This window comes from Marmota flaviventris, chromosome 7 (genome assembly GCF_047511675.1).
Source record: "Marmota flaviventris isolate mMarFla1 chromosome 7, mMarFla1.hap1, whole genome shotgun sequence".
In the NCBI taxonomy this organism is placed as follows: domain Eukaryota; kingdom Metazoa; phylum Chordata; class Mammalia; order Rodentia; family Sciuridae; genus Marmota; species Marmota flaviventris.
The window spans coordinates 132,818,498-132,890,586 of NC_092504.1; positions in this window are offsets into that span (position 1 = coordinate 132,818,498).

The window sequence follows — 72,089 nt, forward strand, 5'->3', positions numbered from 1 at the left end:
CTGGAATTCATAATATAGCAATCTTACCAAGTAAATAACCATTTATTTATTTAATCTTTCATTTTTTGCAATTGATGTAATTTACTCTTTTTCTATTTAAAAACATTTATCCACAGAATATACTTCTGTATTTAAGAAAGCGAATGTTTCAAATGTCGATGTATTTATTCTACTATTCCCCTACTTTTGCTTCATTACACAAACATCTCACCCTTTGCCATAGATCTTAATTATTCACATGGCTTCCTGGCTACACACCTTATTTCTCAGCTTCAGTTGCAGCCAGGCATATCATTTGACTAAATTTTTGCTAGAGAAATGTAAGTAGAAGAAATCGCTTGGGTCACTTGCCCTGATCCCTCAGTGTTCTTTCTCCTTCTTGCGATCTGGAATTCTCATGTGGTAATGAGGAAATCTTCAACCATGTCAACAAGGGCAACACTATTATGGAAAGTGGTGTGATAAGCTAAAGGATTCCTAGTTTTAATATTTTCATGATCTAATAAAGCTGTAGGTTCACTTTTTTGAACTGTCACATGAATAAAACAATGTGTAATTTCAGATTCTTTATCAAGACAATGTAAGCTATACTACAAACAATGCATTTGTTTTCAAGAAAAATAGTGAATAACAGATCACCTGAAATAATTTACAAGATTCCAAAGAAAACTTTGGATCCACTTTAGTCTAAGAAATCTAAATAGACTGTGTGCAATGTTGCACAGTGATCATTTCACAGTTTTTTTCAAATCTTAAAGCTTTCTAAGGTCAAATGCATGTCTGAAGAGGATATCTAAGAATTCAGGTATCATATTGATTTTATTTGTATATTTTTCAAAGAGTTGAGTTAGCATAAGTAAAGTTCAATTTTATTTGGATGTGAAGAGAATGCAAATTGTTGTAAGTTTTGCATGATTTAATTTTTTCAAATAAATTTGAAAATTCTACGATACTAAGATATTTTAAATACCTGGAAACTCTTCTTATTAACAATATGTAGACATAGTAAACCAATTGAAAAGACCAAGTGGGATCAAGAAAAGTCTTCAGTTAAAACAAGATGGAAAAGAGAAACAGAAGCTTACACATGAAGTAGGTCATTAGATGATTTGCATAACATCAGAAACACAAGAGAGATGCTTCTACTCACTGTTCCTACTTAACATCATATGGAAATTGTAGCTATAGCAATAGGATAAGACAAGAAAATAAAGGGACTATGGATACATAATAAATAAATAAAACACTTTATTCATAGATGTCAGGTTTTCTACAATCCACCCCCTCCAAAACCTGTACATAAGTGTGTATGTGCTAATAATGATTATAGCAATGTTTGGGGATATAAAGTTAATATATTTGGAAATTAAAAATAATATCATTTATAATAGCCTCAAACTAAATACTTACATATAAATCTAACAAAATATACACAAGGAAATAGGCTCTTGAAAAAGAAATCAATGATATAAATAAATGAAGAGGTATTTCACATTCATGATCAGAGGATATCCAACATGATGGAATAGAGGAGGTCACATTCTTGGATGCTCCATGGTGTGAAACCAAAAAAACACACAGGCAGCTTCTCTTCAAGCAAGGTACTGGAAACCTTTAGGGACACTATATGTCCACAGGGTAGAAACTCCACTGCCTCAAGTCCATAATGTTAGATAGATAGACACACACACCACATGAAAAGGCAAGGGAACAAATTGCACTAAGCAAACCAAGATACTCCAATAACAGAATCCATCTATACCACAGTGGAAAAAATGTCAGAGAAGGAGTTTAGAATATATACCTCTTCTATATATATGAACTGATCTGTGAAGTAAAGGATGATGTTTTAAAAAGATCACTTCAATAAAATTATAGAGATTATGAAATAAAACCAAACACAAATCTTTGACATGAAGGAAACAATAAACCAAATTAAAAATTTAATAGAAAGTATCACCAACAGATTAGACCACTTGGAAGACAGACCTCAGGTAATGATGACAAAATATATAATCAAAATAAAAAATAGAGTTGACTATGGAGAGAAGACATTAAGAAACCAAAAAAAAAAAAAAAAAAAAAAACACTTCCAAGAAGTATGACATAATATGAAAAGACCAAATTTAATATTTATCTGGATACATGAAGGCACAGAGAAAAAAAAACCCAAAGGAATGCACAACCTTTTCAATGACAACTATCAGAAAATTTCCCAAACCTAAAGAATAAAATGAAAAATGAAATACAAGAGGTTCAGAGGACCCCAAATATGCAAAATTACTGCAGACCCACAACAAAACACATTATAATCAAAATTTCTAGCATATAGAATAAGGATAGAATTTTAAAGGCTTTAAGAGAAAAATATTAGATTACATATATAGGGAAACAAATACGGATCTCAGCTGATTTCTCAGCCCTGACCTTCAAAGCTAGAAGCTCCTAGAATAATATACACCACTCTGAATCAAATGCATTCCTATAAATCAGTGATGAATCTAGTGAAAGAGAAATTAGAAAAACTATCATATTCACAATAGCTTCAAAAATATATACATTTGGGAATCAAATTAACAAAAGATGTAAAAGAACTCTACAATGAAATCCACAGAACACTAAAGAAAGAAACTGAAGAGACCTTAGAAGATGGAAAGTTCTTCTGTGCTCTTGGATAGGCAGAATTAACATTGTCAAAATGGCCATTCCACCAAAATCACTATATATATTTAATGCAGCTCCTATTAAAATCCCAATGACATTATTTATAGAACTAGAAAAAAAAAAAAAAAAAAAACAATCATGTAATGCATTTGGAAAAATAAGAGACCCAGAATAGACAAAGGGATCTTTTGTAAGAAAAGTGAAGTAAAAGGCATTACATCACCAAACCTTAAATTATACTTCAGAGTCATAGTAACAAAAATGGCACTATATTGGCACCAAAACAGACACAGAGACCAAGGGTAAAGAACGCAAGACACAGAGACAAACCCACATATATACTGCAAGGCCAGTGTAATTCTACATCATGTACAACTAGAAGAATGAGAAGTTATACTCTATGTATGATGTGTCAAAGTGCATTCTACTGTCATATATAACTAATTAGAACAACAAAATATAAAGAAAAGAAACAAATTAAACAAAAAAAATATGTCAGATACAGTGCCTTGTCCTTCATCTAAAAGAATCCCCCCAAAAGAGCTTTTGGCGACTTTTTAAAAGATGAGAGTCTACTTGTGTGTATGCAAATGTGAAGCCCCTCTCTGGAGTCTGAGCCTCCAGCTATGCCTGTCTTCATGTTCTCCTCTGCTTTTGGGGTCTTGTGTACCTGTTTTGCTGGCACCCTCTCCTTCTTTCCTACCTTCACAGTCGTACTTCCTGTTGGCTTTTTTGCTTAAAGTATTATAACGACTCGGTGTGTGTTTAGGGACACAAAAAGTGTTTTTAGTTTTAGAGCAATACACTGTATTGAAAGTTTTTGGATATTTGTCATGTGGATGGTGTTATGAAGAAGAACAAAATGGATTCTCTGATGATTAGATCAAACAATATGTTTGAGTGAAGACCTAGGAAATCTGGGTGAAATGATGCAAGAGGCATCAAAAATCATTGCCCTTGGGTGCAGGTGTGAGGAATGGAAATTTCAGACAGGAGGGTTTGCCCCTGGAGGGCACTTTGTTCTTGGACCTGAAATCCCTGCATAGGAACTGTTTGTCACATTTTTGATCTTTCCCAGCACTGAAAGTTTCATGGGAGGATGGTTTTGCTTATCAACTTCCACCTTTTCTGTATAGAGAAAACACTGGCACTTAAAAATTGAATCTATCCAATGCTCCATGAATACCCACATCCTCGTTTCTTGTCTCTCAGATTGCAATGTAAAGTCTCTATCACCTTTGCCACAGGGCCATCATCATTGATGATTTTTTTTGCCTTTCCCACTGTTATGTCTAAATTATATAATAGATCAATGAATCTACTAGACTCCACTTAAAAAGTGCCTTTCAAATTACTGACAAGGGGACTAAGGATGGGTTACTTTTATTAAATTTGGCATTTTATTTCCTTACTAGCTGGTTTTATGTCTTATTCTGGTAGAAGCCACGTTTTTGTTTACTATTGAACGCTCAATACGATGCCTAACATGTAGTTAGTTTGTAAAGCATTTTTGAATGATTTATCAAGGTCATTAAGGTCATGCTCAACTCTACATCTTATTATTGATCTAGGTCATAGGTATATAGCCATCTAGGTCAAAAATTTTCATTATGTTAAAAATCATAGTAAAAGAGTCTACAAATAGGCATGTGAGTTTCCCTCTGAGGGTGCAGATCCACAATTGAGGATCTGTTTTTTTAGTAAATAATTTTATAAACATTTAGATATTGAAAGTCATCTCTGAGGTCTAGTTTGGGCAGAGGTGTCTCAAGAAGAACAAAACCACTGAAGTTCAAGGCTGGTCCAGGGGAAGAGGAAATAAATGAAGACTGAGGGGACATCTCTTAGAAGAAGGACAGAACTTCAGGAGGGATATTCTATTTAGAGTTCATCATAAATCATAACCAATCTTAAGACAGGAAGTCTAAGTTACATTCTGTATAGTAATACCATTATATTGCTCCAAATTCTGCTATCATATCATTCTTTTATGATTTGTGTTCTAGGTAAGCAAAGGAACTCTTAAAAAAACCACATCTCTGTTGCATCATCAAATCCCTATATCTTATATAATTTAAATTTAAAATATATCTTCTTCATTGATTTTTAATATAAGTACTTTATCTAAATCAGAAAAAAGACAAATTACTATTTGGAAAATAGATTACACATGTATTAAATATAACATTTTTTGGGGAAAAAACCCCCTAACTTTGTTTAAAGTTGCCTTTTAGCATTTGTTCATATTAAATGCAGAATATTCTATGTCAGTTAATAGGAAAAAAACTATATTATCAATTGATTTTCAGAGAAACATTTTGTCTTTTATAAAATGGTTTGGATAAATTGCAAACTTTCTTTTACTAGTAATTTATTATGGATTCTGCTTATTATAAATATGTATAGATTTTAATAAATGTTGTGGATTTAATGAAGGTTTATTTTGAATTTGTGTGATGACTGGTTAATAATATAGTAATTTAACAGAACTCTCCCATCATATTCTTACTTTAGATATTACTCTTTAAGCTTAAATACTCTTTTAGAAACCAATCGCACATATAAGCCTTACTTAATAAATCATCTGTATGTTATGATAAAGACAATGTCTCCTTTTATTAACCACATAAAATTGAATCAAGTAATCCCCCAAGATGTTTTAAAATCAATTATGGCAATATCCATGTACCTCATTACCTACACACAGGACTGCTGCATAAACATGTCCTCCTAGAAACAGAGAATCAGAGAAAAGGAATAGCAAGTAATGTAATGGGAGAAGAGGAAGAAAATCGACAGACCCTATCCCTGAACTAATTAAAAGTTATGGGAGAGAAAAAAAAAAAAAACTAAGCAGAGAAAAAGAGAGTGAGGCTATATATAGCTTCACAATTGGCCACTTACCCGCCTCTGCTGCATATGTAATGATTAATTCTGATTGAAGAACAAAGACTACTGGTTTGATGTGCTTAACTTGCTGAATTCCTAAGAGGAAAATGAACTGACAACTAATAAGAGACTGATGATTTTAATTTTGAATAATTTGCAGTGTAACTAACTTAACAGTGGCAAAACAATTAAAAATGTATTTCTTTTTTGTTTTCATATTAAGTTGGAAAAATAAAGTATTTTATTGTCATCAGTGTTTTGTAACTATAGAATATGTTAATTTCTCAAATTAATCTTAACACAGTCATCCTTAATCTACTAATTGGCTTTGACTCTAATAAGCATGTTTCCTGGCCCTTTTAAAAGTCTAATACATTTCCACAGTGTAAATATATTTATTTCCTTCATATTTTAAGATTCTGCAATAATCATGTGATTTGAAATGAAAATCAAAAGAAACTCTGCAGCGTCTCGGCAGGAGAGCACATTTGATTTCAGATCTCCCATTTGTGTACATGACCAAACTTAGAGGTTTTTAAAGAGCCCGGCTTCCTTCATTGTCAATTTTGCTGAGTTATTTTATAGATGGCACAACAAGCAGTTTGATCAAAGCCAGGAGCCACCTTTTAACTTCAAACGTCTTCAAATGTTCTGTAATTCCTTCCTAATTTGGTCTTGAGGTCTCTCTCTGGATTGTGGCTACAACATCAGCCCTGCCCTAATTGGGCTCCAGGAATCTTGTCCTTAGAGTTGTCCTTGACACAACTTGAGACAAGTGTCCAACCATGGACCTACCCACTTAGATAAAGGGAAGACACAGTGAGTCTGACTGGTGTCAGACACCATCTGAAGACTGAGCCACTTGTGGCCATAGTTTGGGCTTAGGAATATGCCTGTCCTTAGGTAGAGCTTACTGGTGGAGAGGAGTGGTGTGACATAAGCTAAGATGAATGGGTAGGCAGCCCCACAGTTTAAAACTATGTAATGCATCCTGTATTTACCACATGACTCAAAAATCACATGGCCAACCTGAAGAAACTAGTAGTCATGATAAAGATTTTGTGATCATTGTGTCTATGAGTATTGTGGTTGAGAGAAACCAATATGTCACCAAAACAACCCGAGTAGTCCCTGAGAGTTTAAAATGACCTAGAAAAGTTTTCAGACTCTGAATATGATAAATATTAGAATCAAAGTTGTAATGAGATACTAAGAGACCATGGCATAAAGTTTTATGGATAAATTAATGTTATTTATTGACTTCTAGAAGAAGATGGCATGGGGAGCCTATAATGAGACTTAACTTCATAAATGTGGCACCGACCATAAAACCAAATTTATGAAATGAAGTTGTGTTACAAAGAGTATAGGTTCTATATTATAATAACAAGGAATTCAGAATTATACAAAAAAAAAAAAAAAAAAAGAACACTCCATCATGAAAACATTGTGGTCACTTGGTGGGTCACCCTGTTCCTCCAGGACAAGGGCATGACAATTCTTTCCAGATGCCAGGTCACAAGCAGCCTTGCCTTGAGGAAAGAAACTATTCCACCATATTTGCTTGACACATAAAATTTGATAATGCTGGTGAACTTCACCAAAAGAGAAATGGGAGGTCTATTCAGAAAACTACATTCAGGGCTGGAGATATAGCTTTGTGATAGTACTAGGCCCTGTGGACTAGTACTACCAAAAACAAACAAACTAACAAACAATAAAAGTAAAATATAAATCAATAATAAAGTAACAACACTACAATACATTTATGGAAATAAAAATCAGAAGTATAGTTTGTTATAAGTATACCTTTTATTCAGAATGTGACTTTTTCATATACTAGAGAAAGCTCTAAAATTACATAAAACAAAAAAAATGGAAATACAAACAAAACTAACTTTTCTAAAAAATTATAAGTATAATAAAATTAGACCAAGACAATTTGAACTTTTTACTAGAGAATTTATAAATAAAAACCATTGAAATATATGTCAAATGCCCAACAGCCTAAGTAGCACTAGACAGGGACTGATTTGGGAATAAACTCAGACAAACCTTGCTTCAAACCTTGGTCACCTTTGTTTTTCTATCGGCAAAAGAGCCTGTTATTTTTTAAGAAAGATTATTTCAAATATCTTCTGACTTCTCATTTCATTCAGAACAGGACTCCAAAGTTTTAAAACTTCCTGTAAGTTCTTAAACAATTTGCTCAATAGTTTCGGCTCTGACCTACATCTCCTATGTCTCTTCCCTTTCTGTTATCTCTTTCAGGCAATTCTTCCAAAAAGTCAAGCTTTTTCCTCCCTCTGAGATATTGCATTGCTTCTTCTTATTTCTAGAAACACTATGCCTCAGATACCTATGTAGTTTGTTTTATCACTCCAGGTCCCTGTTCAAATATTAATGATTTCCCTTACCACCTACATGAAGTTGCAATCACAAACTCCCACTGTACATTCCCTATGTTTTTTTTTTTTTTTCCCCCATAGCACTTAAATCCATATGACACTTTATGAATGTACTTGATTGTTCCTTTGGTGCCTGTGACTTCCTATTAGAATAAGATCTTTAAGTTGAGGGACATTTTTTGCTTGTCTATGTCTTTGTTTCTTTTTGTTCTGTTTTCTAGGGCCAAATTTCTAATAATTTAAAGCGTTCCTGATACACATCAGAACTATATGGAGTTGATTTTAAAAAGAGCTGCAATTTTGGAGTGGTACATCATATTCATTATGTTGTAAATACTTTAAATTTCTCTAAATTAATGTATAAATGCAGTGCAGGCCCAATCAAAATTTCAAAGTAGATTATTCATGGAAAACAACATACTAATTATAAAATTTATGTAAAATTTTAATGTGAAATTCTAGAAAGAAAAAAAAAAAGAAACAGGGATGGGAAATTATCATACCAAATATCAAGACATATTGAAATATACAGTAATTTAAACAGTGTGATTTGGCAGAGCAAAAAAAGCAGATCAAAATGTAGAAGGAGGCGCATGGACATGTGGATATTTCGCTTTTTACAGATGTGGCAATTTAAAAAGGGACAGCAAAGGAAGACTTTTTTAAAAAGATGGTGTGAAAATAAAATCCAATCATAAAACATACATGCAAAATATTTCCAGATGGTTCCAACATACACAATTAAAGCAAGCTTTAAAATTATTATGAAAAACATTAAGGAATATTAAAAAAAAACTTCTAGTGAAAAAATCTAAGTAAAAGAAAAAAGACTATAACAAGAAAAGAAGTGTTGATGAAGTTCATTACATCATGATTAAACTTTTCTTCAAATGTTCTTTACTTCGAAGTACACTATAAAAAAGTTAGAAACCACATGACAGATTGAAAGAAAATGTCTGCAGCATTTGTTAGAGACTATGTTGTCCTGTTTAAAATCACAATATATTTTCCTAGAAGCATGACCATAAACCAATTATATATATATATATATATATATATATATATATATATATATATATATATATATATATATTATTTTTTTTTTTAAAGAGAGAATTTCAATAATTATTTATTTATTTATTTTAGTTTTCGGCAGACACAACATCTTTGTTTGTATGTGGTGCTGAGGATCCAACCCCAGCCGCATGCATGCCAGGCAAGCGCGCTACTGCTTGAGCCACATCATAAAAATAAATGAAATATGAATTTTTCCCTTCATAATTGCTAAAATGCAAGATGGGGCAGAATACATCGAGACATTTAAGGAAAGATGGAGTAATCATTTACAGATTAATATGTCTAAATATCCTGTCATTAGTGCGTATGTATAATACTGGCTTATGGGAGGTTTGATTTTTAAAGTCAACATGCAGAACTAATGCATTATTTACATTGACTTCTGAAAAATTACTTCCTATGAGTAATATATTACAAAAACAGACATATTTTCTCACCATAAGCTCAATGCTCCATTTTTCTCTTCCAGAACAAATTTATTTCTTGTTTTTTCTTCCTATTCTCCTTCCTTCCTTCTTTCATCTCTCTCTCTCTCTCTCTCTCTCTCTCTCTCTCTCGACTGAGAGTTTGTTAAAAGAGAAAAAAGAAAACAAAACCACTTTTTCTTCCTTTAAGTTTACAATCATCCTCACTCTTCATTCTCAGAGAGACAGGAAATGAAGCTGACTAAACAAAACTTAAGTCAACTCTTTATCGCATGCTCCCTCTGGAGCATAAATTCACTGAGTAAAATAAACTAATTAAATTGCTATTTTTCATTTTGTTAGATTTTTCTTTGGCATAGTGTTGACTTGTTCTCAGATCAAGTGCAGAAACATTCGCTAAAGCCAGATGCACTTGTGGTAAGCAAGTGTCGGAGCTCTAGATATTAAAAAGCACAGGATGAGGCCCTGGTCACTGTCACCAAAAATCTTATCTTGTTGTTGAGCAGGCAGAATAACCAAAATGCCATGAGAAAAAAATATGCTCAGTTCAAAAATGCTGGCTGTGGATTCCTTTTCTCTTTTTGAAAGAGCTCAAACTTCTTGCATTCCATTAGGAGGCTAAAGTAGGAGTGAAAAAAAAGTGTTTTCACAATTACAAAATTAAAAATTCCCCCAGGAACAGGCAGGGGCTCTTATGTTTCCAGTCCTAGGTTCCTTTCAGCAGCAATTCTGCCTGAACATGGGGACACAACATGAAAACAATGAGGTTCTCTACAGTAGCTTAGGAGGTGCCAGTAGGACAGAATATATTGGGTATTGTTAATACCCTAGAAATGAGCAACGAACAGACACTTGCAATTTCTCATATTGGATGCTAGGATTGTCTCCTCACAGTCTTACTGGAGTTATACCAAGCTCTTTCACATCCCACCCCAGACCTTCCCTAGGGCAGAACTGTATATTCCACTTGCTACATTTCTAAGCACAGTTGGGATCATTGTGTGGAACTTCTATAGTTAACATGAAGAACTCCTATCCGGTTCACTTAGGCCAGTGCTGGTCAATGACATTGTACGTCTCCTGTTTCAAGGATACTTGGCTCAGCTGGGTCCTGTGGTCACAAGAATGTCAACTTTCTGCACCCTCCTCTCCATCTCACAAGTGCCTTCTCATAACCTACAACCCACTTACCCTTCTTGAATCCAGGGCTTTCATAAACTTTCTTTTTATTCCTTTCATAAAAATTATTTTCAAATATCTATAATAATGTAGTTAGAATTTCATAAACATTTTTAGTAAGCACAGTTTAAACACTTATTCAAAACCTTATATATCTGCCTCAATGAGTCCATCCCTTGATCAAAGGTAATCCAGTACTTATCATTTGATACATGTGTTTGATTAATTTCCATTTACATATATGTACCCAAAGTGAGTTCAAGTCTTGTTTTGCTGAATTTGATGTAAATTCTCAACATGACAATATCTCCATATGCAATTTCCCATACACACAGGCCAAGAAATTATTATAATTCTGAGAGTGAAAGCATAAGGATAATTGAGATTTCTGGAGCACACAAGCTAGACAGGTGTGCTTATTCTCTACAGCAGTCTTGTTTTCTTTATGCAATTTATCACTATCTGAAATTATCCTTTCAGTTACACCATTTTCATGTTTATTGTCTCTCTTCCACCTTAGGAAGAATAAATGATTCCAGAGAACAGGTCAGTTTTGATCATTATTATATTCCCTGTGTCTAGAGCTGTGACCATCACTTAGAAGATACTAAGATATATCCTTGTTTCTTTTATTCAGTTGTTTTATTGTTCCTTGGGGAAAATTTGAATTGATACTTGATATCAACATTAATGGAGAGGTCTGACATAAATTAGGACAACATCTAAGAAATCAGTAAACTTGATTTCTTTGACTTTTAAGATACGGTAAGCTTTACATGGCCGATACAAATGCATTCTCCATTCTTTCTACAAAACTGAGGTTGAAGCTTCTTCTTGAAAAATGTGACATGCATGGCCTACCTAGAATAAAACATGCATTTTGATTTTATAAATGTCATGAAATATGTAAGGAATTTAAAATTTTTAATGTTTTTAAGGGTACTTCATTGATTCTAAATATGATGATTTCAAATGTCAAAATTAGGTAGCAGTAATGAAAAGACTGGAATAAAAACAGGTTATAAACTAATGGTTGTTAATATTATGCTAATTTATACAGTATTTTCTAATGAAATTTAATTTATTCACACTTCCTTGATACATACTGGTGAAAGGATTAGTAGTAATGATGTGCTGCCAGTTACTACTTTCCATGGTTAAAAAAAAAATGCAACCACAATTCACACCAATGTGTTAATTATTTAAGAAAAAAAGACTCTACATACTTAACTGAATTTTTGTGAATCATCAGAAGTTGGATCTAGTAGAAAAAAACCTGAACACATTGGATGGCAAGAAGCTCATAAATTTTTGTGTTTTTGAATTATGCTTACTTAGCTTGGTATTTACCCTTGCATGCTCAGAAAGAGGACCAGATGTGAGAAAGATATTTATTCAATTCTGCAATCTATTTTTTATTAAAGTTTTTTGGCACTTTAAGAGTCATAACCCTAGAGAAAATGCATTGAGTATTTTCAACCATGTAATGACTAAGGAAGTAAATTCTATATTGTTCTTTGTTGCTTGAAATTGGATGAAATATCATGGAATGCAAAGAACTAGATATTAAGAGACTTAATTTAAATTCTAGTCTGGTTCTGAGAACATCTGATAGTTAAACTTGGTCCCAATATTCTTAATAAATATTTGTTATACAATTGAATGAGAATTTTGAACTCTAAACTCTCAAAAATTCACTTAAATACAAAACTTTAATGACTGTCTGGATGCTTGACTTAGTGAAAAGAGAATAAGAGTCCAGGGAAAATAGAATCCCAAGTGTTTTCATTACAGAGGCATGACTTCAAAAATTATTGTTAACATTGGTAATTCATGTATTTAAAATTACTCTTTTAAGAGAAAAAAGATGCACTTTTATTCTACAAATACTTTTCTACATTGAAAAGTCTGCTGCCTTATATCACACTAGAAACCACATATTCTTCTAGTTTGAAAACCAAGACAAAAAACATCACATGGTGAAAAAGATATAAATAGATAGAGATATATTTGATATGTAAAATATTTAACAGATCCTTAATCTTTTCTTTGAAAATACTCCAATGAATCCTGGAATTTATCTTTTGATATCTTTGTTTTCATAAAAGTGGTTTTAAGTAACTGATATATGCTTTACTAACAATACCCTAAAACTGAAGAATTCTTTTTTCCCCTTTATTAAGACTTCATTCCCAAAACGTAATACATAGTTTTCAATTATTCTGTTCTTCCTATTATGCACCTTGATAAATAACAGATCTTCTACACATGATAATAGTGACTACAAAAACAAAGTTTTGCCCAAGAAATAGTCAAATTAAATAAAACAAAAGGCCAGATAGGTAAAGAAGTGAAGAGACGGTAATTTTGAAGGTTATGTGTTTATCAATTTGTGCACTGAGGGACACTTAGGTTGTTTCCATGTCTTGATTATTGTTAATAATTCTGTAATGAACATGGGTGCATGGATAAGTGAATAAAGAAAATGTAGACTACACACACAATGAATGCAATTTGGCCATAAAGAAGAAGGGGATTCTGCCATGTGCCACAACGTGAAAGAATCTAGAGGGATAATGCTGTGTGAAATGACTCAAACCCAAAAAGACATATAGAGCATGATCTTCGTATAAGTGGAATATAGGAAAGTCCAGCTTCTGGAGGTAGAAAGTGAATTGACAGGTTCCAGAGGCTGAAAAAGGGTGGATAGGCAAAGAAGACATGTTAATCAAGGAACACAAAGTTTCAGTTAGGTGGACAGGAGATATAAATTATAGTCATCTATGACACAGCACAGTGACTGCATTAATAACAATGTATTGTGTATTTTGATGTTGCTGTGAGAGTCAATGTTCTCACTAAAAACATGTATTGGTATATGATATGATAGTCTGATTGAATTATTCTATACTATAAGCTTGTATCAGAACATCATATTGCACCCCATACAACATATGGATGTATTATTTGTCAGATTGAAAATTAATTAATTAAATGTGAAAGAAAAAGAGCTATACCAAGAAACTGACTAAAAACTCACAGCAAGGTTGGAGAGAATGCTGACTGATTCACTAGCCCGTGATGGTTTTGTGTTTTAGAAATTTACCATAGACTTCCTTTCATCTTGAATTTAAAGCAAAAGAATTTAAAGCACATTTTTTAAAAGAATTTAAAGCATATTTTATAAATTTTGCATTTGTTAATTTTTAAGGCATTTGAAAATGAATTGGAATGTTTTAAATTGTTTCAAAAATGTATGTGATATTTGTAGGCCACTAGATGCCGAAATGAAAAAAGGGTATTTTGTCACATTTCCATCTATTTAGAAATAATATATTAACAAATTAACATATCACTTCATGTTATGATAGTATCATGTAATCTGATTTTATAATGAATGTCATACAAATATGAAGGCTTGAGTAATATCAGCAATATTAATTCATATCCTGGAGATTATAAAAGTATAAAAGAAAATTCAACATATTTTTATAAGCAAGTACAAATTATTTTGCATTGAAAACATCTTTAGGGGTGGGGCTATAGCTCAGTGGCAGAGTTCTTGCCTAGCATGTGTGAGGCACTGAGTTTGATTCTTAGCACCACATATAATTAAATGAAATAAAGGTTCATTGAAAACTAAAAAAAAAAAAAAAAAAAAAATTAAAAAAATCTTCAAGATGATTTTCATTAAAATCTAGTCAATGAATCTAATTGTTGCTTTGAAGTATAATATGACCTACACTGATCATAAAAATCACCAGAATTTAATAAGAAACAACCATGCTAATATAAGTCCTCAGAAGCTGGTTTCCAATTAGTTCAGAATGAATACATTTACAAGCACGACAATAGAGCAGGAAGATTAATATCAAAAATTATAAATTCTCTTTAAATTAAGAAATGAAATTTTAGAATAGACAAATATGTAGCAAGCAGCAACAGGCCTGATTTTGGTCCAGCTTTAAGTGTAGATCTAGCCCAAAGAAGTTGATGTCCACCCTATGCTAGTATGCTAGGAATGGAAGTAATTACTGTGAACAACCCAAGGTAACGCTGTTGAGGTAAAAGAAATAATTGCAGTCTTTCATTTGTAATGCTCCTAATTGAAGAAAAAAATCCTTTTCTGAGACAAATCAATGATCTTTCTTTGAAATTTTCTGTAGCTATTTATAAAAGATATTTAGAGTGACAGTTGACAATGTGCCCTCTCTCTCTCCTCCCTCCCGCCCTTCCTCCTTCCCTCCCTCTTTCCTTCCTTTCTTCCTTCCCTCCTTCTTCCCTTCCTTCCTTCCTTCCTTCCTTCCTCTCTCTCTCTCTCTCTCTCTTTTAATGCAGCCAATCTATTTTTAGTCAAAATGGTGATGGCTGGAAACCAGAATGGTAGCGACTTCCTCACAGTGTGCCATCTCAGAGGGTAAAACTATTGCCTATACTATAAAATTTTAAAATGTTGATTATATAAAATAAATAGTAGCATTCACAAATGGAAATATGAGTTATGTATATAATTTTCAATTATTTTAGAGGCCATATTAAACATAGTAGAAAGGAAGAGATGAAATTAAATTTAATATTATATTTTATTTAAGTAGCATTATTCAAAAATTTTGTTTTTACTTGTGATATATGTAAAGTTTATTAATCCAATATATTACTTTCTTTTTTAAAGTCTTCAAATTCTGGTGCTCATCTTACATTACAAATAAGTAGCAAAATTTTCAATATAATTTATAGTAGAAGCAAAATGCAATCTTATTAAGATAATAATAATCCTATTCAAATAATAGTTTTTTTTAATTTAAATTAATTAAAATTAAAAAATCACAGTTATACTACTCCCCTTTCAAGTATTCAATAGCAGCTTAGGTGGTTATTGTTTAATGTCTGGTGGTTACTCTATTTGAGTTCCGTATAGTAATGTGGAACTATTGTTTGGAAGGAAAAATGTCTCCTGAAGAGAGAATATATATCTGCTTATGTTGTTATATGCACAAATTAAATATCATTCTACTGCTGCTTTGAAAGCTCATGCACAATCTCAGGAAAGTCACATAAAGATATGGATTACATTGCTTGAAGTAACTTTTAAATTCTGCCTTTGTTTTGTGTATTCAAACCAATTTTTGGTTTGGGGAGATTCTGGGGACTGAACTCAGGGGCACTTGACCACCAACCTTATTTTTTGTATTTTTATTTTTTTAAATTTAGAGACAGATCTCGCTGAGTTACTTAATACCTCACTTTTGCTGAAGCTGGCTTTGAACTTGCAATCCTCTGTCTCAGCCTCCCAAGCTGCTGGGATTGCAGGCATGTGCCACCATGCCCATCTATATTCAAATCAATTTTTTAGGCATGCAGTTAGTGTTTTTATATTTAACTTTATTAAATAAACATATATAATATTATGGTCATAGATTTGTTATCTAATTATGAAGAATAACTTCATAGATATGAAGAACTCAATAATAAATATTTTAAAAATCAATAGTATGTTTTACTTAGATGGACAGAAAAAAAATGTAATCATAACTTAATCATTTAAAACTCTATCAGCTATATAAAAATGATAACAAATATTAGCATTATACGTAATGAAAGAAAGGACATATATACGTACATATGTATGCACATGTGTACACACAGGTACACATTCACAACATACATCTCCCAAGAATAGGGTACAAGTGATACATGTACCTAAGTAACATAATAGCAGTATTAACTAGTCAGAATTGCTTTAAAGGGTATTTTTAATTACCTCATAGATGACACATGCTGCAATTTTAATTGCTATCAGTTGCTGTGTGAAGTGAGATGAAGTCCCCCTGAATTGTCTTGTACCCAACTACCACATTGTAATTCCACCACAAATAACATTCTCTTGACCTCCTGAAACTGCTCCATTTTCTCTTTGAGTTATACTCTTTCAGAGTGTAGTTCAGATACTACATCTGGCTCCTTGCCCTGGATGCTGACCAGTTTGCCTCTGTGACATTAACCTGGTGCCGGAGAGTCTGAGTGTCAAGGAGGTTGACTCATTTACAGTTTTCCATTATGTAGCTCTAACATTTTATGTTGTTTCCTAAATAATAGATGCCGTATAGCTGGCCCAGTCATGGTAAAAATGCTGCTAGTACCTCTCAATGGCTGTGTAACAGTGTTCTTCCCCTTGACTACACTGATATATGTTGTTTTCTTTCTTTTCTTATTTTTTGTTTAACCAGGTGCCTTAGAGAACTATGGGAACATCCAGGATTACAAAACATCACCTGCATTTCTTCCTCATTTTATCATTATTAGAGCATGTGAGCAGGAATTCATTCTACTTTGATATTTAACCATGTGACTATTCTCATGAATTCATTCTAGTAAATAAGCCTATTTCCATATTAAATTAAAAACTATAAAATGCCAATTGTTCTATAAACATAAATAATACCACTTTCTTTCTACAGCACAGCAGTAAAGAAATGATTTTAAGGACAGGAATTTTAATTAAACATTATTAATTCAAAGACTTTGATCCAGAATCAGAAGTGTTTATGTATGTTTGTGTCTGTTTCAAAAAAAAAAAAAACACAAATTAATCCAAAGCAAAGAAAAATTAACAAAGCTACAATAATAAAACACAACAAAATAAAACAAATATATTGCAAACAAACAAACAAAAAGCCCACAAACATGCTCCAGAGCTAAGGACTCCTATCTGCAGGCTTTAACTTGAACCTTTTTACTATTTTAGTTAGCTTTTGCTTCACTGTGACCAAAATATCTGACAAGAACCATGTAGAGACAGAATAGTTTATTTAAGCTGACTGTTTAGAGGTTCAGTCCATGGTTGGCCAACTCCATTGATCTGGGCCTCAAGTGAGGCAAACCATCATGGCAGAAGGACATAGAGAAGGAAAGATGCTCAGGACATAGCACCCAGGAGAGAGAGAGAAGAGAGAGAGAGAGAGAGAGAGAGAGAGAGAGAGAGAGAGAGAGAGAGAGAGAGAGAGACCCCAAGGAAGATGCTCTTCCAGGGCATAGCTCAAGTGACCTAACTCTTCCAGCCATGCCCCACCTGCCTGTAGTTACTATATAGTCCATTCAAACTAGGCTGAATTGATTAGGTTACAGCTCCCAGAATCGAATCCTTTTACTTCTGAATATTTCTGCATCAAAACAAGAGCTCTGGGGAAAGAGGATTTCTTCTAACCAAATTATAACAGCTACCTTGAATTAACTCTGAAAGCAAGAAATATAAGTATAAAGAAAAGTCTGCTTTGACAACCAAATACATATAATTGCTGTTGCCAAGATAGTCAGAAAACAAGAATTATGAACTTAAGGAATAGAGTTTCCTCAATAGCCATGCTTGATTGGTGCTGGGACTTCTTAGGGACACCAATATTCATGAACATACAAGTCCTTTATTTAAAATGGCATTATATTTGCCTATAACTTACCACAACCTTCCAGCTACTTTAAATCATCTCTATGATACTTACAATACCTAGTACAATATGCATGCTATGCAAATAGTTGTTGTATTGAATTATTTAAGTAATAATTACAAGAAAATATCAGTATATATTTAGTTCAGACGAAATATTTAAAAAATAATTTTTACCTAAGGTTGATTGAATTTGTGGGTATGGAACCCAAGGATATGAAGGACAAATTGTTTCTCATTTTAAATCTAACAAAAATTTTGGTATATAATGTGTATATATGAGTATGTGTTATGCATGCATGTTCTACATGTGTTTATACATTTACCTTGAGGAAACATGCTACTATGTTCTGTTAGTAGAAATGTCAAAATGCCCCATGGGTGATGATTTTAATTTTTTTTAAATAATGTGACCTAGGTGGACAGAACACTTAAAGTACTCTTCTTCAGTGTTCTGTGAGGAGTTGACATAGCTCTAAATATGCTCCCCTTTAGTCATTGCTTCTTGTCATCATCTGAAAATGTGACTGAATACAAAAAGCTATTTTTCAGGCAGACATTCCATTATCAACACTTGCTCTATTGTAATTCAAGTTCCTTTGTCTTTTAAGGAAATTACTATTGAATTATAGTCCCAGACCATCGCTCTAATAGCACAGTTACTAAAACTGAGTTTTTCATACATATTCATAACTAAAACCATAAAGACCATTGCAGATTTCAAATGATACATCAATCAATGTCACAGATTTCTGCTTAGCAACTCAAAATAAGAAAGAGGAAGCGGGGCCTAATATTTTCTTTGTAAAACACTTACTGGGCACTTTTATGCAAAACATGAAGGAAGCAACCATTGGTTATACCCGCAAACAGGCATAGACATTTACACATGTGTGTATAGCAAATGTACACAAGCTTGAGAAATAAGCAGAATGGCAAAGAAAGAACTCTTCATGCAGCTCTCTACCCTTCAATGTCAGTATTCTTTAGGAGGAGTAATAGAGTTCCGAAGGGGAAAAGTAATACAGCCCTAAGTTAGGATATTGTGGAACTTGATTTGGCTGAAAATAGTAGGTAGCAATGTAATTTTGAGGTGTTTCATAGCTTCTCATGATCCTTTAGTAACACATTTTTCTTTCCTATCAACACTAAGACTTGAACCTAATGTAGAACATTGTAGATTTTAAAGAGTTTTGTGTCAGAACATCATAGAAGAAATTGCTTTATAGAACTTATTTACTTTTATAGTTAGTAGAAAAAATGAGCTGAAAATCCAACATAATAGCAGCAAAAAAAAAAAAAACAAAAAAAAAACAGTGACAGAGAGAGAGATGGCACATTAAAAGGAAAGGTGTATATATGTTTAACATTTAAACTTGAATTTATAACCAACCATACTAATAGAACTAGTACAATAGCTATTGATATAACCTGATTATCATAGTAAATGATTCTTGAAAAATAGTGATTTTTATTTTTATACAATATTAAATATTTAAATGTGAAAAATTTTGGAAAATCACCTTAAACACTCCAAAAAACTGTGAATATTAAAATAATTTTAATGAGATATCTGCATAATTTCTGTTATAAAGTGTAATAATATAAGTCAAGAAACACTTCAGTTGGAGCAAAATTTTAATAATTGCAAAACTGTTTAGCAATTTCTATTCATTACAACAAAACATATGAGAACATATGCAAGATGCTAAGTATCTAATTACCTTCATTTTTGCTGCATGTAAACTTTTCCAGTTTACCTACTTTACATTTTCTTGATGATTACAGATTTCCTTCCTTCCTAAGTCTCAATTGAAGAGACTTTCTAAGGTTAAACTTCCTAGCTTGCATTTTTTAATCATATTAACTTTTTACCAGCTTCATTAGACTACAAACAACTTCAAGTCTCTTATGGTTTAAAACCACGAATCAATTGCCCCCATCATCACCACCAGCTACCATCAACAATAACACATCTGTCACTGTTCTGCCTTCTCAGGGAAGGACAGCAGTTCACAGGAAGGCTTTTTGCCTACCCAAAGAATGCCTGTATTTCTGGCACCCCTCTAGGCTTTTTTTAAGTATAAACTTCTCTGCTATTTGTTCACATACTTTCTTTGTTTGTTTGATGGACATTATGCCTTTATTTTGTTTATTTTTATGTGGTGATGAGGATCAAACTCAATGCCTCATGCATGCTAGGCAAGCTCTCTGCCACTGAGCTACAGCCCCAGCCCCCTGTTCATATGCATTTTTATAAATGATTTTGAAACTAATGTACTACTTTTAAAGTGCTAGTCTATCTCATCTTTGCATTTTTAATATCTCACACTGTTCTCAATGTCTTCTATATAGATGAACAAGCATTAGAGTTGGTAAGAGTTTTAAAAATTTTTGAGCAAGTGAAAATCCTAAAATGAAGAGAATTTTCTAAAGTCTAACAGCTAAGTAGGTTAAATGGGAATGAAGACTCCCATTTCTGACAAGTGCAGGATCTTTTTCATAATATCATTTTGCTTTCATCTCTATATTGAGTGACATATCCTAGATCATAGCGTGTTACCAAATTGCATCACAATTAAATGTTTGTCATAATATCTTATAGACATGGTTGTTAGCATATTATTAAATAGAGAATGTTCTAGTAAGGCAAACATAGCTCTTTTAAGACTGCCTTTTTATTTTTATTTTTTGATAGTTATAGATGGACACTATACCTTTATTTTATTCATTTATGCTTTTTATGTGGTGTTAAGGTTTGACCCCAGTGCCTCAGGCATGCTAAGCAAGTGTTCTGCCATTGAGCTGCAACCCAAGCCCCAAGATACTGTACATTAAATGCAATTTAGAAACTGTAATGAATAAATACCCAATTCTTCCTTCTTTGTTACTCAAATATCTCTAACTTTTAAACAATATAAGATTCCTACTATCAGATTATATCAAGAACTGAATATGAACACCTTCAAAATATAAACTGATCGCTGTCACATTTTTTCTATAATTAATTTCAGTTCTTTATTTTTTAATTTTTCAGAAGCTATTTTTCATATTAAAATGACACTGAATTATTCTGATGAGAAATTTCCTATGGTATAGTTCCAATAGAACTTGTTTTGCAATGATAGAGTTATTAATCATCCAAAGACATTTGAACACTTAAAATGAAGATTCTAGCAAATAAAAGGTTTGCTAATAATGTCAAGTAATATATACAAAGTAAAAGAGTAAAAAGGTAAAGTCTATTCAGTGGTAAAAGTATAGCATCCCAATGTTAAAATCTGAAATCCAAAATGACCCATAATTGGGAACTTATTGACGTAGACATTTCCACAAGTGGAAAATTCCACATCTGATCTCATGTGACAGTTCATGTGAAAATATAGGTGCACTAAAAACATTGCATCAAGCTACCTCAGGCTATGTGCATAGGCTCTAATGCAACAATAAATTTAGTGTTTACAATTGGGTTCCATCACTAAGACATGTCATTTTTTTGTACGAACATATTCCAAAATCTTAAGAAATCTTAACTATGGAAAATTTCTAATAGCCTTTTAGATAAGGGCTACTTATCTTGTGTAAGTGTTTACAGATCAAATCCATTTAAATATAGCTATCTAACTTGGATGTCTAACTAAATTATGTAAGGCTATGAACACAAATGCACACATACAATTCACGTATAAATAAACACCAAATGCTGAGACGTGCCATTAGATGTTTACTTTCCCCTGGGAAATTTTAACTCAATAGACTCCAAGAAAAATATATGTCAGATACCTTGCACTCTCCTCATATATAACATGCAGTGGGTGACATGCGTGTTGAAAGTGACAACATCCCAGAAGAATTAAACTCAAAACCAAAGCATGCCCTGCAGAGCTGAGTAAAGGCCACAGTGTGAATGGAACAATTCTTTTTAAGCAGGTGGCCACAGTGTCTGAATGCAAAGCAGACTTATAATAGGTTTGCAACTTGTGCCAGGCCATTTAATTGACTATTGTAATTCTAATGTGCAATGACTAACAATTGCAAATATCTTTTCATATTAAATTTATAAATGAATAAAATGTCATTTTGGTTTTCAATTTTATTTTATAAATTATCACACCCACAAGACATTCTAGTTTTGCATTCCATTTACTTATTTCCATATTTGTAACTAATCCAGTTTATTCAATTCAATATTTTCCATAATGAAAGCTATTTCAAACATTTAAAATTACTGTTGATTGATGATTTAAATTCTGTTTTTCTGTCTCTTTCTCTTCCTCCAGTTCTCCCTCCCTCCCTCAAAAGATAATACTATTTTCCTCCTATTGTAAGTAGTAGATATACTTTGAGAACAAGGAGCACTATTGTATACTGTTGCAAGGGGTTAGTATTGTTTCAAGTCTCTTCACCTCTTCAAAATACTTGGTGGAAGCAGAAAAAACACACGTCAGAAATTACTTCATGTCCCTCATGCAGTATTTATCTATCTACTATCCACTGCAGTAGCAAATTTTTAAAAGAGGTAACCTAATTTCAACTTGAGATGAATTCTTCAGTATCTGAGATTTTATTCTACCTATAAGCTAGTAAATTTAATTTGTTATTGCTTGATGAGTCTTGGGAGAAGACTCTTGAGTCAGAGACAAAGGACTGCATAAGGTATAACAAGCAGTAGATGAAACTTCTTATTTGTTTGGACCAGTTACCTGTGTTTCCCAGGTTTCACAGATGTAATGCAAAGGGATCAAAGAGATGCTGGCAGAGCCAATATGTTTGAGCTGCTGGGGAAACCTGAGTCTGTTTTACAGTAAGCAGAAGAAGTTTACTCTTTGTCCAGGGTGGACATGAGAGACTGGGGCTGATTTCATGTCTTTTCTTATTACAATTGCAGAAATGAGAACATATCCCTGATAAAGAGTAACCAAGGTCTTGTGTTCTTGATACAATAGCAAAAATAAGACAGGATGCTCAAGGTGTACAGAAGTTCCTCTCCTAATATTTCCTTACTAATTTCTATTAGATTTCAATGACGTTTAAGTTCTTCAAATTCTTGTGCTGCATAGCTCATAAAACTCAAGATAAATTCAGTTTCCTTAGTGAATTTCCAGAAAGAGGTTAAGAAACTTTAAGGGACATAGAATATGAAGAATTCTATGGGCCTGTTACTGTTATTGAGATCACTAAAAGTTAGGCATAAGTTTTAGACTTTTTAGAAGAGAAAAAAACTAATGAAATCCTGAGAAGTTACCATCAGGAAGAGCTCTGGTGGTACCATTCTGAACTCAAAGACAAGAGATGTCCCTGATATGCCCAGAACATGCCCATCACACAAGTCTGTAGGCAATATCAGATGACTAAAGCTGTAGTTGTTAAATAGCTTCCAAATGGTTATAAAATGTTAGAGATATAAATATTTTATGTACTTTCCATTTATTTTTTGTTTCTGTTTATTTTTCCTTCTTTCGCAGTACTACAGGTTGAACAAAGTGGTGCTCTACCCCTGAGCTACATCAAGACATTCTTATTTTTCATTTTCAAAACAGGGTCTCACTAAATTGCCCAGGCTGGTCTCTATGAACTTGGGTTCCTCCTGCCTCAGTCTTCCAAGATTCTGGGATTACACACATGTGACACTGTACCAGGCTATACTTTCCATTTCAAAAGGGAAAGAAGTAAGGATGCTTATCTTTTATTTTGTTTTGTTTTCAGTGCTGGGAACTGAACAGGGCTTTTCATGTATGAGGCAAGTGTTTCACCACTGGGCCACCCAACCCCACAAGTTGTCTTTTAATAGTCTATATTTCACTCTCATTCATTAGAAGTGAAGGGGGGTGTGAGCATGTTCTCCTGGGCACACATGTGTAAAACACACACATATGTATTTTTCTAAAGTCATACTATTTTTATTCCCCTACTGAAGAATTTAAGTGAGTTAACATAACCTTAAGGCAGCACTATTTTCTTATGCCATTTTCTACCAAGACACTAAAGCAAAGAAAACTAACTTTATTCAACACTTGTGTCTTTTAAAAGGATAATGATTTCATCTAGTTAAAGCTGTCCTGGCCTACTTAGTTTATTTCAGGGAAGAAATTGCCTGCTCACTCATGATAAGATAATTTGTCACCTTGGAAATTAAATTACCCATCCCTGTTTACCTGCAGAAGCAGTGCTATATAACACCTACTTGTTCTATTACCACCTTTATGTCAGAATGCGCTCCATTCTACCAGAACATGTGCTGTATAATCAAAGACTATTGGGAAACTTGAATAGCATACAAGTCCTGCACCCTAATCTAAATTAAACTTGAGAGATATATAGGGAAGTTTAATAAATCTCAAAAGAATTACTCACTCAATTTTAGAATCTCTGATGTGGTAAAACAGTGTCTCTATAGTTTATTCCACAATGTACCAAACTCTATTTTAAAATAGGTCACATTGTAAATATTGATTATTCGTTTTTAGTAACATTAAATAAGAAATATAGATATAGCAATTGTATTGGTGAATGGAAATATTAGAAGCCTAGCTATATAATTAACTTCAATTAAAAGATGCTTCCAATTTTTCTCTCTGAAAGTTTTCTAAAATTAAGGTGTTATGGTTGGAATGGGAGATGACTCCTAAATTTCATGTGTGAGACAATGCAAGGTTTAAAAGAGAAATGATTGGGTTATGAGAGGCTTAACCCAATCAATGAATTAACTCCTGGATGGGGTTAATTGAGTGGTAACTGAAGGCAGATAGGATGTGGCTGGAGGAGGTTGGTCACTGGGGGCATGCATTTGGGGTATCTGGCTAGTAGAGTCTCTCTCTGCTTCTGATCATCATGTAAACTGCTTCCCTCCACTGCATTCTTCTGCCATGATGTTCTGCCTCACCTCAAGCCCTAAGGAATGGCACAGACTGTCTTTGGACTGAGACCTCTGAAACCACAAGCCCCAAATAAGTTTTTCCTCCTCTACTAATTATTCTTGTCACATCTTTTAGTCAGAGCACCAAGAAAGGTGACTAAAACATAAGGATATCAAAATCAGAGAGAAAAGGAAGTACTTATAGCTAGATTTCTACCATGATCATTCAGCTTTTATATTTATGATTTATAGGTCGAGTCTAACTTAATTGCAGATAGCTATCTTGTCTTTGTTTTATTTTAGAAGGTACGGTAAAAATCTTTAACAGATAGTATGAGCTCGGTGTTGTGGCATGCACTTCTATTCCCAGTGAATTGCAAGACTGAGATGGAAGGATCAACAGTTTCAGGCCAGCCTCAGAAACTTAGCAAGACTCTTTCTTCAAATAGATAGATACATAGATAGATAGAGGAGGGGTGTCCGGGTTGTAGTTCAGTGATACATTGTACCTGGGTTTAAAGACTATTTTGTATAGAAGGTATGGCTTTCAAAATTTATTACAAGAATAAATTTACAGAGAAAGTTCTAACTAAAATCATATTTTAATGAAAACATTTGAAGGTGTTTAGTATCCTGAACAAGCAAGAAATTTATCATATAGTTAGGTGTTAGGAGAGTTTTCTTATCCTTTTTCTAGTGGTCATAATGTTTTAGGGAAAATGGATAGATGGGGAGAACAGCCACGTGGTTTCTGGGGGATGAGAGCCAGGTAGTTTGTTACTGCCTAAAGAACAAAGGGCAAACTCTGAGACCGTTTCCTGATAAGGTGATGTTCTGGGTTGAGTTGTGTCTTCCCCACATTTATGTGTTGAAGCCATGCCAAACAGTACATCACAATGTGCCCATATTTGAATACAGGATCTCTGTAGATGTAATTATTTAAGTTAACAAGAAGTTCTAATCCAACATGATTTGTGTCTTCAGAAAAGTGGCAAACAGGAGGATTTGAATGCAGACATATACCAAGAGAATGCTATATGAACATAACAGAGATTGGCATGATGTATCTAACAAGCAAAAAAAGTAAAAAAAAAAAAAAAAAAGCCAGGAAATCACCAGAATCACCAGGAGGAATCAACCCTCCCGTCAACTGCATCTGGAACTTCTAACTTCCAGAACCATGAGACAGTAAGTTTCTGTTATTAAACTTCCCAGATTATGGTACTTTGTTATAGCAACCCTAGCAAATCAATACAGGTAGTAATTGCTTTGTCTTTGGATGAAAATTTGATGTCCTAGTTGCCAGATTTTATGCCATTCCCTATGTATTGTCACACCTGATCCTAAAAAGATCTTTTGAGGTGTTCAGGCTGGGCATTTCCATCTTTATCCCACATGTAATAAAACTATCAATTTGTCAATTTACCAAAGGGCTGATTAAAAAAAAAAAAAGCAGGAAGGATTTGAAACTAGGCTGTCAACTAACACTTCTAAGCTATTTCTTAAGTGAAACAAATAACACACGTTTTATTGGGACCATTATTTACATGAGGTATTTTTTTTTCCCTTGAACAAGTATAAACCCCAGTGTGTACCTAGTGCTTCCAGATGATAACTGAGGTGGTCAGACATAAAAAGTCAATGAGTGGAGGCAGATGTCTAAGCGTCTTGGCAACTCAGTGTGGGTCAAAGCCTGACATCCTAGTTTGAACTCATTTCACTAGTTTTCATCTTCTGTAACAGGAAAAACTCAAGATTAAGAAGTCTGAGTGCATTCCTCCTTAAATGGTATGCTACTCTTTCTAATCAATGTAATAGAAAAGTGTTTAAACAGCAGACAAGAACTTTGTGCTAAGCATGCGCTCAAGGAGACCCGCATTGTTATACAAAAATATGTATAAGAGGATGTGAGGCGAAGCAGAGAAAAAAAAATAAGAGAGAGTGAGAGAAATGAGTTATGGTAGATGGGGTAGAGGGAGAGTAGGAGAGGGGAGGGGAGGGGAGGGGGGATAGGAAGGGGATAGGAAGGGCAGCAGAATACAACAGACACTTGTTTGGCAGTATGTATAAATGTGGCTCTATAATCAATGTGATCCTGCAATCTGTACATGGGGGAATAATAAGAATCCATACCCCATTTGAAACAAATGTATGATATATGATATGTCAAGATCAATGTAATGTTTTGAGCAACCAATAAATTTCTGATGTTTAAAATAAAAAAAAAAAAGAACTTTGTGCGAAGAGAAATCTACTCCCTTTGGGCTGAGAAACCAGGCTTCAGAGATGCAGGGCTGAGACAGGGCCCTTGTTGGTGGCCAAAACACAAGAGGAAAGATGCCAGGTGGAGACCAACCTAGGTAGATTGAGCTTTTCTCATGAGCAAGCCCTCTCAGATGATTGAATATTTTCATGTTTTTCCTAAAAATTGCTACAGTAAACTGCATAAACACTTCTAAATATGAATTATGAATATTCTACAGGCAAGAATTCTAAGGAAATCCATTTTGTGGTTCTTCTTTGGCTACAAAAAGAAGAAAAAATCAGAGGAGTTTTTAAGAAGCAGGGCGTGTAGAGCTGTTGAGTCAGGTAAGAAGTGGGGCCAGCACTTGTGCTGACATTACAGTCACCAATGAACAAAGCGTGGCATGGTCAGGATGAGAGCTAAGAAAGAGAAGATTTCTGTTTTTTTGAAAGTTTAATTTTAGAAATAAAAAAGAAGAACAATAAAATTGGAGCTTGGAAGGGACTTTCAATGACTCTTACTGGAATCTTTTCTTGAGTGGTAGACTCAAAGCAGTTTCTTTGTGAACTAAGTATAACTGACTCCTCTTTGAAAGGATATAGTGTGTGCAAAGGATTTATAATTTGCAACTGAGTGGAAAAAAATATGCAAGAACTATGATCTAGAAGGAAATTTGGTTAACAAATTCTCTATTGTAATTCTTTCATATTTTTTATATAAAAAAGAACGAGTCTCCAAATATTGATTTCAAGATCATACAATTAACTCACATCATTAATATTTAGTAAAATGCTGCATTGTTTATAATGGAAACTGCCAAATTTGCCCAAATATTTTTATGCTTTTCCTAGGTTAGAATTTCATGGTAGGATATGGAGGATATGGACAAAAGGCCCCAAGGAACTTTTCTCACTGCTCCCCATCCTACCCTCCTGCCCCTCCCTAAGTGAGCCCTCCACCTAAACTCCCATGTCCTGGCCCTGCCCAACAAATGTCCCCCAAAAAGTAACTAACCCTTTCAGAGCAATTTTCAATGATATACAGAAATGCTTTTGATTTATGGGTGTTGATTTTATATCCTGCTACTTTGCTGAATTCATTTACTACTTCTAGAAGTTTTCTGGTGGAACTTTTAGGGTCTTCTAGGTATAGAATCATGTCATCAGCAAATAGTGCCAATTTGAGTTTTTCTTTAAAATATATGCATCCCTTTAATTTCTTTCATCTGTCTAATTGCTCTGGCTCCTGTTTCAAGAACTATGTTAAACAGAACTGGTGAAAGAGGGCATCGCTGCATTTCACTCCAGTCAGAATGGCAGCATTATGAAGACAAACAATAATGAGTGTTGACAAGGATGTGGGGGAAAAGGTACACTCATACACTGCTGGTGGAACTGCAAATTGGTGCAGTCAATGTGGAAAGCAATATTGAAATTTCTTGGAAAATTCAGAATGGAACTACTATTTGACCCAGCTCTCCCTCTCCTCAGTCTATACTAAAAGGACTTAAAAACAGAATATTACAGGGACCCAGCCACATCAATGTTTATAGCAGCACAATTCACAATAGCTGAACTGTGGAACTAACCTAGATGCCCTTCAATATATGAATGGATTAAAAAATGTGGCATATATACACAATAGAATATTACTCAACAATAAAAGAGAATAAAATTGTGGCATTTACAGGTAAAGGAATGGAGTTAGAGAAGATAATGCTAAGTGATGTTAGCCAATCACCCCCCCAAAAAATGCCAAATGTTTTCTCTGATATAAGGAGTCTGATTCATAGTTGGTCAGGGAGGGGCAGCATGGGAGAAATAGAAACTCTAAATAGGGCAGAGGGGTGGGAAGGGAAGGAACAAGGGGTTAGAAATGATGGTGGAGAGTGATGGACATGATTATTCAAAGTACATGTATGAAGACATGAATTAGTGTGAATATACTTTGTATACAACCAGAGATATGAAAAATTGTGCTCTATATGTGTAATAAGAATTGTAATGCATTCTGATGCCATATATAAATTTAAAAAATCAATTAAGAAAAAAAAAACTAACCACATATTCAAAAAAAGAAGTAATTAACTCTTCCCATGACCTGGCTTTGCTAAGGCCCTCTGAAACCTAGACCTTCCTGGTGGCCTGCTGCCATTTCCCCCTCCAAAGATCTGCCCCTTTGGTGCTGAATAAAGCATCACTGCTCTGTTAAAGTTGGCCTCCATTTTTTTTTTCTTTTTGTGTTCTCTTTCATATGCTTTCATGATACATTTACACCTGTTATCCTTAGGTGCTGACAGCAATGACTCTCAGAGTCTACTTGGCAAGATGAGGTGATACATATGGTTTCCAACTTAAAATCATTCTTATGATTTTTTTGATATTACAGCATTGAGAAAGCTATATGCATTTAGCAGAAACCTTATTTTGAGTTTTTGCATTTCTGTGGGCCACTGATATGAAGTGTGGTATTCTCAATTGATGCTGGGCAGCAGCAGAAAGTTATGGCCCCTGTTCAGCCATCTAGAAACTCAATACTATATTAGAAGATGGACTTTGTGTTAGAGATGTTGCCCAACCATAGACTACCGTAAATGTTCTGAGCATACCTAAGATATGATGCTCTACCTGTGAAATCTATTAAATACATTTTCAACTTATGGTAGATTCACCTGAACCTAACACCATTTGAGGAGCATCTGACTGATGAAATGATAAAGGGAAAAATCTTTTCAGGTCTTTGCACTTTAATTATGAAAAAAATTAAAAATTATCTTAAAGAGAAATTTTTTTCCTCTTAAGTTTGAAAGAATTTCCAGCCTGTTACCAGATACAGGGATTTTGGGTTGTTTGTCTTTTATTGTTTTGTTTTTTCATTCCATTCAGATCTTTTGAAAATGTTTATTCTGCTTCCTTCAGCCAAAGGAAAAAGAAAGAAAGACAAAAATTCTTTCTTTGAATTTACTTTTTAAATTTTTAATTTCCTATTTCCCCAAATCCTATTTCAACATCAATGTGTCTTTTTAAAAGCAGAAGTAGTAACCATCTTACACTTTTTGTATTCCCTGTCTCTCTTCTGCAAACTAATGGTACTTGTTTTAGAACACATGCCAAAAAATGAGTGGTATTTGTTCTACAATGCCCTTATGAATATTTTTATAACAAAGATAGTTTTCTTTGTTCCCAGAAATTTAATTATAACTTTTGTAACCTACATTGGAATGGAAAAGCTGACTGTCACTATTTATTTGGCTTGAATTTTTGTTTGTAATGTAATTCATTAGTAAGAAGCATGCTTTCCTGAACTTCTTTGACAGAATCAATATGTTAAAGGCTTGAAAATAAGCTTACTATTAACTGAAAAGAATGTTTTTTATTAGTTCACTAGTTAATAACTTTTTTCCAGTGTCTTGTAAATAATTATTAACTGTCTTGTGTATTTTCAAAGACTTCATAGTTTGTTTAAATTGCCTCAACTCATGAGCATAAATATTAACAAAAAACTTGCATAGATTGGTTTTCTTTTGTATGCCTCTGTGTCTGGCTATGTCTATTATCACACTGGGATACTTTCCGATCAGAATATTTATGCATTTAAAGAATTATATCACACAATTTGTCTAAAATTTACTCACTTTCAAAGCAATCTTTAGCAAATGTGACTATCCACCTCTGGTGAGCTTGCCAGTAAACCTTTGCTCTAATATCTTTAATGTGCAAATACAATACAATGCAATACAATACTATAAATTCCATGTTCCTTAAAAAAAAAAAAAAAAAACTATTTTTTTGCCCTGACTTCCGTAAGCTGTATTATAAAATCAGTTTATATAAGATGATTGATTACAGAAAACTCAGTACATATTTATGAAATATAAAATTGAACATCATGTTATCTTTCATTTTTAAAAAAAAATTAAAGGCTTTCATATCTGGACATGATTTACTGTTTCAAAGCTGACGAGTGCTCTAGCTGTATGTACTCAGTCTCATTCCTTCTGCTAATGGTGGTTTGTCATGTCATATTAAAGTTAAATCTTCAATATTATTTCAAAGGGATTAAAAACAAGTTTTACCAAATCTCCCTATGGAACAACTTTGCCTGGAAAAAAAATAAACAACAAAAAGCTACTGCAGTTAAAGTAAAAACTCTGTGAGGATATAATTACATTTTATTATTATGGTCTGCACTGTATCTCTACATGTTAAGCATGTGTACGGAGTACATTAAAAAATTAACAAGAAATAATTAGCTATTGTTTCCTAGACTAGTAAGTACTAAAACAAACAAACCCATTGGTTATCTTGCAGACTTTATGGTATAATTGAAAACCCCACTTTTAAAAAACATACACCAAGTTCTTCCATAATTTTTCTGTTCATTTTCATATTATCTTCTCGTATATATTAAGAAATATTCACAAAGACCCATGGATTCTGCATGGATTTTTAGTTTTTACTTTTTACCAAATTGAGGGCAATTTTGGTAATCTACGGAGATTCTATCTCAAAATTAAAAAGTGAGAACTTCTGGAAATGTAGTTTAGTGGTAGAGAAACTCTAGTTTCACTCCCCAGTACTGAAAAAAAGAAAGAACGAATGAAGGAAAGAAAGAAAACTTTCAATCAAATAACTCCTGAATACAGGGTAGATTTGTCTTCTTGCGCATTGTCTCATATAAACGACTCTTTGGGAAGGATTTGAGAGGCAGGTTAATACAGAAAGAAAGCACACAAAGGCCACCTTACCTCCTATTGCTTTTTGTAAGTTACAATATGTGATGTGGAAAGACTAGAAGTAGAAATAAAAGCCATTAAATATTGACTATACTCAAACTGCATTGTCATACAAAGGATGCAAAAGAGAAGGAACTGGATGACACATGAAATGGAAGATATCAAAGACATCAACATTTATATTAAAAATGAATAATTTTTCAGTTACCATGAGTGTTCATATTTATTACACTGCTTAAGAAAAAAAATAAAGGAAAATTTGAAATTTAAAAAGAATTGAGCTTCTCTGTAATGGGAACCAACAGGATTCATCCATGTGGGATTATTTTAATTTAGTATTATTTTAATAGCCATGGGGGTGGAGGAGCTTTAATTTAAAATTCTTTTGCTGATGAAAGCAAAGTTCTCCCAAAACACAGTTACCTTAAATCCCCTCTCCAAGAGGCTTACAACCAGAAGGGAGATGGATCTCTCACACCTGGATGGGAAATCAGAAGCAAAACATGACCCACCTTCCACCAGCCTTGCCCTACTAGTTTTCCACGATATTTCTGCAATAACCCTCCTTGTTAAGATGACACGTAAACCCTTCACTGTAGCTCTTCCCTAGTCACTTCTCATGTGTATGAATAAACTTTGTCTTTTCTCCTGCAAATACATCTTTTGTCAGTAAATTTGCAGTGATTGCTACTTATTCAATCACTTATCAATATTGACACCACCATTATCATAGTTCAGTCATTTAACCAATGACTGTGACCTATGTTTGTACATGGATATTATTGTAAATCTTAGATATATATAAATAAAATGACAACTATCAGTTTCTTTTCAAGTAAAATGCATTGACTTTCATTTTTTACATGATAGCATATTTCTTTTTCTTTTTTTTAGTTTTAGTTTTATTGATTTTACTTTTAAAAAAATACACGACAGTGGAATGCATTACAATTCTTATTACACATATAGAGTACATTTTTTCATATCTTTGCATATAAGGTATTTTCATGCCATTTCATGCCTTTATACATGTACTTTGGTTTTTTTTTGCATTACAATTCTTGTTACACATATATAACACAATTTTCATATCTATGTTTACATATAAAGTACCTTGACACCAAATTTGAGTCTTCATGCATGTACTTTGGGTAATGATGTCCATCATATTCCACTGCTCTTACTAATCCCCTGCCCCCTCCCTTTCACTCCCATCCTTCTTATCTATCTAGCATTCATCTAATCCTCCCATGCTGTACCTCCCTACCCCACTATGAGTCAGCCTTCTTATATCAGAGAAAACATTCAGCATTTTTTTTTTTTTTGGAATTGGCTAATTTCACTTAGCATTATCTTATCCAATGCTATCCATTTACCTGAAAGTGCCAATGATTTTATTCTCTGTTATTGCTGAGTAAAATTCCATTGTGTATATATGCCACATTTTTTTTATCCATTCATCCACTGAAGGGCATCTAGGTTGACTCCACAGTTTAGCTATTGTAAATTGTGCTTCTATAAACATTGATGTGACTGTGTCCCTGTAGTATGCTTTGGGTATAGTCCGAAGAGAGGGATAGCTGGATCAAATGGTAGTTCCATTCCCATATTTCCAAGGAATCTCCATACTGCTTTCCATATTGGCTGTATCAATTTGCAGTCCCACCCCTAGCAATGTATGAGTGTGCCTTTTTCCCCACCTCCTTGCCAACACTTTTTGTGGTTTGTCATCATAATAGCTGCCATTCTGACTGGAGTGTGATGATATCTTAGAGTAGTTTTGATTTGAATTTCTCTGTTTACTAGAGATGATGAATATTTTTCATATAGTTGTTGATCGATTGTATATCCTCTTCTGAGAAGTGTCTGTTCAGGTCCTTGGCCCAACATGCACTGGAGAAAAGATAGCATCTTCAACAAATGGTGCTTGGAAAAATGGAAATCCATATGCAACAAAATGAAATTCAACCCCTATCTCTCACCATGCAAAAGACTTAACTCAAAATGGATCAAGGACCTAGGAATTAAACCAGAGACTCTGTGTCTAATAGAAGAAAAAGTAGGCCCTAATCTTCATCATGTGAGATTTGGCCCCAGCTTCCTTAATAAGACTCCTATAGCCCAAGAATTAAAACCAAGATTCAATAAATGAGATGGAATCAAACTAAAAAGTTTCTTCTCAGTGAAAGAAACAATCTGTGAGGTGAACAGAGAGCCCACATCCTGGGAGCAAATTTTTACCCCTCACACATCAGATAGAGCACTAATCTCTAGGGTATACAAAGAACACAAGAAGCTAAGCACTGTAAAAAACAGAACATGTTTCTTAGAAACACCCAGTGGAAATTTTTTCCCAATAAAAATGTTCACTCTGCAAGGGCATAAACACAGTACATACATAAATATATAAAATTTTTCATACCTTTGGAAACTGTGTTTCTAAAATGAATTTTTCTCTGTATTTGAAATGATGAGAATGAATAGGTCAAGTCGTGATGGTCCAACTGTCTCACTGATATTAGGAAATACAATATTCATTTTGCTCTCTTTTGGCTCCACATCTAACTGGCAAGGCCTCCGCTAGTGAGGCCATTGCTCCATTTCCACCCTTCCTCTAACCACTGCATGCTGCTCTCTGTTCCCAAATAAAACACTAAAATTGAGATTGCCAAAATTAATAAAAATCTTCTTTCAAAGTCCAAATAATCATTCTAGGACATTTCTTGATCTATTTTTTTTTTTAATTTTTAAAATAATAATCACATTCTCTAAGTGTTTTAATATAGAAATATACAACATAAAAAGTGAACTACCCACAACACTCCTCTTTCAGTACTTTAAAACCACACTGAAATATTGAAGTTGTCAAATTGTTAACTATCCTCTGAATGTGTTACTACTTTTCATCAATTGATGAATATTTTCACATTACTTTTCTTGCAATATTATTATGTCACATATTTGTACATATGTTGGTTTTCTTCTCAAATAATTTCCTTCTGTTAAATTCTGAGATAACATTCTCCTCTAACTTTTATGCTTCTCGTGATTCTGTTCATCATCTCGTTCAGATTAAATTCTTTTGCTCATTTTTATTTTATTTCATTCTGTTTCATTTTACCTCTTGTATTTCCTTTCTGACAGTTGGTTTGAAATGCTTGCCCTTTCTCCCCATGGACTGATTTCTTATAGCAGTTCTTTTCACTCAAGGGTCAACAATAATATACAGTCCAGGGACTTTTCAGAACCTTTTCATATCCAACATGTTGCGATTGTTTCCAACCCACATATCCAAACGCCAGCAGCAGCCACACTGCATGTTTCAATAACCCTTGGTACGCAATCCTGACTCATTATGTACCCAGCCAAGGAGCACCTGCCTCTCCATCACAGGGAGAGACACTAGCATGTACTGAATTATCTGAAAGGACAGTTTCCTCCTCCCTCTCACCATCCAACTGCCAACCCTAATTGGTTGACTAGTATTTTTACATTCAACCACCATCGCTATCATAGGACAAGTGTCTAGCTAAGTTTTTTCCACAAAATATTAACTAGAATAGTATGTGACTCCTGTACAGGCTGAAAAATGCCACTTTCCTCTGTGTAGTGGCTATCACTGGATAAACAATGAAATCCAACTCTTCAACCTGGTATGTAGAGCTTGAAGATCAATCATTTGCCTCCTCTTATTATCTTGTAGACTCACATGTCCCAGACGTGTGACTCAGTAGTTCAGAGCCCATTCATTAGGAGCAAACAGCTTGCAGTGAGTCATAACTACACCTCAGTTTCCTAATCTTCTTGAGATTAACAGTATCATTTACCTCTTCACTTGTGGAAACAATGCCAAAATCAGAGAAAGTGCTCAATAAATTTAGATGCCACTATAATTTCTCTGTCAGGTTTTTAAGTATTTTTTTTATTCCATATCATTATTATACCATCTTTCCATTTTTCAGCACACAATACTTAGTGTATGAAACGCACCAGGCACTGGGCTAAGAAACCAAGATACAACAATATATGGTTAGCTAAGTCCTCAATGAACATACAGTATAACTTGGAGAAGCGGAGACCTAAAAATATGTCCTTACACAGAGGCTTATTTAATTCACTGCAAATCTGATTTAATTACAGCTGTGGTAAATACATTAAAGAAAGTCTAGAATTCAATCTAATCAGTTATAAGGGAACCTGAGCTAAAGATGTCTCATTTAATCTAAGATAAGAAATATAAGGAAGAGGTGGCTATATGAGTGAGTTTTAAGGACAAGAAATTTATTAAAAGGCAAATATTTGTCTTCTTCCCAATTCCTCTGTGAAGCAGGTGCCCTGTGCAACCATTCCATTTTACAGATACCAGGAGAACAGCAAGCAGGGAGGGAAACCTGCTGGCCTCTGTCAACTGGGGACCTGCTCTCTTGCAACCCCAAACATATTACTTGAATTTTCCTCCCTACCTTTTTTAAAAATAAATACATATTTTATGTTCAATTGCTAAATTGTTTTCTAAATCTAGTCTTTCATCCTAAAATGTACTTATATTTTTTTTTTTTGCAGTGCAGTCTTGAACTCATACCTCTTTTATTATTAGATCTTCATTTAAAAAAATGCTCTTTTCTTCTCCTTGAACATTGAGGAGGAAGTAGCTCTAATTATTTAAATTCCATCTTCAGAAGCATTTGGATATTTTTATTCCCATCATTGGCAGAATTTCATACTCATTCTTGAATAAGTTGGTATTCCTCTTATGTCATTGATGGCATGATTTCCTATATCTTCCTGGACATTGTTTTATTTATTTATTCATTCATTATCTGTATTATACTCACAACCATTCAGTTGATGTGGAAATTATAAATGTGTAGTCTCTGGATAATGACAATAATGTGCTTCAAACTCCACCACTACTAACAGTGTCATCCTTGGCAAATTTTTAACATTTTTCAGTCTCAATTTTATCATCTGCAAAAAAAAGGGACTTATAATCATATCTTGGTTCATTTTGTTTGTTTGAGTCTGAATGAGATTTCATATTAAGGGGCACATAATAAATACTAAACAATGTATTATTGTTTCCATTAATGTTTTAACACCACAGATCCTAACTCATATGAATTTTAACATTGATTTTATTCTTTGATTTGTATTTCTATATTGAAACAAGATAGGATTCTCTGACACATTTGAGAATTCTTATTTCTGGTTGAGAGATTACTTTAAATCTAATAAAATCCTCGGTTTTTATAGAGATGAAAATACCTTATAGATGCTCCACTTTGGAAAATCCAAAAGTCTCACACAGAGTACTCTAAAAATCCACCAGCTGACTTTCTTGGAAAGAGGAAGGTTTAGGGTCTCCAGAGCTGTTATAGTGTGAATCTTAAATGTGCTCCAAAGGTTTCTGTGCTATAGAACTGGTCATCAACCTGTGGCACTGTTAGAAGGTGGTGGAAACCTTAGGAGGCCTAATGGAAAGCAGTGATGTCACTGGGGACATGCCCTTGACAGGGATATTGGGACTCTGGCCTCTTTTTCTCATTCCCTCTGTAGCTTCCCAGTCACTATTAGGTGAGCAGTTTCCTATGCCATGTATTCTCATCATGATGTCCATGTCATCACAGGCCCAAAGCATAAGGGCCTAGGGACCATGATGTAAAAATTCTGAAACTGGGAGTCAAAATAAATCTGTCCTTCTAATAAGTTGCTTATCTCAGGTATTTTGTCACAATGACAGAAAGATGAGTAACACAATTCAAATCATTTCACTGCCATCTACTAGTTACTACATTAGTTATTGCAGGTCATTTTAGAGATGAGAAACTATTTTGGATAAAACTCTTTGAGTCTAACTGTTAAATTAGCTGGAGGCTATAATTTCCGGTTCTCCCAGTAGGCCAGGACTAAAGAACAGCAGGAGGGGTTCACCTGCATTGGTCCCTCAGATTGGCTTCTCTGTCAGGAGTCAGATTATAGGCATTGCTTCAATGATATAATCACAATAGGAAGTTTTAAGAGTTTTATCAACTACAGATTCTGGGGGGTACAGAGCTCACCTTGAGGTCACATGCATGTAAATCAGTGAAAGAAGACAGAAGAACAAATAGGAGCATATATTGCTCGATAAGATGTGGGTCACTTTAAATTTGTAAGCAAATATGTGACTGACCCCTTTAAAGGAAGAGGTGGGAAAGCAAAATGCCTAGTCCACTGGGGGACAGATGCCTGGAAGTTCCTATCTCTGGCCTCCAGCTTGAGCCACCTGGGTGTGCTGCAGAACTGGAAACTGTGTCAAGGGCTACTGAGTCCTGGGTCTGGTATGGGAACTTGCATTCAGATATGGGTGTAGAGGCAACTACAATTAAAGCACTCCTGGCAGTCGCTGGAGCTGAGAGATTAAAGAAATGTATGCAAAGGTGTGCAAGTAAGGAAGCAGGTCTCCATGAGGAGCAGGTCTAGGAGGACTTGATAAGGAAGGAAATTAGAGAGAAATCTAAGGATGAGGTTTACCTGCTGAAGCATTGTCTGCATAGCACTCTTGCTACAGATGGTTACCATGGGGACTGCATTCCAAAGTATTAGTATTTTCAAAATGTTAATTATTTAGGACTCATATGTCTTTAGCATTAATCAATGATAATCTCAAGAAATACCGAATTTGTCAAATTAAAAATAGAATGTTTTTTTTTTCTTAAGGAAAATGCATTTTATATGTCAGAAAGAAAAACCTCAAACCATTAGTATTATGAATAATCTTAAACTGCAGGAAAATTTTAAAATGGTAGTATTACAAATACATGTTGACAATTATTTAAAAAGCCACTACAGTTTAACACTCAATTTTATAAAAACTACAGTTGTTAATTTCAATCAGATTATGGTAAAATGCGTGCCTGTTTATGAGAGTTTTTAATTGTTTTATAAAGATCATTCACGTTGTTTCACAGTGGCTTTATTTCCTCATCTCTCTGAGTGAATGCAACCTTTTTTATGCTATCCTTCTGTTATATGCATGTCAGGAGGACCTCTCTACTTTAGAATGCTCAGAGGGAACAATCCCTTTTGTCAGTAATTTTCTACTCACTAGTTCCTCCCCAGTAGCTCTGTCTTCCATGCATTTGGATCCTGGCTCTGTTTGCACCTCAGATCACTTGCTGGAGAACACTTTGATCTACATACAAACATTTAACTCTCTGTCTTCAGCAAGAGTTCCTGGGAGTCGTGAGACTTTGGGTAATTTATGCAATGTCTGTGTGAGCTTTCTCATCTGTAAACTGATGATGGCAGTACTTTCAAACTCACGAATCTGTGCTGAGGGAACATGTTGGCTTCATCAGAGCTGGTCCTATCTGACTTGACAGGCACTTCCTTGGTGACTCTAAGCTATGAGAATGTATCTGCTTCACAGACCAGATCTTCTTGTTCTCTGATAACTTGAGCTATTAATAAAATTACCCCAAACATATGCTACTAACAGCCCTTATCATGGTACTTTGGGACAGTGTTTGAAAAATATAAGCACCCTTTCAGTGTGTCCACTTCTTCCTGATATTTTTACTGTTCAGCATCTTAAAATATGGGCCAAAATGACAGAAGTAAGTAACAATACACTCCTTTAACAGAAGAAGCCTGACTTTCAGTCCACTTTAGCTCTTCTGATCGCAAACATGCAAAGAAGAAATGTTCTTTTTTAATAGCCAGGCACCTCTGCCTGCCAGGGTGTTGGTCCATTTCTGTTTTATGTAGATGGTTGATGCCTTCTAACTGAAAATTGTTTGCAAATTCTAGCATACCACCAGTCTTCGTCTGGGTCATATTTGCATGTTTATTTCTGCGTTTTTGTGGAATAGGTAAAAAAAAAATATCACAGAAAGAACTGCAAACCTCAAACCATTTTAAACTGGCAGTTCAAGATTTTGTTTTTCTATGGAAAAATACCACTACTTAAATTTCAAGCTCTTGATGTTACAAAGATTTGTAGCAAAGGCACTTCAGCCTCATCATGCTGTTTTTCACAGGGAGGTGTGTATGATCATTTATTTTTAGTACAGTTAAACACTATTTTGTTTTTCATGTTTTCACATCATTAGAAATTAAGCATCTATAAAGAACATCCTTATGCAACAGACTTCTATTTCTGGAAAATAGGTTATTTCATTTCTTAGGATCCCAAGATGAGATTTCATTCTCTCATGCCATCTGGCAAGATAATAAGATAACATCTAAAATCAATACTTTAATATGATCCTGGCTAAAACCTAGCTTCAATGAGAATTAATGGCATATGGCTGAAGCTTAAGGGGGCAAAAAGGAATAATGTTACTTTTAAAAATGCACATTCAAGGAAAAGACCTTAGAAGTTCATTTTTACAAAAGAGAAAATATAAAGAGTCCATGATATTTTTCTACTCAGGAAAATAGCTGATTGTATATCCTGAAAATAATATCATGCAAACCTCTCCTCAAAATATTTTATGTTTAGTTTGCAAAGCTCCAATTTTTAAAATAAATTCATATTTTAGCTAATAAGAATTGATTTGAAAAATAAAATGAGGACAAGTCTGGCCAATACATATATTATATTTTGAATGAACATTGTAATTTAAGCCAAAATATATTATAAAAAGGAAAATAAGAGCAAAGACCATAGAAATCTTAAGCAACAGAAACCCCATATTTGAATTTCTACTCCACATACGCATATATAGTTAACTGAAATGAGAAAAGAGAGAATGTGTCTAAATGATTTGTCTTGAGGACAAGATGTATGCCAGTCTTCTCATATTGTACTTGATCCTTGTGCGTAGGAGGGTAAATGAGGTTGATATTTTGCAATCACTTTGTAGTTGTGAATAAGATCAATATGAGGTCAATTCTTGAGCATTTGTCTAGTTTGCTTTATGATCCAGTGTGTTGTCAATATTCCAAATGTTCTCTCTGTAAATAAAAAGATTGTCTTCAGCAGTATTCACTGTGAAATTTATACTTGTACATTAGGTCAAATTTGTTATTTCTGTTACTCTAATTGTTGATATCTTTAGCAATTGTTTCAACTGTTTAAACAATAATTCTGTATGTTTGAATTCATAATGAGATTTGTGACTTTGTCTAAATGTCCTTGTGTTTCTGTTAACTTTTACATTTGATAATTTAATCAATATGATTAATCTATAAAAGGCAAGAATTCTCTTACCTTTAGTAGTGTTTGTCTTTTTCTTATTTAATGATTCTCTCTACATTTTGGAATTAGTTCATCTTAAAGTTTATCTTAAAGTCTTTAGTTTATCTTAAAGTCTCATGTTAATGTCTCACCTTCCTACACTTAAGAGTTGCTTGATATATATATATGTGTGTGTGTATATATATATATATATATATATATATATATATATATATATATATATATACATATATATATATTGCAAATATATATATCTTTGAAATAATTTTACTTTTACACTGTATCCTCTTGTTTTATATCTTTCTTACTAGTATAGCTATTTCCATTTTTGTTTGTTTTGATTTTATGCATGAAAATTTTTAGTTTTAATGATAACATACCATTTATATTTATTACAATATCATATACTTTAATTTAATCATACAGTATTATGCTTTCTTTCTTACTTGCCCTACTTGTTATGTTTAAAGTTATATACAATTTCTATCCTCTTAATTATTTAATGATTTGTTGTCCTAGAAATTTTAGCATCTATATTTATATATTAAGTGTCCTCTGGAAAAAATAAGAATCTCAAAATATTTTAACATAAACTAATCCTTTTAAAAATGACATGATTGTTTGCAATATTTGAATTACTTATTAAAATATTTATGTATATTTAGTTATATTGACAAAATTGGATATGGGCATTCTGCAATTTGTTTTGATATATGTATAGATTATGAAATGATTGTCATTAATAAGTCAATTTATCTTTCCATCTGATTATTTTACTATGTTTCTTGAAGCAATTTTTTCCGTTACTTAATAAAATCAGGATTTGAGAGAATTATCTATTTGTTTCTAGTTTTCTTTGCTCTTCATTTCTTTTTGCATGACAGATTTTTCAGCCAGTACCATAATTTCCAGTGGCAAATAATTCTTCTCTTTCTTAGCTACATTTTGTTTCCTAAAGATACTAGGTGAACATCTTTATCTTAACCCTTTAAAGACTGCACTCAATTGTCCTCTGTCTTCAAATGCCACCAAGGAGCTATGTGCTGTTCTCTGAAAGGCAATCAGCTCTCACTGCAATGAGACAAAATCTCCAAGTGGTTTTGATTTACATCTCCCTGATTGCTAAGGATGTCAAATCTTTTTTTCATATATTATTTCATATTTTCATATATTAGCCATTTGTATTTCTTCTTTTGAGAAGTGTCTATTTAGATCTTTTGCCCATTTATTGATTTGGAAGTTGATTTTGTTGGTGTTAAGAGTTTTGGCTTCTTTATATATCCTAGACATTAATCCCCTGTTGGAATAGTAGTTGGAAAAATTGTTCTTCCATTCTGTAGGTTTTCTATTCATGTTCTTAATTGTTTAATTTACTGGAAAAGCTTTTTAATATGATGAGATTTCATCTCACTCCAGTTAGAATGGGAAACCTCAAAAAAATGGTAATTGCTAGTAAAGGTGTGGGAGAAATAGAACACTCGTGCATTTTTTTTTTTTTTTTTTTTTTGTGGGGCTGCAAATTGGCACTTTGGAAAACAGTAAAGATTCCTCAAAAGACTAGGAAGGGAAACGCCATATGGCCCAGCTCTACCACTTCTTAGAATTTATCCAAAAGTTCTAAAGAGAATAAACTATAATGACACATGAATACCAATATTTATATCAGCACAACATGCAAGAGCCAAGATAAGGAACCAGCTGAGATTCCAACAGATGAATGGATAAAGAAAATGTAGTAGATATTTATAAAGGTGTTTTACTCAGCCATTCAGAGTAATAAAATTATGTCAGTTGCAGGTAATTGTATGGAACTGGAACACATGCTAAGTGAAGTAAGCCAGTCTCAGAAAGTTAAGAATCAAATGTTTTAGCTCATATGCAGTAGCCAGAGAAAGAGGGAAAGAGAGAAATGACAAACAAAAGGGGGGGGATCTCACCAAATAGGAGAGAAATAGAAAAAGGGGATCAAGAGTGGGGAAGGAGGAGAAGACACCAGGAAGTGCCGGGAGTAGAATCTCCCAAATCATACTCTATGCATGTACAAATGTAGCATAATGAATTAGTCATACATATATGTGTGTCTGTGTGTATTTGTGTGTATATATAAAATTATAATGCACAAATTAAAATAACAATAATAGAAGGGAAATCAGTAGATCAGCAGGGAAGCTCAAGTGATCTGAGAAAGGCAAGGTCCCGGGGATGAGACTGATCATACTGCATGTGTGTATGACATGCTACATACATGTCATAATAAATGCTGCTATTATGGACAGTTACAATGTAACAATGAAGAAGTCAGTTTGCTTTCTTTGACCATGTCTCCTTACTGTTTCATTTATGTTTTTGGTTTTCTTTGGTGGCCTGCATTTTCACTATGCTCTGTGTACACCTGTTTTTCTTTTTTCTGATCCACTTAGAATTTTGCTGTCATTCTTGAGGCTGAGGAAAAACGTCTTCCTTTAGTTTGGGGATATGTCAGTCAACACATCTTCACATATTTTTACTGCCTCATACTCTCATTTTCTGTCTAAAGCACAAATGAAATATATATTAGATTATTTTCATCTATCCTCTATGGGCCTTTACACCTTATGTTTTCCATCTGTTTACCGCACTCTGCTACATACTAATGTGTTTCTTTTTTTCTTTAGTTTTATTATCTATATGCTCACTTTCTTTTCTTTATGTCTAATTTGCAATTAAATATTGTCTTATTTTTATAGTTTTACTTTTTAGAAATTCTTCTTAGTTCTTTTGGCAAAATCATGTGTAATACAGATTATTATTATTTTTCTAAAATATGCTGGCCTATTTGTGTTCTGTTTTATCACTTGAATACTGAATGTCTTTGAACGACTTTAGGGTTCTAATTCTTTTTTCCAATGTTTCTTCTTGTCCTCCCACATTGTTCTTTGATTCCTTATTTAGTGGCAGTTTTAGAAAGTTTTTTTTTTCCGTTCCTTTCCTGAATAATTCATCTATTTAAATTATTTTCAACCTGAGTTACAGGTCTGTATTATGAAATTTGCCTAGAGGAACAGTTAGTTATTCTATAATCGCTGTACAGTAAACCCTTCACACAGATCGTGACTGTGTAGACTGGGACTGCACCTTGTGAGTAAAGATGCCTTTATTGTCCTCAAAGAATCCCTGTGTGCTATCACTTTCATGATTGAACATTTCCCATTACAATTAAGTATGCACTGGGCTTGGGTTTGTTTTGCCCTAGGCTCATAAGGCAATGAAACTTGAGTTTCTTATCTATTTGAGGACCAAGAATAGGGTATTCTTACTTAAAACTATTTTGAAGGAGGTGTATGCTGCTGTACTGAAAATATTTGTATTCTGTATTGTGTTTAAATCAAGTTATAACACAGAAACTCTTCTATCAAATATAAATGTTTTATAGTCAGCTACTAAAAAAAAAGAGTAATTTGACTCTTTATTTCCAAAATCTATTTCTGTTTCCATGCATTACTGCATCAGTGACAAAGGAATGCAACCGTCCTGATGATTATACTTGAAGCTCAATGCCCTCAGGTTAGTTGTAAGATTACAGTGTCATGTTGGAAAAATCACAGAGGCTGCCATGTGACATTATGGAAATGATACAGAGATAGAAGCTGTGGTGGAATACACCATGAATCACAGGTCCTGAAAACCTAAGAGCATGAGTCACCCAGCGTCTAGGTAAAGCCCTGACTGTTGGACCCCATCCCTGGAATTCTGTGTGCATTAGTATCAAGTGAAGTTCACAACTGTATTTTTAACAAATTTTCAAGATTGACTGATCACTGGAATAATACAATGTCTTTTGGGGCACTGATTTTAACGCGATGCAGTAGGGAACACTGAGCAACGTGCCTAATCATGAGTACCATCCAGTAGATACACTATTGGGAGGACATACTGATAAAATAGAGAGTGGGCAACAAATTGGGGCTAATGCACCCCCTGATTCAAACTGAAAAACTGCTGCAGGTTTATAAGAATTACAGTAATAATAGGTTTATTTCAGATTAAAAGTGCTGAAAATCAACCATAGCTTTGTAGTCACATGCAGGTGGCTACACATATGCACTCTGATTTCTTTTATAAATAAATATAGTTAATTCTATATTTATGAGTTGGCATATACTCTGGAGAATTAGCCTCTTGTTTCCTGGCAAACTCCAGACAGCTTTACATAAGGAACCTCTTGCTCTGTCCGCCCCTGTTGGCGACTCCCCTGTCCTTTGCTCTCTCTTTTCTGTCTCCCCTGTACCTCAACACCACAGATTAGCTCTTCCATTACTATGGACACATGTTTCCTAGAAATGCAGGAACACCACCTACAAAGGGCCGGCTTTACAGAAGTGAGACAAGAAAAACCATAACCCCTTCTGTTTCAGCCAGCTTTTTCATTTCTATGACGAAAAGACCTGACACAAACAATTTTAGAGGAAAAAAAAAGTCCATTTTGGAGATTATAGTTTTAGAGATCTAAGTCTACAGGTGACCAAATATGGGAAAGCTGCCAGTGCCTGGCCAGGGAGTCCTATTCCTGCCCAGGAGGGTATAAGTTACCAGAGAAAATAAGTCAGAAATAATTAGTGAACAACAACAACAACAATAACGAAAAAAAAAAAAAAAGAAAAAAAAAACTCAGTTTGAAAGATAGTTTTGAAAGCAGAGCGCCTGATAGATCCAGCCTACAAAGGAACTGGAGCTGGACACTTAGAATATGGCTCCCGTGGTTTATTTAAGGGGGTATATTAAAGGCAGGGGTAAGGTCTCAGGGGTGGAGTCTTGTTTCATTTTGTCTTGCAGTCAGCAGGTTGATTGGCATCTTGGCAGGTCACACCCATCTCTGAGAGGCTGTTAGACTGTAGCAGGTCACCCAATCTCCTCTGTTGTGTGGGACCTGGGGCAGAGCAGAATAGGGCTCACAAAGTGTTTGGGTGGTCTTGGCTAGAGGAAATTTCCACTGGAAGGTCCCAGAAACCAGATTCTCCTATTCCCTGGCTGTGATGCCAATGTAGTCCACACACAGCCCACAGATGGCTCTCGACAACCAACTCACTCCATTCTTCAAGGCTCTAAGATAGGAAGAATATCATGGAAGAAGGGCGTGACTGAGAAAAGTAGCTGGGGACATCACCAGGAAGCAGAACAAGAGAGAGGGAATGTTCCTCACTAGAGACAAAATATAAACCCCAAAGTCACTCCCCAGTCACTCACCTCTTCCACTCACACCATCCAGTTAATTCCTGTCAAGGAATTCATGCACTGATTAGGTCAAGGCTCTCACAACCCAATCATTTCACCTCTAAACATTCCTTCATTGTCTCACACATGAGCTTTTGGGAGACACCTGACACCCAAACCATAACAACTCTACTGGAGTGTTTCAAAGGAAGGCGCACATTCATTCCACAATTCTTGAAAGCACACATTGCATAGTTCCTATAGCCTTATGGATCACATGTGCTAAAGGCAGAAAGAATACCACAAAGAGAAAACCTAACATTTAAGTTTGAAAGGTGAATACATAAACTCTTGGAACTCAGTGGAAAACCTTCCTGAGAAATCATTCATTCTAATCCTCCGGTCCAATGCTAGGGTGCTGCTTGGCCTCAGGATTTGGAACACCTCCAGTTTTTTACCCACAGTTGAATTAATCTATACTTTGTATTTTAAGATCTACATGGATTCTCCTTGCAGACAAGAGTTTGATGAAGGTAGAGGCAAATAGGCAAAAATTAAAGATAAGTATAGATCTGAAATTCATTTACTGTGAAAATAATGAAATCTAATCTATCCATACAGTTGAACAAATTTTGCAAAAAATAAGAATTTATTTTTCAATAAACATTGTTTTCTTTAATTATAATTATGTTCAATTTATTTTTAAGGAATTTTTCTGTTTTTAAGGAATAAACATGTAGGTATATTATAGAAATAAACGGACTTGCCATTCTTATCTGCATTGAGAACAATCATGGACTGCTTATTCAGAGATTCTATAGCAAGGGAGTCAGCCATCATCGCCTGGGTTTGGCAGATGTAAAAACAGAGGAGTGAGAGAGTTTGTTCATTGAAAATTAAAACATTGTGCTGGACTGGATCAGGTTAGGAAATAGAACAGATAGAAGAGAGAAAAGAGTCAAGGACCAAGATGGGAAGCCTGTCAACATTTAGAAGTTTCATTGACGAAAAAGATTCATTTGAGAAAGAAGAGTCTGGTGGAAAGGCACTGATGCCTCTCTGAATTGCTTGGACTCACCTTTAAGCAAAGGGATCCCTTGTTTGAATCAAACATTTCAATGGGTCTTCTCCGTTCAAAGTGAAAATCAAGATCCTATTCAGGAATGTTCAATAGGGTGCTAACTGCTCTGCATAATAATATAAAAAGATTTCTTTATTGTGTGCCTGGTAATAGGTAACATCTTTCAAATGTGATTGCCTTTAGGAGCTTTTTTCCCTTGATATAGATTTGTACTTTGTTTCCTGTATAAATTGTTATTAGAAGCAATTGTATTCTCTCTGGGGAACTAAGATCAGATCCATAGGAAAAGGGGCTCATATTATTTGGGCACAGTGTAGTTGACCGGACTGGTAATGTCAAAGCATTCTGGACTTTTCTCCTGTATTTCTTATATGATAGCAATCCAGATTAAGTAACTCAAGCTTTGCAAAATGCACTATTGTTAGCATTTCTTCATAGTGAGCTTTTTTCTATTGAAAGAAATGACTGTTCTACCTGTCAAATAAAAGAGACAATTACCATTCAGAGTATGCTGTCTTGATGGGAGAGGTATGTGGTAATGAAGTGGTACATACAGGGGTAGAAGCATTGGGGAAGGAAACATCATTGGGTGGGGCTGCAGACAGACAGTGAGGGTAGAACATTGCTTTCCCAGATGCCCTGACTTCCACACTCAGGTCTAACTAGGAAAATGAGTTAGAGATGCACATGGAGACAAATGTTCTTGGCAGAGACACTGGTACAAACAGTTTGTACAGGCAACTGTGATTACAGGGTTGTGCAGATGAGGACTGTGGGCTGCAGCTAGGGGACTAGGAGGTCTAGAAGTTCAGTTAGATCAAGGAAGGAGAGAAATTTAGTTAATCAGGGGCAAGTTAGCAGGTGTTTCATCCCGTTTGGTCAGGGGAACCAAACAGTTCAACTCATCATTTATGAGGCAAAAAATAATAGTTTAAAAATCTGGCCTTCTAATAGAAAAACAATGGGAAGACTCCCAAGTCTTACCTAAGCAATACAGAGGAAGGGGGCCCTGGCTATACTATAAACTATTTCTGGAATATAAACAGTGGAGAGGGTTTCTCTGTCATTGTTTTTCGGAATCATAGGGCAAAAGTAAAGTTCAAAATTGTTGTAGGGAAAAAAGACAAAACTGAGCAATGTAAATAGCGTTTTACAAAGACTCAAATTCCTATAGAAGGACCCAAACTGCTATATTTTGGTGAGAGACAAGGGCTATGAATCTCAGAAAGGGGAATGTTAATAGATGAAAGAACTATACAGAATAAAAGGAAAAATTAACGAGTGGCATGGAATTTACAAAATGAGAAGAAGAAATGACTAGATAAAAGAAACATGAATTTGAAGATTTCAGAAGTAAAGCAAATGTGATTTATAAAACTCAGCTTTGGAGTCAGGAGAATGATTTTTTGATTGAAGACAAGTTTGTTGAATGGAATATAACTATATCTATCTATCTATCTATCTATATGGATATATCTCTATATATCTATATATCCCTGTATCACTGTATCTCTATATCTATCTATATCTATTTCTATCTATCTCTATAGCTCTGTATATATCTCTCTCTCTATATATATACCTATATATCTCTCTGTATATGTATATATCTATATATCTATATCTCTCTATATCTATATATCTCTCTATATATCTATATACCTATATATATTTATATATCTACATACCTCTCTATATATCTATATCTACATCTATCTCTATATCTATATATATCTATATATATACCTATATCTCTCTATATACCTACATATACCTATATCTCTCTATATATCTCTATATATCAATATCTATATCTATATCTATCTATATCTATATCCATCTATATTTATCTCTATATATCTATATTTATCTCTCTCTCAATATATATATAGATAGATAGATAGATATAGATATAGATATACATGTATCTCTATACTTATATCTATAACTATATGTAATGTGTGTCTCCAGGGCAGGCTCTGGTAAGTCAAGATAGCCAACAGCCCCAGTGCATCTGTGGGGGCATCCTCCACCCTTACCTAAACACTATGTTAAAATAACCAAGCTTCTTTCTTGTCCTGTCTTGTGTCCATTATGGTTCAGCAGGGAAGCTACACTCATACATCCACTCCACAGCTAAGGAAGCTGTGGGCATTAAGAAAATTGTTGGTTATCAGGAAGAAAAGAGTGTCCCAGACCAGACATCATTTCATTGGCAGACATCATTTCAGTTTACAACTCATGCATGGGTTTTCAAATGGCCCCACCCCACATAAGAGAATCATAAGACTAATCCTGCAATGAAGGAAGAAAGCTGGTAATATGTAATGGATGGATGCAATGTTTGCTTGGTGCACAAATGATTAATCCTGCTCTCCTTCCTGCAGCCAGAGTTTATGCAGATACTTTCCGAGTGAGAGTAGTACATTCTGTTCTGTCAGAGAATCATGCTCAAAGATCAGGATCTCTTTTTATGAAGTGTGTGTGTGTGTGTTTTTTTTTTTTTTTCTCACTCTCAAGGGTGGTGCTCAGAAGTCTCTTAGGTCTAAATATAACTTATTTTGGCCTGTGTACCAAAAGGACACATACTTTTGCTGCACTTGTCTGAAGTACAGAGAAAGAACAGGGAGCAAATATTCTTAGTACAGATTCAGGAAGGAGAATAATGGCCGACACAAAGCAACAAACGTTTGGCATTAATCTTGTTGCACAGAAATGATGAGGCCCCTCCTTGGGGATGACAGTGCTGTTGTCCCCTGAGGAGGTCCCTGGTTCATGGCTTCCTGGGGTCAGTCCTCTCTCTGCTCTCTAGAGGTCAGTCTTTTTTTTTTTCCCCCTTCCTTTCCCTTGGCAACAGAAAATTAGATAAAATTAGATAATAAGCCTTTCTGGATGTTAAGTGTGCAGGTCTCTCAGCACTGGAGAGTAAGGATCATTTCAACTGTCAAATAGTCACAACTGCTTTTTAGGCCAAATTAGCACTATCCACTAAAATATCATGTAGCCAACTTAAGCAACTGAAAAATGATCCATATTTTTAAAAAATGGAAAAAAAAAACCAGGTAAAATCAGCACAGCAGAGATCTTTTTAAAATCCATGTATATAGAATATTATATTTCACAGTAAATCTAAAAAGAGTAATTAATATTTATTTTGTCATTTTCAGCTAAATCTTCAAAGACCAGTGTGTATTTCATATATACAGTGCATGTCAGTTATGATGCTAAATTTCCAAGGGTTTAACGAAAGAAAACATGACCTTTCTAAACAAGCATGTTGTACATAACTCCAAATATTTAGTATGTTTTAAAATAAAAACTTTAATTAATTTAGATAAAATTAAATTCATGTTTTCATTCACACTTAGACACATCTCATTCTCAATAGCCCTGTATAGCCGCTGGCTTTACTACATGGTGTACGCGCTACACTGAAGTGTACACACCCAGTGGCTTCTTGAAGTTGTAGTGCTGCTTTCTGAAAACATTTAGGTGCTTATTTACTTGAGTTACTTATTTGGAGGAGTTCATAGTCACAGACCATTGTTAAACATGCTTTTATCTACTCTTCATACTCCTAGCTTCTTTTCACTAAGGCATTTTTTCCAAGGAAAGACTTCTGCAGGATGCACCTGAATCCCCTCACATGTTTTCTGCAGTTGTGGCAGCTACAGCCTTCATTTGACTCTCACAGCAAGGTATAGCCTAATCTAGCTTCATCAATCATAGGTCTTCTCAGTCTTGTCTTCATCGAAGTTGGAGAGAAGGAAAGGCTCCCTTTTCAACATTGCAAGTCTCTGGGTTTCCAGTTTCTTTCTATTTTCTTTCCTTCTGCTTGATACCATGAAAATATTTCAGAGCTCGTCTCATTCTGATAGTAATTGTTCAACTATAGCCAAAACATACCATCAATATGTTGTTTTCCAATGTCTTTTTTAGATAGGTTGAGTTCGTAAAATATATTTTCTATCTTATACCAAGTAGAAATTTAACTGTTTTGCCATGCCATAATATGGATTGCCAATCTTCGAGTTTATCATAAGTTTCCAGCAGCCTGTGTCCAGCCAATCTATAGCAAATGTGATATATGTTAATTTAACTGTCTTGTTTATAACAATTTCTACATTCCTCAGTGGCTGAGTAGGCTCATTTATGCTGTGTGAGCAGCACAGCAGTATCTCATTGGGCTAAAATAAAGTCTTCTATTAAGCTTATGCTACTACTCTGACAAGTCTGTTTATATGTTCTGTTTTTCACACCTATTTAAGGATATAGGCTGAAGCAGTATCACTAGTTAGATGTCATGCCAGAGGAAAAGAACACTCTAAGAGTGTCTGAAGCCAGTAATTAAATACCCTGACTAGTAAATGTCACTGATTATATCTGTTCACAATACTTTTGGAAGAACAAGTTTTCCTGTGGGTGATCCTAACATATGACCCATGAGGGAGAGAGCTAGAAATACTTGTTCATCGACATCAGTAATAACAGTCATGGAAATGATGGTAACAGAATTCAGGAAGGAAAAGGAAACAAGTGCTATAACCTCAATTATTATGGGAAGATGGTTAAGAACACAGACCTTAATAGAGTAGACTAGACTAGATGGGCTAAGTTTCCAATATGTGGACGTGCTACCTGAGAATATAGAGGTAAAGGCTGGGAAAAGGCACCGAACAAGCAAGATAATACCGACTCTTCTCTGCCACACACTCCTGAACTGGGGAATCCCTGAGGACATGGGTGAACAAGTACCTTCACCTAGAAGGGATTAACATAAATAACATCAGTAGGTGATTTCTAGCATTCAGTTGGTAAAGAATAATCTTTCCTGCTATAGAGTTTCTTAAGGAAGTTATTTGAGATTGAAAGGGAACAACTAAAGGCCTATTGAGGTGGTCTGTGTGGAGGACATCAGTGGACTGTCATAAGCGGTGGGAGGAAGCACGGAAGATCCACAGGGTTTTGTTCAGTGCTTAGGGATAAGAAGTGTGCATGAAATTAGCTGATTCTAAGGTTCAAAATAATATTGGTAGGAAGTAAGCAAGTTGTATCTACAAAAATCATACACATGAATCATCTTGGCTTCAGTTCCTGATACCTTTGAGGAGATCAAACTGCAGGCTCCCAATATTGATCTCCTGTATAGGTTTTAGAAAAGAAAAATTCAACTATAGTGATTTTTTTTTCTTTTCTTGTTAACATTCTATACACAAAGATCTTATTGATCTCATCCATCCGGTAATTATTTTTTATCAGGTAAGTTCCAGAACTCAATCAATATCACATGACAATTCATGGGTGACTTTGACCATGAGGCTCTTCCTGGCATCCCCAGGCTGAGAACCATGGTGGTCTGGGCTCCCTCAGCTTCACAGGCCTGCAACACTTGCCCCTACTTCTTTTTGAGCTGCTGCTTTCAACACAGTAGCTGTTTTAGAAGAAAAGGTGGATCAGACTGTCTCTGTCCCTGTGAAGACTTCCATTTTAATGCAGCAAAGGCCAAAGAACTGGAAGTTCCCCACAAATGTTTGCTTAATCTCATCTCCTCTTCTCTGCCCCCCACCCCCACTTTCCATTCCATTCCCGACACACTGACTTCCATATTTTTCTTCAGAAAGACTCAGGGACTTTGCAGTGACCTTTCTATTGTCCAGGAATGTCCCGTGCTGAGCATTCTGTAAAACCAACTACCACATGCATTTCAAGTCTTTACTTAAAATCATCCAACACAATTTAAACTGCAATGTTTACCACCTGGATCACAATTCCTCTGTCCTACTTTTTTCCTTACATGCCATATAATTATCTTCTTTTATTATATGAGCACAGTATGATTTCCTTGCTATAGAATAAGCTTCACAAGAGCGGTTATTTTTACATTTTTGCCCTGCCATACCTTTCTGTCCAGGAACCGGAAACAGTGATCAGCACTAACATTTATGTGCAGAATGAATGACAATATTTTGACATCTGTTTGCATATCCATTTCCCAACTAGACTTGATCTGGGGACAGTATTAAACCTTACTTATTTTAACTTTTAGGTGGGCTAAGAAGAGGTCAAAGGGAAGATGAATGAGGCCAAAATATCTGAAATGGCTTGTAAAGTGTGTGATACACTTTTCATTTTGCATGTTTGGAAAACAGATTTTTACCTGAAATGGCTTGTAAAGTATGTGATACACTTTTCATTTTGCATGTTTGGAAAACAGATTTTTACAAAGTATAATGATTGTAAAGTACATTTTAATTACCAACTTTTAGTAAAACTGAAACTTAGGATAGTTTTTGAAAAGCACAATTTATATTTTATGTAAAATTGAGAGGTTCAGCAAGAGAACACAATTGGTTCGACCAATTTACCTTATCTACAAGTGGACAGTTTGTATTTGTCAAACTGCCTAAGTAAATTTGTAATCCTAGTTCAAATTATATGTTTTTACTATTTTGTATAGCTGCTAAGTAGTGTAAAATAATTTGCTTTAGAATTGTTTTCAGAAAATCCTAATACAGATATTTAATTTATTTTCATATTCTTTTTCTTTTTCTTTTATTATGTGTTTTCTCTTTTTCTGTTTCTTTCTATCTCCTGATATTATGTTCTCCCTCTCTCCCCCCCACATCCATGAAAATTTTGCCAATTGACTTTGTACAAAGTAAAAAAAAAAAGTAATTCAATGGAGAAATGATGAATTTTTTTTCAACAAATGATTCTGGAACACTTGAATTTTCACATAAAAAAGAAAATTCACTCTGTACCTCAAAATTCACACAATATTAATTCAAATAAGATTATATACTCAAAGGTAAAAATATTAAAAATTAGCAGAAAACTTAGAAGATTCTGATAAAATATGAAGATATAGAATGAGAAGAAATACTTGCAAGTCACATACCTGATAAACAGCTCACATGTAGAATATATAAAGAAGTCTAAATGTCAACAATAAGAAAACACAAAATGAAATAAAATAATAATCTTCTTTTCCAAAACATTTGGCTAGACACTGCAACAAAGAAGACAGAAATCAATATCTTTGATTACCTGTTCACTATTACTAATCACTAGAGAAATCAAGTTACAAAAACACTGAAATAATACTACAAACCCATTAGAATGAGGAGAAAACTATCTGACAGTATCTACTGTCAAGTAGATCAGTATTATAAACAATTGGAACATGGATGCATTAAAGGCTTTGGGTGGAGCTAGCTTTTCCTGGAACTTTTCACCTTTGGACTGATTTTCATCAAAGTTGAACCTTAGACACTATCTGAAGTTCAAGCAGTTATGTTGTCAGCACTCTTACTGGATGGCTAGCATGATTAGGCCAGCGGCATTGACCAGATAGGGTCAGGGAGGAGGGGATCAGATGACTGCCTGACCAGGTGTGTCTCCATTTGAACACTATTCTCAATGTTTGAAAAATTCCTCCCCTTTTATTATAACTGTATTAAGTTCAAGTCAGTTACAAGGTGGTTTTTGCTTGTGTGCTTTTTTCTGTTCTTTTTCTTTTTAAAGGAAGTTTAAGATTATCTTGTAAGAGCAATCTTTGTTGTAAGGCTTGTTAGCGTTGCATATGTGCTAAGATGGCCTTGTTCCTGCAGCTCCCTGGCACAGAGTTGCAAATTTGCATCAAATGGTGCACTAAGAGACACATCATGTAGATGTTGGAGTTAGCTTTATGGCTATCATCAATCCTTTAGCCACGATATGTCTCTTAGCATATACTACAAAGCTCTCACAGAGTAGCCAATATGGAGATAAATATGCACTCACTGTGCCCTGCAGAAATCTACTCCTAGATATTTTCAAAAGAAATAAAATCTATATTCAAATGGCTATCTGTATGCATATAACCACTTTATTCAGAATCACCAACAAGTAGAAACAATCCAAATGTTCTTCACCTGGGGAATGGATTAAAAAAAAAAAGTGGTGTTACGTTCATAATGAAATGCTACTTAGTAATGGAAAGGAGAAAAATATTGATACACAAAATAAATTACTCAGAGCCATAGATTGCAGATGTTTTCTGGGGAAAAAAAGTGTCTCTTATATCTCATTATGATAAAGTAATAATTCTTTTAATCTCTAATTTAGAAAACAAGGATTCTGAAGTGTTCAAAATACTCCAGAAGAGAGAATGTCATTTACTATGTTACACACCTTAGTTGCTTAGGAAGAAGAAACTCAACCAGAAAATTTATGCTAATTTGACAACTTATGTGAATCTAAGTTGAATATTTTTCAGTTTTCAAGGGTTAATTAGCATTCTGCTTTAAGTCTGTCTCTTATTTATTTGGGTAGTATAACTTGGTACCAAAATTAAATCATGACTATAAGACTAACTTCTAGTATAGATAAACATGCAAACTAGGACCCTGTTCATTTCATGTATTAGACGTGGTTTATACCCACGATTAGGATCTTCAATTACCATCCAGAACATAATAAACCACTGTAATAGTAATGGCATTCACCCTTAAAAGCCCTTATATCTCTTTCTTCTTAGATAAATGTCACCAGCTGACTAGGCTGGCAACTAAAAAACCACACAAACACAGAAATACCTTTTTCAGGGGTCAAGGATGAGTCGGAAATGTCAGGTGTCAGCTCCCACGCTTGAAGGCAAGGAGAGCAAGAGAGGCAAGAGGCGCCGCGAGAGAGTACACCCTGAACCCCTCTGTTTATTTAGGGGAAAGACATTCTATAGAAAGTTCCATCCAAATAAGGCAAGGGATTGGGTTTTGAAGGGTGCAGTCTTGCTTGGTCAAGTCTTGCTGTCAGCAGACTGACTGACATCTTGGAAAGCCCTGCCCATCTCAGGTGGTGTGTGGGATCACAGGTAGAGCAAGAGAAAAGGCGCACATACCTCGCACAGCCCAATCAGGCAGTAACATCAGGCCAATCCCCTCATACACTCAAATGGGCATAGCTCTCACACACACCTATGGATGGATTGTGACAGATAAAGAATTGTTTCCTTGTATCCTCACCAATTGATGGGGACAAGGAAACATCCAGAGTCTACCAGGTATAAGGTTCTATGTCAGAGGGATTAGCATTACCTAATACAATCTAATAACACCTTTATGTAATAAATTTATTTTTTATTTTTAACTCTAGAATGGGAAGTTCAGAGATCTTTATTGAGCTGGCCAGCACCCTGACAGAGTAGGTTCCTGGCCAGGAGGCGTGAGCTGCCTGGGAAAATGAAAAAAGTCTGAAAAAAGAAGACAAAGCCAAAGATTAGATTTTACAAATAATGCTATAATAGAAACTCTGTAAAAAAAATAAATAAATAAAAATAAAAGGGCTGAGCGACAGATGGGTCTTCCTGTCCTGATAGGAACTGGAACTGAACAACAGAAAAAGGCCCCAATTCTTTTTTTAAGGGGGAGAACATCAAAGACAGGAATAAGGTTACATTGGGAGGAGTCTTGGTGCTTGCTTCTCAGTGTGGCAGGGTTGCAGTAAACAGGTTGATGGCATTTGGCATGCATGCTACACCCATCTCTGGGAGGCTGCCTGGCTCCAGCAGGCCACTCCAGTCTCCGGAGCTGAACCTGAACTTGAGCTGTGAGCGAGGAGAGAGCGCTAGGTGAATGAGGCATTCTCCAACCAGTGGATTCCGCCTGGGAATTCCCAAAATCAGCCTTCCCTGCCTAATGAATGACTCAAGCATCACTCAGTTCACCCATGGCTCATAGGTGGCTTCCCGCAGAACTTATGTTTCCCAAATAAAGGTCAGAACTTAAAATTGACACTATTTTTTTGCTCATATCTTAGAACCTGTACCAGAACTTGAAGACACTGGAGAAGACTGGCTCAATTTCTGAGCAAGCCAACGTAGTCAAACTTAGGTAAACCCAGGAGGACTGGTTCCAGAGTGGGCTAGGAGAAACTTCTGACAACCCAGGCATTTATACGTAACAGGAAAAGCTGTTAATTCTTTTTCGCTAAATTGTAATTATAAAAACTAGGCATAGTTTATTTAATCTATGGGATATTTATAATACATATGTACACATATACTTTATATATAATACATAAGAACACATTATATAAACATATACATAAGTACACACATATACATTTTAAGATAGAACACTTTTAAACACTAATTTCCAAGCCAACTCTTTTATGCATTGGATGAATTTCAACAAAAAGTTTGAGTAATTATGAGTAATTAACGCAAAAACTTATTTAATTTTAGAGAATATTCTATTTTTTAAGTTTTGTTTCACCACATATTGCTGATGTCTGTCTCTTTTTCATAGTGAAAGACCGAACTGGCTGCCAAGACAAAGAAGAGAGATTACAGACAGAAAAAAAGAGTCTTTATCGTCTTATAAACAGCACTTATAAGCCTAAGTTTTAACATTAGAATAGAGTAATTACCTACTGGGCATGGGAAGGAGTAATAAAATATGTCAAATGATAATGATAAGTGATTACAACTCCCTTTAAGCGTTTTTTATAGTCTGATTTAGCTAGTTTGACTTTTTATGAAACTATTCAAAATTGAAGGTTGAATCAGACTATTTAAGAAGGTAGCTTGAAATTAAGGTTCTTTAACTAGTATATGTGGGTCCAACACATAGTTAAGATTTTTTATATATTATGCTTATGTGTAGATTTATTCTTGACTTGAAAACATGTGAGAGCAAGTGATCCCCTCTTTATAAAGCCACATCTCTTGTATTAACAAAATTTAGTAAGAACAATGTAACAGGAATTGTAACAATTATAAAAAAATTATTATCTTATTTCATAATCACATCAGCCTTATGGGTATGTACTAGTTGAATTCAATTTATAGATAAATGGAAGTTTAGTTTGGTTACATCATTTACATAATAGAAATTGAATTCAAATTTGGTATCAGCTTGACTCTAGCACATGCATTCCTTGACTCTTTCATTTCTCAAGTACAATCCAACTCACCCAAAGACACTTTTTATCATCAGTTTTTGGAAATTCTTCTATTTAGACATGTTTGCCAAATGTGTAATTGTTTGATTTCACAAACCAGGTATTTTACAGATTGCCAAAAACTCAACATACAATTGTTGTTTGGACAAAACAATTCCTCCCTATTCTATAATTTTAATGACAAGGCAACTTATGGCTGCAAAGATGTTGAAATCGTTTTCTACATTCACAGAGTGAATTATGGAGCTGAGCTTAGAATCTGAATTTCTTACCTTAACCAGGTATATTCCAGTTAACTACTACTTAATTTAAAAGGATGAAAATATTTTATAAAGTTAAATTGGAATTGGGAAGGTGAGTGACAAATCTCTATTTTGACTAAAAAAATAGCACTTTATAGATTAGAACATCAAAAGAGATATGGATCCCAGTGACTCAGGAGGCTGAGGCAGGAGGATTACAAGTTCAAAACCAGTCTCACCAACTTAGCGAGGACCTTAGCAACTCATTGAAACCCTGTCTCTAAATAAAATATAATTTTAAAAAGGCTGAGAATATGGCTTAATGGTAAAGCGCCCCTGGATTCCATTCCTGGTTAAAAAGAAAAAAAGAGAGAGAGAGAAAAGAAAAAAGAAAGAAAGTAAAAAGAGAGGAAGAGGCATGGCATATAATATCTTATGGTTCCTTGAGAGGATCTGACCTAGGGTGCTTGTAGCTAAAAGATACTAGTCCAAAGGCCTTGGCAAAATGAGTTAATAGGATACCCAGCACCCACTTTACCCTAGTGCTTAGAGGATCAGAATCTCAGTACACCTCTAGTCAGGCTGATGCACATTCAGCATGTTTTCTATACAGGCACACTGTTTATTAAAATAATGCAGGGTCTGAGGCTGAGGCTGGGGCTCAATGGCAGAGCACTTGCCTAGCACATGAAAGGTTCTGGGTTCGATCCTCAGCACCACACAAAAATAAACAAATAAAAATAAAGGCATGCTACCCATCTATAACCACAAAAAAAAAAAAAAAACATTTTTTAAAATAATGCAATATTTCTATTTCCTTTGGTAAACTCCTGGTTCCCCAATGCACTGAGTGTGCCTCCTTCTCTGGACTGTCTCAGTCCAGCGTCTCTGGACTACCCCATCTTAGTGCAGCCTAAGGGGAGGTGGTGGGTGGCAGGATACCACCAAGAAATGCTTTTCTGCAGTTCTTCTGCTATGACCTAGTAGTTAGTGTGTTCTGGTGCATCAGCTAGAAAGTGCATCTAGGAATTTCACTTTAATGCTGTTTTTATTTTCCTTTAAAATTGTTGTTTACTTCAACTCCTTGTTAGACATTCTAAGGTAATTAAATGTTATTTGAATTCATTAGTGAACCATTGAGTTTCTTTTAATAATAGTGTAATATATATATAAAACATGAGGCATATTTCTTTAAATCAAGTATTATGATAGAATTTACTACAGATATAATCAGTGGTGGGAAGCTGAGAGTGTTTTCTATTCTTAACTCACTCCATGGAGACCAAGAGCCCTCCACCATTACATTGCTTTAAGTCTAAAATGGGGTAACAATCCTAATTTTCCCTCTTAAAGCCCGCACCTACTGTACCTAATAACTTCTTATCCAGAAAATCTACACGATAATCAACACTTTTAATCTAAATATAATCTTGTCAATAATTTTCTTTTTATTTTGTTATTAAAAATCAATAGTAATTTGTACTTCCTCTCAAGGAAAATACATTATATGATCTGTAATATATTTATATTCTATATAATATATATTATAAATACAATCTTCTCTGGGAAAGGTACAATATTGATAATATTCTTTAGAGATTATTTCAGAAGAAACTTCATTATATTTAGAAGTTTATATTTCTCAGAATGTGAACCTATGGTTTTTACAAGTCAAAGTCATGTATTCACTTTTGCATCAAATGTTTTGTGCTACATGAAAAAGTGAACAAATTATGCATGTTAGGATAGATGTAGCACAGTTAGCAATCATTTTGTAAATTATTTTTATGGAAGGCTATTCTGAATAATGTTAGGATAAAACTAGTGATACTAATATCCACTGGGCAAAATAGATCAAGTTTTACATAGTGTGTTGTGTTGCCTATTTTTATAAATACCAATATTAAAATGTAATGTCAGTATATTCTGGGTTTTTGAGCATATGAGAAAAAAATGTTAATATTCATGAAATGTCTCTATTTTAATTATGGTATGTTAATATATTTCATAGAAAAGGACATGGAGTTTTTGCAACTGTAGTTGTTTTAAATGTTATTTGGACAAAATAACATTTGTGGTCTTCCAATCAAGCATGATAAATGTTTGACATTTTTCAGGGTCTGAGCTGATAAAGTTGTTTACATAACAGAAAATGTGATTTAAAATAAAGAAATATCCTCAATTAAAAATTAAGAATAACAAACAAAAAACTACATATTGCAAAATGAACTGAAGAAGATTGAACATGTAGAAAAATCATTACAGCAAAATAGATAATAGAAAACTATAAAAGGAGATTTTTTCAATTAATCATTAGATGAACTTACTTTTTGAGAATTAAATTATAATGTAATTTTTAAAAATCTATATTTTTTCCTAAATATAAACAAAACTGGAGTATTTTTTTCTTAATTTTCAACATTCCAGAATTTTAGAAAAAATAAAAACTGAAATATTTTGAACTACCTTTCAAGAGATAACTTATGTGACTTCTGGAGAAGTAATAAAGAATAATTAAAGATTATCATTATTGTTCTGTAATAATTTACACCAACAAGTGAAAATAGTCTTTTATTTTCTCTTCTATTCTTAATGTATTTAATACTTTATTCATATTAAATGTCATTCTTCTTCTAAAAGAAATGTGTATATTTTATAAGGTTGAATGTCAATATAATTTGCATAAATAATTAATAATCAAAATTAGATATTTTATTTTGGTTTTCACTTAAAACTATGTGGACAAATAAATTTAGCTATAAAAGCAACTTAAATTAGTGAAGTGAAATATGTCATCTATCTCAAGAACACTTTTCAATATTTTAAAGAACATGTGCTATTTTGAAATAATATTTAGGAAATATATGTCTAAAAGACAAATAATAGGGCTGAGGTTGTAGCGAAGTGTTAGAGCACATGCTTAGCATGTGTTGAGATATAGGGTGCAATTTCTAGCACCACCCTTGGAAAGTGATATTATATGCTAAAACCATCAAATATCAAACAAACTCCAATGAAATGCAAATGTTTTATTTATTGTCTTCTAATGAGTTAGCTATATGTATAAACTGAGGGAGCTTCTTTTTTATTCAATGTTGTAATTATCCTATTACAATTATATTATCCTGAGTCATTGTAAAATCCTGTATGCAAATATTGGCATGTTAGAATGTTTTATTGTTGGTAAACAAACCCTAATTTAAGTCATTATAAGGAAGATCATTGGTTTGTGTCCCTGTATATACAGGCACAAATCACATCTTCCATGATGGCAGCCTCATTAACAGGTTCATCCTTGCTCCGAGAACCTTTCACAGATGGCCTGTGACTGAAATGGATCCCTAAATGAATAAAACAAAACAACAACAACAACAAAAAAAAAAAACTCCATAAACAGATCAGAAGCTTAAGTATAGAATGTAAAGCTAACAAACATTTAGGGAAAAAAATGTGAAACAAATTTCACAATCTAGGGTGATAGTAAAGCATTCTTAGACTTGACACAAATTATAAACCATAAAGACAACTTAATAAATTACAACAAATCAAAATGAAGTGGTCAGGTACACGGATAAAAAGACAAGCTACCCATGGAGGAAATATGTGCAATGGCAGAGCCAACCAAAGACTAGTATCATGTATCAAGCAGAGGGGGGGAGGCAAAATGCTTCTTCCTAAAAATCCTGGAGAAGTTAGGCAAGCACTGAAAGCAAGCCTGGGCCAGAGTATCCAGATATATGTTGTCTTGCAGGACACTGGCTCTCTTATTCGCACTGGGAACTAGGGCCAGCTCATGTTGTCTGTTGAAAGCTGGTTTCTTGGATGTGTGTGGAGAGTTGCTCCTCAGGATGTTGGTCATACAGGCAAGCTAATGCTGAGGTCACAGCTTCTGCAGCCTAACCTACAAGAGCCTTCTCAGAGTGGGGATAGGCACAGAACTGAGGGCACTGTGGAGAGGACATGTGTCACTTGCCCAGTGAGCCACCACTGGACTAAACACTACGAGAAAGGGGGTCCCTGTCTGGAAAGATGCTAGAGGCAGGTGCTACCTGTCAGCCAGTCATCACTGAACTTTTCTTGGAGTGGTCACTGATCTCTTGAAGCGTTCCTGAATAAATCATAGGTGTACCATGCTGTCTCAGAGAACTTTCTTGCCTTTCCTGCACCCTACCCACTGGCCCAGCATAATGGGGCTGTGGACAAGCTAATTGGTGAGTCAGGGTGGAGGCCAAGAAATCGGTATGAGCTTGGAGACCTTGACAGGCAGGAAGGGGACAAGTGAGGAGGAACTCCCGGGATGGCCCTCGCCTCTGAGTGGGGAAGGGTGGCAGCTACTAGGGATGCCTGGATGCTACCATACGAGCATGGTGATGACCCCAAAACACCCCAAATTTTATGGAAAATACTGTTCCTTGTGAGTAAGCAACATGATCTAAAGAAAAAGAAAGAGATATGGTCTCGCCTCGGGGCAGTGGAAGAGGCAGAGCTGCAGGCCACACTTGGGTTAAGCAATTACAGAAGGAGTAAAAGCTGCAGTATGAAGTTTATTTCACTCAAGCAGGGAGTACTGAGCAATTATCTGTCCATGTGAGAAGAGCTGATAAAAATCTGGACATTCTGGCCGGCTGCTTTGCTGCATTAAAAGGTGAATATTCACTGTGAGCTAGAGTAAGGGAGCTGGTTGTTCAGAATGATTGGGACCCTGTAAGTGGGACCTCTGTGAACCCTCAGAAGAAGAGGACAAGAGGCTGATTGAGCTTTCAGTGCCAGGGCCAGATCAGTCTTAGTTCAAAAGACACATACAGATGGGCCATGGCCAGTGATGGTGGATGTGGAGGATGGGCTTCCTCCTGACCAGCACATGCAGAACCCCACAGGACACTACACTGCTGTGAATTGGTAGAACTGAAGAACACATTTAGACAAAAACATTCAGGATAATTTAATAAAATGTCTGCTGTGGTTTTGAGACATTGGTGTTAAAGGCATAGTCCATAAGTAAAATGTGTACCATGGCCCCAGTTAGTGCACATCCTGCTCTACCACAACATTCACACTCAGCTATTCATGAGAACCCTGCCATCTTCTTATTGTCCTGGCTGATAGCTGCCTATAAAAATTCTTAGGGCAATGTGAGGTGTTACCTATAACATCCTCAGGATGACAGTCCACAGGAGAATGCCAGGCCTCTGAAGAGAGGGATAAAGCTGACCCTTTAGGCAGCAAACTGCACCCATCCTGATAATAAAACATACAGGACAAAAATAAAGAACTCCATTCTCCAAATGGCTCCTAGATGCTATTATGGAGCAGTGGTGTCAACCCTGAGCTCTTTAGAGGGTCTTCCTGTTTCTGGAGCAATGCAGGCTGTGACTGATATGGAGTAAAAAATAAACAAATAAATAAATAAAAAGCAAGAGATAAAGTATATGGATCAAAATGTTAAAAAAAAAAGATGAGTAAAACACAAGGAAGTCATTTTCAAAAAGCAGGAAATAATTTACTCTCATGTAGAAAGGACAACACTGGACTTTCCACATTTTCATGGGATGGTGGCGACAGCTCTTGCATGACAAACAAAACCCAAAGTCCATTTTCTGGGCTTCATGATGTCGATGACGTAACGCTAACTTCTGAGCCTTTTCCTCACCTGAAAGAGACAACCCAGAGAGTGGTGGCCCATCAGCAGGAAAGAGGACCTGCTGTCCACTCCTCCCAGTTATAAGGACCTGGGCTGTCTGCCAAGTGCGGGGCAGCTATTTGATTGGACATTTCTTATACAAACTCCAGGTTTTCCCTGCTCCCAAATGGTCACTTCTTGGGAGTGTTAAAAGGCTCATGTGCCTTCATTCCAAATGTAACACAGACAGGGAGACCATTATGTAATTTGATTTATAATAGGTTAGTAAGATTAAAAACGTAAGCACATTGAGGCCTTTTCTGACACACACACAAAATTTGTAGCACAATTACAAGCCTTGGATCAAGAACATCCCTATAAATTAGGTGTTTCTAGCTGCCCTAAGGATATAAGCAGGTCCTGTGGCAACAAGCAAAAATAGAGAACTTCCCTTAAAACCTTGGTTGTAGCCATAAAAGGAGACAAAAAATTTTAAAGATATTTAAAAGTGCTGCCACCTTTATAATTCACTATGTGTCACGAGGCATCACATAGCCATGCTCCTTGGCTAATAATCAATAACATAACCCAGCTAATGTTAAAGAGCAAGGCCAGATATGGTAGCTCACACCTGTATTCCCAGCAGGTGGGAGGCTGAGACTGGAGGATACTGAGTTCCAGGTCAGCCTAGGGAACTTGGAACTTCAGTAGCTTAGCAAGACTCTGTCTCAAAATCATAATTACCAAAAAAAGAGAAAAGGGAAAAAAAATGGACCTAGGAAGTAGATTAGTGGTAAAGTGCCATAGGTTCCATTCCCAGTCACCCCCAAAAATGTTAATGGCTAAAAGCTGTGCCAACCTAGGAGATAGCTCATTGGTTATCTAAGAAGATAGGTCACACCCACAGGTTCTTTCAGTCTAGCACTGTTGTCCGGCAGGCCCTGGACGTGTGCTGCTGTCATATTTAGTGATGGTCCTGATGGCCGCCATACTTGTTGGTCCCCACTGCCAAGGAACTTTCTTTTATGTTTAGTTGTTCCTTAGTGGGCCATTTATTAAAGTAGTTAATCCTGTCATAGCTGGGTAATAATGTGTGTGGAAATATCAACGTATGTTGCTCCGATATCAAATATAAAGTGTGTGAAAATATCAAAATGTTGCTCCATTTTGTACCACGTGGTCAGTGGTGTGCACATTTTTGTCATTGTGTATTCCCTTAGGGCTGTCATACCCAGTGCCAAGCATTGAAAGGCCATGGACGCTATCTTTTGTGGAGGCCTTTGGTAAACACACACCTGCCACAGTCTCCTGTGTGTGTTTGCCCTGTTGGCAAATTTGCAGCCTTTGGATGGAGGCAGGGGCCCACCGTGTCAGTCTTCCCCTGCTGTGCAGTTGAGATAGATCGTTGCTGCTGCCACAGAACCTGCCATAGGGGACCCATATTGTGTACTAACCATGAAAGTGGGCTTCTGGGTTCCTAGGTCAGTCGATGAAGGGACTAGTACAAGACAAAACTTAAAAAAACAAAAATTTTACTAACCCAAGAGTTTTAATTTCTTTGTTATTATTGTTGATTGTTTTTCATTGATTTTTTTAAATAAATGAATGGAATGCATTACAATTCTTATTACAGCACAATTTTTCATATCTCTGGTTGTATATAAAGTATGTTGACACCAATTCGTATCTTTATACATGTACTTTGGATGACGATGTCTATCACATTCCATCATCCTTGTTAGTCCCCCGTCTCCTCTCTTACCCTCCCACCCCTCTTCTCTATCTAGAATTCATCTATTCCTCCCATGCTCCCCCTTTCTACCCCACTATGAGTAAGCCTCCTTATATCAGAGAAAACTTTTGGCATTTGTTTTGGGGGGAATTGGCTAACTTCACTTAGCATTATCTTCTCCAATGCCATCTATTTACCTGCAAATTACCAGGATTTTATTCTCTTTTATTGATGAGTAAAATTCCATTGTGTATATATGCCACATTTTTTTTTATCCATTCATTCACTGAAGTCTCATGGAAGCTAAACAGAGTTAGCCACCTGCCTGTGGGCTTACTCACTTGGTCTACTTTTTCCTCAAATAACAAATACTGACATTGAGTTTAGGCTTCAACTAAACAATCTACTGCTACCTTAAATAATACTCACAAAGCCAAAACTTCTCTTAATAAATAAACCTAACCAAATACAAAAGGTGACGTTTCAAATAAAGTGCTGCTAGGTACACTAACTACAGCACAAGATGATACCTGTGCTTCATTAAAACAAAATGCTGTGGCATCTCCCTGAAACTATCGTCATGGGTCTTTGGTTCCATGTACGTTACAAACACATATTACTACTCCAGGAAACAATGTTGACCCTGTTTCTAGTTGGTGACGATCTCTTTGTGCTCCCCAGAGAGATTTCCTATTCAGTCAACCTGTGGTTACAACAGGACATTCTGCTACTTTTTATATTGCTCTTGTGAGATTTGGCTAGCAGGTACATCCTGATGTGCTGTTCAAAGAACATTACAAAAGATAAACACAATAAAATTGTGAGGACATTCAGACATAAGATTGATGGAGTATATCCTTCCTAAAGAATTGGAGGACAGTAAAACACCATGTCCCTGACTGTCCCCTTTCTGTTCTCAAAGAACTCAAGTCAACTTAAAATAAACACTAACACAAATATGGGCCCCAAAGTGCAGATACACATTAATCTTGAAGGACACTGCTTTTCTCCTACACACACAGGAAACCAGGGCAAGTTAGTGTTTTGGGTAACAAGCTTTTTGTTCAATGTACACAAAAGAGTTGCTCCTTGAGATACTGCACATACAAACACACTTCAAAACTAAGCAAACCAATGTGGATGGTATCACTGCTTCCACAGAATAATAAAATCTCTTTCGAAGTGGAAAGGGGCCCAAACTAAGGCCCTAGGCAAAGGAGCTTGTTACCCAACCAGCCAGCCACCACCAATCCAAACAGTGGGACAGGAGGTACTCAGTGCTCAACAAACCACCTGAGGGACAGAAGTGCTACCTATTCAGTCTGTCTACACTATGCTCTTCTTAAATTCTCCTACACTCTCCCGAGTAAATCATCCATCTCCAATGCCACCTCTTGTTAGAGTCTGTAAACAAGTCTGGATGGCGCCTGGCATTTTGCCAGAGGGAGTGGTTTGTGAAGTAACGCCAGCGAGCCATTAAGTGTGCAGATTTCTTATTGGTTGACTGCTGTATCTAGTTTATGCTAATTAAGATAAGCTGTGTGGAATGTATAAATACCTCTGTTGTCCTACAGTAAACGGCTTCCACTCCTGCTGTATCAATCTACACAAGTTACTCATCGCCCCCCGGTTATTTTGCTGCAGCCGGACTGCGGTAATCTCTGGGCACTTCCTTTAACTTTTTTTTGCCACCTGCCCACTGCTCTGACACAACCAGACGATGGACATGACAATACAGAGAGCTCTCAATAGTGAAAAAGAAAGAGAAAAGGAAAAACAAGGAAGCAAATGAGAGAGGAAAGGAGGGGCAAAAGGATGGAAGGAATTCAATTAGAACATGGACAAAGGTTATGAGCAGACATTTCAGAGAAGAGAATGTACAGAGGTTGAATGAGCAAAGCAAAGATGTGCCAATGGAGAAGCACAAGTAACACCAACAGAAAAATGCTAATGAGAGCCTCCAGGAGGTAGCACTGCACCCTTCAGAAAGGTTAAAATGTAAAATGGCAGTTACACCAAATGCTGGGAAGGATGTGAAAATAACTGTCATCCACACAGAGCTGGTGGAAATGGAAATGGGAACTATTTGAGCCACTCTCAAAACCAGTTTGGTGATTTCGTATACCCCTAAACATTCAAGCCAACAATTATATTCTTAGTCATTAATGCTAGAGAAATTAAAGTTTATGTTTACCCTCAAATTTAATTATCGATGTTACCAATAGCTTCATTTTTAATAAGCAAAATTTGAAATCAATCTAGATATCCTTTAGCAAGTAAATTTTTAAAAACAATCAGAGAAACGTATAAAAACAGTTGTAAATCCATACCATGGACTACAACTTAGCATTAAAATGCACAGACTAAACTTAGAAACTCAGATGAGAATCCTTGGGGAATTATACCAAGAGGAAAAGCCAATCGTAAAAGCCTTATAGACTCTACAACTCCACTTTGATACATTCTTGAAATGACAAGGTGATATACTTGGAGAAAAGATTAGTGATTCTCAGGGGTCATAGATGAAAGAGGAGTAGTAAAGGAAGGTGTAATGGTCACAGAGGGCAAGGTCAAGTGTGGGAGGCCATCCTTGCACGTGGTTTGAGTTACCTCCATGGCTAGGTGAGAGGTGCTTAGACACAGCTGTGTCAGAGCTTTCCCCACCCTTTCCCAGGTCGGAGGGCTTGTCCGTGCAGAGGCGTGTCTGGCCACTGCCTTGAAGACCCAATCACCACCCCTGACCTTAGGATGCTGCCCCTCTTAACCTTCATTGGATGGGATTTTCCCCGGATTCTTTTGTTCCCCAACAAAAGCCCACTCCCTGGTGTGTTCTCTCTCTCTCTCGCTAGTCTCTTCTGTTAACCTCACCAGCCACCTCATTAGGAGCTAGGAGAAGCGGTCCTGGAGCTGATATTAAAGGTAATGAGAGTCTTGTCTCTTTAATTTAAAACTCCCTAGCAATTTCTTATGAACCAAACCTTCTTTCATGAAGCCAGCGCTGGTCACGTGGCAGAGTCAAGGACTATGAGAGTGGAGCTGATCACATCCTCAACTGTGTCAGTAAGCATTTGTTGGTTGTGATATTGTAGTGAAGCTCCACAAGGTGTTAACATCATGGAGGTATGACTGCATATAGACCTATATTTGTGTTATATTCTAAGTGTAATTAAACTTTGGTGCCTCTGTACTAGACCTCATAGCCTTAAAAGTCGTTCACTGTCCAGGTTTCTAGGGCAAGAAGAACAGACTTTTCCTTCTCTTGAAGATCAAGCAATTATTTTTCAGAGTTACAATGCATATGCATTGCTGCTTAATCCATGCCTGATTTAATTAGCGCTCCGGATTATGGAATATGCTCAGTAGTTAGAGCCAATTAGAGACTAGAGCCTGCTTATTGAAAAGGATTAGGGCCCATTTATTGCAAATCATAATAATATGAAAAAAGGTGGAATGATCTCCAGGAAAATGCATTTTGAAGGTAAACAAAGAAAAACAGCCATTGCCTACTGAGTTCTAAAATGTACAAATCATATCCAATATCTAAATCTATATATGTTTTCTTAAATTGGCCTGTTATAAATAATGTCATTTTAAACTGTACTCTATACTAGTAATATTAATCATATTCACATATTATAAATCATATACTTTAAAAATCCTAAAACCAACTACACTATGCCAACTATTACACTTCTACTGATTTTTTATCAATTTGTTTGTTAAATATAATTGTGCTATAGGTACAAATTGAGCACACTTTCAAGGATAAAAGTCATGGGAACCATCTGCCCACATAAGATGCAGATTTCTGTAGCAGAGGAAACATAGTCTTAAAGGAGTAGACACAAGGCTTAAAGGTAACACAAAAGAAAGGAACCAAGAATCCAGAGAGGACATCAAAGGACAGTGATAAAATATTCTAATTAAACTTGAACAAAAGAGGTAACAATATTTCAAAATTGTCATGGGGATTAGTTGTAAAGAGTCCTATATTAGGATGCTTTAGGGTTATTAAAGTCATGCTACAGGTTTTTCAAAGAGAACAGCAGGACCAAGGCAAAGAGGTCACTTAGAATGTGGGGAGCTAGAGGGTGGAGCTGCCTGGAGGTTAGAATTGGGGACTGTGGAATGGAAGACAGGGGAAGGGGAAATGGAACTAAATAGACTTATTTAGTAATTGAACAGTAACAGAAGAGTAATCGAAGGCTCTGGAAAACAAGCTAAGCAGTTGGGCCTTAAGTAAGAGCCAAGGTTACATTTAAAATGGTATGAAGCAAAGGAGCCCTGTGATCCTAATTACTGTGTGGCTGAAGGAGGAGAGGGTACCCAGGTAAACAGGACCGGAGACTCACGGGTAAGGCTGAGGTCATTTGGGGAATGCAGAAAGCTGTGACCTTAAGCTCAACTCAAGTGGTGTCTGTGGGACCTGGAGGAGAGTGGCCTGGAGAGACACTTCAGAAGGCAGAATGAATTGCACTTAGTGTCTGTTTTGAACAGGAGGCCCAGGGACAGGGAATAAAAAAGACAAATCTTGAAAGTCTAAAACCCTTTCACAAATAATGTTGCCTTATCATTACCATCATTTGGGATTTCTGTTTATAAGAAAGCATTTAAAATTACATCTCCTGGAATTCATTTCTTCTTCTGGTACTAGGAGAACAAGTTCCAATATGCCTGTCAGAGGCTCTTTACTCCATGAATCCATGGCCTTCTTCAGTGTGCTGAGGGGAGGAATTACGTAATCCTACATTTTTAAAGATATCCGTCTTCTATTGAATAACCTAAGGCTATTTTCCTAATACCATTTGCCTTCTGAATTTATATTTTCTTTTTATCTAATTTCCCGTCAATAATCAAATTAATCTTCTGTTCTGATATTCTCTATTGTATCTAATGGAAGAAAGTTCTTCAAGCTTTCACTTTCATTAAGGTCTTAATGAACAAATATTTATTGAGTGCCATGGCATAGCTCAAATTGTGCTAGGCCTTTAGGAAGATGTTCTTCAAGGAAGGAGTCTGGGGGAGGTTTAGATTTCTAAATAATACTCAAGGTAAATGGAGAGGTAGTAGTAAAATAGCTTTTACTCATTCAAGAACCATTGTCTTAAAGGCATGAGTGCTTATTTCAATATTTTATATTATTTTCTATAATGATCACCAAATATTTTCAGAAAGTGATCCGGTTATCAATGACATTAAAGTATGTATTATTTCTCAGTGAAATAAATAACATTAAGTGAGATGTATACCTGAGAAATCTCTTTTCTTCATACATGTTTGACAAATAATTTAATTGTGAGATTCTTGATGAAAATGTTGGAATCCAAATTGTTATTGATGTTCTTATAATTGAATATAATCTCAGATTCTTTGGTTGCAACATTAACAATAACAACAACAAAGCCTTGATAAACAACTTACTTAAATAAATTAAAAAAGACTTATATGAAGGAAGGGAAAGCAGCTGAAATTAAATATTCAGGCTTAGGGGGGAAAAAGGGTCAAGGCAAAACAGGATGGACCTCAGCAAGGATTTAGGGCATTCTCATCAGCCCCCAAAGAAGGTAACTGAATATCCTTCTGCCTCTCCATTAGATTGACATTCACAAGAGAGATCACCCAGGTGACATGGATTGAGATATTTTGATTGATCTAGTTTGTACCATACAAAACTTTTTCTGTTGCCAAAGAGATCAGGATCTCTTCCCAGAAGGAGAAAGGGTAATAGTCAATAAAACAATAGAAACCATTGTGCAAACCTTCCCTGCACGGAGTCTTAGGCAAGTGCTAACCCACTCAGGTATGCACATTCATAACATCCCTAAAGCACTCCTGCTTCACCTTCTGTGTCTGTCTCACAGACAAGTGAAAGCTCCCTATTCCATTTACAGTTGGTGAAAACCCAGAGTTATTTCTGGCCACTGTTTCCAAAGAGGTTGCCAGTGTTTTCTGAGTTGTGTCCATCATTCTTGTTTTATCATCCGACAGTCTTGCTATTCTGGGATCTGAGAACTAAATCAACTAGCACCGTCTGCATTCAATAGTGAGCAAAAGCAACAGAAGGAAAAAAAAGAAAGAAAATATATATATACAATAGGGTAAATGCTGTTATAAATGGCCATAAATAAATTCATCACTGGTTGCACTCCAGTATTAATTTCAGATATTTTATTTTTGAAC